Source organism: Cololabis saira, chromosome 16 (assembly GCF_033807715.1).
Source record: "Cololabis saira isolate AMF1-May2022 chromosome 16, fColSai1.1, whole genome shotgun sequence".
Lineage (NCBI taxonomy): Eukaryota > Metazoa > Chordata > Actinopteri > Beloniformes > Belonidae > Cololabis > Cololabis saira.
The window spans coordinates 12,708,817-12,780,905 of NC_084602.1; the positions used below are offsets into that span (position 1 = coordinate 12,708,817).

General features: G+C 42.5%; 1 protein-coding gene across 1 annotated transcript; it reads right to left on the bottom strand.

Moving 5' to 3' along the window:
• Positions 1 to 11,702: 11,702 nt before the first annotated feature.
• LOC133462125 (zinc finger protein with KRAB and SCAN domains 2-like) lies at positions 11,703 to 18,986 on the bottom strand. The gene is made up of 3 exons (XM_061743268.1): positions 18,549 to 18,986; positions 16,924 to 17,046; positions 11,703 to 11,773 (listed from the first exon to the last, which is right to left on the bottom strand). The coding sequence occupies exons 1-3, from the start codon at positions 18,916 to 18,918 to the stop codon at positions 11,703 to 11,705; spliced, it is 564 nt and encodes a 187-aa protein (XP_061599252.1). The 5' UTR covers positions 18,919 to 18,986.
• Between the last annotated feature and the right edge of the window lie 53,103 nt (positions 18,987 to 72,089).

Sequence of the window (72,089 nt, forward strand, 5' to 3'; positions counted from 1 at the left end):
AATGTTACATACATCCACTAAGTAACTAACGATTATCCTAATTATAGTCATAATATCGTCATCTTACGAGTGAAAGGTGATCCCACAGGCTCTCGTTTTGGTACTGCACTCATTGGAGTATCCATAGGCTGCACAAAAGTCAGGCATATTCAGGCTTCTGTAAACACAAAGTGAGAAATGTCCTATATCATAATGGAAAATATTTTTAACAAATCAAACCGATTGGAAATCATCCTCTCCTTAAATTATGTTTAAAATAAAGGACAGTGCCTCTCCCACTGATGTACAGTTGGGTAAACTGTAGTACTAGGTCTCAATCACAGCTTCTTGATATTAGCCAGCTAATAAATACAACCACATCCACAAAGATTTAGAGAAAAGAGTAGGTTGTCATAAAATCGTCATTTTATCGCAGTAGAAGCTATATAATTGAAATTTTTCGATTGTGGTCACCCTTGATAACTTGGGCAAGTAGTTAGTGGTGATACACAACTCTTGTATGTGCTGCATGATTAAGTCGTTTTTCGAAATAAAAAAATACAATTTCAACATACCGTATTTTCGCGACCATTCGGCGCACCGTGTGGAAAGGCGCACCCTCATTTTTGTGTGTCATTTTTAGATTTAAAACATACATATGGCGCACCGACCCAAAAGGCGCAGTCTACACAGCAGAGCTGCACACACGCGTGCCGCAAAACACGCCGGCCGGAAAACACACACACCCGCTGCAGAACGCACACACATGCAGAACGCACACACAAGCACACAAGCGCTTATTTAAAAAATAGAGCGGGAGCAAAACCTCTGTTTCTGCATTAAAGAGCTCCGCTAATTCAGCTGCGCCAGTCCGAATTTCCTCGGTGTCAGTCACTTTCTGCACAACAGTAAATAAACTTTTCATACCCCGTTGTGCGGATCCTCCACCGCGCAGAGCCCGTCTCTCCCCAGCGGGGTGGAGCAGCGCGCGTCACAGCGGCTTTAACCGGGAATGTGACCTGTTCGGACCGGCTGGGACCGAAGCCACCCACCTGTATGGGAGCTGGGGCTCCCGGGGAAAGACCAGCGGCATTTCGGCCGGATCTGCCCCGGGGATGGTGCGCCCTGGCCCGGCAAACCCGCGGCGGGAGCCTGGCGGCTCCTGAGCGCATCCTCTGCATCTTGGTTACCGGAGATCAAACCGACAGATTTGCCTGAAAATCTCGCAGGGTGAAGTTGATCCGACCTGGGACAGACCCCTGAAATCCCTGCTCCTAAAACGGGTGGGACCAGGAGAATTTGATCTGATCCAGCTTCGGGAACCTGGAAGTCGGGTTGCAGCAGCGCGCGTCACAGCAGCTTTAACCGGGAATGTGACCTGTTCGGACCGGCCGACACCGAAGCCACCCACCTGTATGGGAGCAGGGGCTCCCGGGGAAAGACCAGCGGCATTTCGGCCGGATCTGCCCCGGGGATGGTGCGCCCTGGCCCGGCAAACCCGCGGCGGGAGCCTGGCGGCTCCTGAGCGCATCCTCTGCATCTTGGTTACCGGAGATCAAACCGACAGATTTGCCTGAAAATCTCGCAGGTTGAAGTTGATCCGACCTGGGACAGACCCCTGAAATCTCTGCTCGCAAAGCGGCCGGGAACCAGGTCATCGGACCCCGCTTGGGGAACCAGGAAGTCGGCTGCAGCAGCGCCCATCACCGCGCTGCTCCAGCCGCTGCTTTAACCGGGGGACGTGGACGGTTCTGACCAGCCGGGACCGGAGGAGCCCGCATGCACTGTTGTGGGGGCTCCCGGGGAAAGAGCACCGGAATTTCAGCCGGATCTGCCCCGGGGAACCGGCGATCGGACCCGCAAACCCACGGCAGGTGCTTCCTCGGTTCCCGACATGCAAAACACACGCGCGCTGCAGAACAAGTGTGCTTATTTAAATAGAGCGGAAGCAAAACTTAGTTTGATTGTATTTTATTTCACTTTACACATCAAGCAAATCCTTAAACGTTTTCATCATCTGTTTCGCATTAATCAGCTCAGTGGAGTCTCATTCACGTCGCAACTCACGGGGGCTTCCCCCGCCCCCTTCTCTTTTTACCATTTACATGGTGGCCGGCCTTACATTACCGTAATTCAGGTAATAGACAAGGCGCACTGTTTCTTAAGGCGCCCGGCACATTTAAAAAAAAAAAAAAAAAAAAAGTTGCGCCTTATGGTCGCGAAAATACGGTATCCCGAATCATACCCACGGTAATGACGTTTATAATAAACCAAACCGTTTGTAAATCCGTCAAGATTTCAGCAAGTTTTATTTTTGTCTGTACAGACCACTCACCCTCCAACAGTAACAACGATAGTGTGCTAAAGAGTCCCCCGAAATAAGATGGCTGACGGTGAACGACGCCGGAGACTCCGCCTTGAGTCATCTAGCCTTTCTATATATATCTATGGGTGGCTGTACCGGCGGAGCTGGCGACGGTGGTGGCGGTGATAGCTGTCCCTGTGGCTGTACCAACGGGGCCGACGACGGCTCTTCCTCCTCATCCCTGCTTCTTTTGGAAAAAAAGTTGTGGATGGAAGGCACACTTTTTAAAAAAAGTTGCCTCCCTCTCCTCCTTTTCTCTTCTCCGCTTTCTCTTACTACAACCGCTTCTCTCACTCATCTTTCTCTAATCACACTCCTACTTTCCCACAACTCTGTGCTGTCAGTGCTGCGTTTATAAGGACAGTGACGTCCGACTGCTAGCGGTTTGACCAATCAAAACATTTCATTTTGGTAAAAAAAAAAAAATCTGTGATTTTTATTGGTTATACAGTCTACGGGTTTCTCCAATTCTAGCTGGCCCAATCCCTTAAAAAAAAAAAAAAAACAAAGAGGCTCGGCCATGGGCCCCTAGATGCATGTGGGCGCCTGCCCATTGGGTAATCTGGGCTTGATTGGAGGTTTTTGTCAGGTGACCTTGCTGTCACAATGAAGGGTGGAAATAACGTACAGATAGGCTGAATAGGTGCAGCCCACCTTGTGATGTCATCCAAAGTGAAAAACACCAGACAATTTTGCAGATAGGAGGTTATGTTCTTCGGCCCTCGTTGTATTCCTTTGGTACCGCCACTTGTTGAGCAAATAAGGCATACAGGTTTTCCATGTACCTCCCAGAAAAAATACAGCTCCTTCCATCCTTCTTGAAATACCCTACATTCCGTGTCAACCGTTCTCTTTTTTTGATAGCTTTTTTTTTTCCCAGCGGACTATAGTTCCCAGTAACGTTACAAGGTAATTAATCTATAATACATTCCTAAATAATTCATACATACACATAGCTGACAATAACTGGATGCAAATATACTTTTTATTTTAATTAATTAATTAATTCATTCATTCATTATTTTTCCCTTTCCACCCGGGGGCGGGCCGTATCTCTGACATCCCTGGTCTAAAGGGTTAACGACTTCTAAAGGTGCGGGTATGGTTCTGCGTCACACACACGCAGAGCACACGGCGCACCCGTGACGCCGTCACGAATCGTTCAGAGTTCTCCGTCTCTCCATTTGGTCGCGGTGCAGTACCCCCCGCGGCCACTAGTTAGCGATCTTTTTCTGAATGGTTTTTGACTTTTTCCGGTCACAGTAAATCAAAGAAATAAGGACAACTATTGTGCAAAAAACAAAAACAAAAAAAAAAAATCACACATAAACGAAGAAAAAAGCCCTGGAAGTTCACTACTGCTTCAAACCGGAAACCGGAAATGCTTCGCTTTCAAACGAACCAATCACAGACCTCTCGGTCTGCGTGTGGACGGCGTCTCCTCGACGCGTAGTTACAATTTTCGGGAGGTGCACGTCACTGACGGCGCATGTGACGGCGTGTCCTCTGCGTGTACAAAAACCACACGCCGTAGACACGGCGTCGTTTTGACGCAGAAGCATAATTCAGCCTTAAGGCATCTTGGTATAGCACTAGCTCTACACAGCTCCATGGGATGCTGTCCTCATTGGCCCTGTATGATAGTGTATGGAAAACGAAACCCATGTGCAACACATCATCAAAAAGCACTCCCACAGGCCCTAAGAATTCAGTCTTAACAATTCAGTTGTTTATTAAAACATTAAAGCAAACTGTAAACAGAGTTCTGTTCTGAATGTCAATGGTTAAGGTTCATTTAAGTGTATACTGTTTCATACAGCCAGTGCTATGTAAGAACTCAGTCTTAACAGTTCAGTTGAATAAGTCCATCTTTAACACGTCTCTCTCCACTCATGATCAGAGATCTTGGATGAGGGTGAGGATTCTTGGGTTGACTGACAGTCGCTTATTGTTTTTCTTTGTTTCAACTTTTGTGCCCTTGTCTGGATTGATGTTGAAGAAACGCCTTTGTGAACACAAGAATTCATAATCAACCACTGTATACAGTGATTTGTTCTAAAGGAAGAAATACACAAAAAAACAATTCTTTACCTCTGAAGGAACTCAAGTGTGGAGGCCAGATCCACGGAGTAGTGGATGTTTAGGCAGAAATAGCTTCCGAACATCAAACAGACAGCAGAGATGAAGGTGGGGATCTGGTCATTCACAACCTTGCCGTCCACACTCAGCGTGAACTGCCTTGAGGAATAGCAGGAGGTTCCTGCAAAGATGCAGAAAATTATTAACAGCACACCAGCCATTACCATCCAAACGTGATCTTAAAAAGTGTAGTTTTTCAACTCGCACTTTAAAACATGACAGAGCATTTCATGTATTAATTCCTTATATTAGGTTAGGCCCCTTCAGTAAAACTGATTATCACCTTACCACACACAATGATACATGGTGTCACAGGCAAGCTCTCCTCTTGTACTTTGTAGCAGGGCGAGTGCTACGGGGCCCGACCGACAGGATAGAGAGGACACGGAGTTTAGTGCAGAACCCTTTTATTCACTCCCACGTGCACCAGCTTCAGCAGCCTCTCCAACATAAGCAGAACCAGTCTGCCCCCCGTCTCAGCAGCAGCTTCTCCTCTTATAAGGCTGGCAAGGTGGAGAGGTTGACGGGCCACACCTGTGTCCCGTCAGCCTGAGTGGCTGCAGCTCCTCCACTCTGCCACATACTTCTTTTGCCAGACATGTTTTTTCTACATAGTGGAAGAGGTTCTCCTGTTTTTCATCAAAATAGGAGAAAAGAAGCAGCAACATATCCTTTACATCTTCTGAGCAGCCTTCCAACTGTCCTCAAAATTTTCAGTTTCGTCACAGCCAACTCTTTTGCTCTTGTCTGCACAAATGGTTCTCATAAAGTCCAGAAGCCGTTTTCCCTTTTTTTCCGACACTTGTGAGGAAAGTCTCTTTTAGAGATACCCCAGTGAGCTCTTGGAAGTGGACTGTCATGCCAATCTCCTGGAACAAAAGAGGCCACTCCTCCATGAGGGACTGCAGATCTTTTTCCTGGTTTATCTCTTTACGTTGGGAGTAGTAGGTATATTTCATAAGAGTTTTGACCTCTTCTGGGTTGAGGTTAGTCTGTTCACTGAGCATCTTCAGTTTGTCTTTTTTCTACTGTTCTCCTGTCTGACTTTCAGGTGTCTCACTCAAAGGCATAAATTTCCCGTCCCACTTTATGCAGCCATATGTGTCCTGAACAGCTGCCCTTTGTTCCGCCGGGATTTCATCTGTGTCGTACTCATCTGAACCTTGTTTGTGCTTCATTATCCTTGGTGCTGAAGACGGTTTTGTATTTTCAATTCGGGCTTGTAACTGTTTGACCAGGGAGTGATATCCCGATCCCACCACATAACCTTCGATGACATCTTGCAATGACACTGGATACTTGGCAACAATTTATTTAGCAACTTCTGTGTAGGCCTTTTTACTGGGAGAAGAAGCACATTTCTCTCCTCAATTGTGGACTTGGTCTTTTCCCCCTCTCCAAACACTGCATCAAGTCTTTGGGAAATTTCATCCATGGAATCTGGAAGCTATCAACCCAATCTGCAGCAGTAATCAAGTGTCTCGGGGAGGAAGAGAATGAGGAACATGTCGATGACGATAGAGTGGCCAATGCTGACTGGCTCTGGCTTTTAATGCTCTGTGCTCTAAAACAAAAATAATGAAATCAAGAAAATTAATTGAATGATGTTTTGTCCTTGGTTATACGGCTGAACAATTTTGAAAAAATATGTAATTGTGATTATTTTGAGTGATGCAATTGCTAAAATGATTTGCGATATCAGAGAGAATTATCATTTTTACATCACTATTCTCATTTTCATTGAAAAACACATTAAAATCTGTACCAAACAAAGATGTTTTCTTAAGTCTGTAGAATATGGTTTGTAGGCCAGAACATCTCTGCAGAACCGCTAGATTTACTTAAAAATTATATTTTGACACATTTCTCCTTCAATAAATATTGCGCCTCCTGTAATTTGAAAATAGCAGTAGGCCACATTTTGATTTCGATAACATTTTAATTAATGGTTCAGCTCTACTTGGTTAGACTTAAAAATAAATTTTGTTGAAATGGACTTACTGGTTTGTTTCCTGGCAGCCACCAATCTTCTCGCTTGAATTGGTCTCGGTACAGAAAGCAGATCAGCTTCCTGCATGAAGTAAAAGTCCTCTGTGGTTCCTACCCCCAACGATTGAAGTGTCTCCTCCAGGGCTCCAGACTAACTTCTTCCCAGGTAGCACTGGTGCCACCTAGCTTTTCATTTAGTAGCACCAAAACAAATTAGGTAGCACCATATTTTTCACTGCTAACATTAGTTACATTATTAAGCATTAATTAACTGTTTACAGATTAACAATCATTATGTATAGGAAACACATATAGCCTACAGTTAGGCTAATTAATGTGATGAGTTAGTTAATAAATTAAAAGTTGGATAATATAATGTATATAAATGCTTAGTAATGTTAATGTACTAACTAATGTTAGGCTAATTAAGGTGACTTTATGGTAAAGTGCATTTTTGCAGCAATATCGCTGCAGAACCAAGAAAATGCTACATTTAGTCTGGGCTACCTCACCCATCAGACAATCTAGCAACAAAAATAAATATAACCATTAATATACAGGACTGTCTCAGAAAATTAGAATATTGTGATAAAGTTCTTTATTTTCTGTAATGCAAAAATGTCATACATTCTGGATTCATTAAAAATCAACTGAAATATTGCAAGCCTTTTATTATTTTAATATTGCTGATCATGGCTTACAGCTTAAGAAAACTCAAATATCCTATCTCAAAAAATGTGAATATTCTGGGAATCTTAATCTTAAACTGTATGCCATAATCAGCAATATTAAAATAATAAAAGGCTTGCAATATTTCAGTTGATTTGTAATGAATCCAGAATGTATGACATTTTTGTTTTTTTAATTGCATTACAGAAAATAAAATAACTTTATCACAATATTCAAATTTTCTGAGACAGTCCTGTAAACTTGCTGGCGTGGTTGTGCTTGAACCACTTCTGAATATCCATGGTTACTTTGTGTTAACGGAGCAGCAGAGAGCAGCGTCTTGCTGCTGCAGGAAACTGCGCGCTGGACGCAAATGAGTGACGGACACTGGCTGATTTATGGTACCGCGTTACACCAACGCAGATCTTACGGCGTAGGATACGCGGGGACGGTGCGTACCTAGCGCGTCGCCGCGTACCCGACGCCGTAGATTTAACGCGGAACCATAAATGAGGCTTAACGCGCGCGCATTTATCAGTTTTCTTTTCGTCTTTTCAACTGAGCAAACACATAAACTGAGGGTGCAATGCTGATGCACCCTCGTAGAACCGGGCCTGGGCCTGTCCCTCGTATCTTAACCACGGGAACCGTGCCATTGTTGTTGAAAGCTGTACTTTTTTTTCTTCTCCCCACTCTCCCCCGGGTCTTTCGCCAACCTGTCACTCTCTTCATCAGAAGAAGAAGAATCCGATTCTTGTCGTTCCCTCTGCTAAGCATTCTCCTCCTCCTCCACCAGCCTCTGGCACATCTTTCTTAAAATAATCGACTATAGACCGCTTCATACTGCGCTTTGTTTACCTTTTTGAGCGCGCTGCGTGTACGCGCGCGTGCACTGCTGTGCACGTAACGTGCGCAGACCGTACCAGGTGCAGTCAGACAGAGAGAGAGGAGAAATAGGACTCGCAGGAATGAGCCATAAAGTAAAATTGTATTATCAACCACTCCATTAATGCACTAACACAGCCGAGTGAAAAAAAAAATATATGTATATATTTTTTTCCACTAGTCCTCTTGCAAGTAGCACCGGAGCGACCTCATTAAATTTTAACTCGCACCTTAATAAATTAGGTCGCATATGCGACCTAATAGGTCGCACTCTGGAGCCCTGGTCTCCTCTAACATATGAAGAATGTGTGACAACACACTGTGTTTCAATGGAACCATTTGGTATCCATCTTTCATGTAAGATGGCAATGGATATAAATCATTCAAGTCACTGATGTTCAGACACTGCATCTTTTCATTGTCTTTCCTAACTGCGTATAGATGGTACTGAGGAAGGAATTCTGCTATGTACACTGACACCAAATCATTAAATTTGAATATCTGACCATCACTAATGTCATGTAGAACCTCTGAGGGAGACTCAGCCAAGTGCTCTCCTGACACACAATTCTGCCATAGATCAGATTCTAACAAACATTTTAAAGTCTCTCTCACAGGCACATAATAGGCAAACCTATCTGTCCTGTTCTCATCTCTTACTAAAAACATTTTCTTAGGCTCTACATAGTTGAATGTTTTTTTGAAAGACTGAGCTCTTGTGTATGCTGTCCTCATTGGCCCTGCATGACAGGCGGAGAACAGATCAAATCCCCTGACAGACTCACAAACTTTGACGATGGTCTCATCTGATAAAGATGTCATTTTTTAGCAGTGAAGTAAGTTTACTCAAAGTATAGGTCTGACCCAACTCATGTATGTTTTGCATCTCCTCAACAATGTTTTGTATTGTCGAAGCAGGTAGTAGAAACTGCCCCTGCAATTTCAATTAGAATAAACGTACGTTAATATCACTGAAATCTGACGTGTCCATATCACCTTCATCGGTGCCTGTCTCTGGCGCTCAAGTGTATGTGGCAGGTACAAAGTCATCTGATTCAGCTGGAACAGATGACTGAGAAGCAGATTCTCTGTATGAGTCACTGATACTGATGTCTGCAAAATGTCTGTTTCTGTGACATGTGGGCGGTAAATGAGGATTTAACCCCGAAAACATTTGTACAGCCTCTCACTGGACAATTCACGGCATGTCAACAAAAACATTTTACTATATTTTTAACATATTATTTATGTAGAAATTACAGTATATTTTGGCTGAATGGTGAATAGTTTGATACTGTAAACATCAGCTACATCTGGGGTTTTAGGGTAATTGCATGCTTGTGATATTACAGTATTTTCAAATTTTACCAAAATCTTTTATTTTTACAGTAAAATTGTGATTTCTACATATTACAGTAAAAAGTAAAGTTATGTACTGTTTCTTGATTTAGGGTAATGTATCTACTACAGTGATATACTATTTTGGATTTTACAGTTTTTTTTTTTTACTGTAATTTTTTTTACAGTGTAATACAGAACTTTCTTGTTTTTGTCATAACCTGGCCCGTAGGCCATGACAAAAATGGACAACAACACAGTGCAAATAAAAATATGCTATTTATTTTAAAGAAAAATACGGCAAATGCAAAACAAACCAACTTGTGAGGTGTGGAGGTCAGCATCAGTAGTGTCAGTGTGTGTGAATGTGGAAAATGTGTGGTGTTGTTAAGAAAAATAGAATCAAAAACCAAACAAATGAATGGGGCTGGCAGGGAAGAGCGAGCCACACTGAAGGCAGGGAGGTTTTATAGCCTGGAACACTGGGCCCAGGTGCTCCAAATCAGCCCAATCAGCTCCTCTCACACCAGACTCCTCAAAGACAAAACAGAGAGAAAGTCAGGCATGCCCACAATTAGACAGGGTCGTCACATGTTGATCTGGTATTTTCTGGACAGCACTTCCTGTAACATCAACGTAGAGGTGACAAGTGATGTTTTTTTTAGGTGTTTTGTTAGAATGGCAATTCCACCCTCTGAGTACAAATGCAGAGCAAATGGATACATTTGTAGGTGCTGAAGCTAACCTTTAAATGATGCATGACTGCTGCCTTCCTGGATACATGTTTAAGTGACCATTAGTTCCAGCATTACATCATTGTGAAGCCTTAAACTCTTCTTCACCTATGAGGATATTTTCTATAAAGCATCCTTGGTCATGCTGCAAGTGATGTTGCCGGCTGTTATTTCATGCATTGGTGTATTTTTCAGATTGGCGTAGTGAAAATTACTGACACCTTTGGTTATAGGTTTTGCTATTTTTCCTCATCGCAGGTACTTTGCTGGTTGAAATCACCTTTTGATTTTTATTTATTTTTTTATATAACTTGAAACCGTATTTGTCTGATTTTTACTTGTTTCTCTAAGAGAAAAAAGGTAGACGGCTGCACAGCCATCAAAGTGCATCTTGCTTTTGAACTGAAATAGTGACATTTCTTTTTGTGGCAGTGTCTTTTATTCACGTCATGTTTAGGTTTAATTTTTTCCCTTTTTTTTTGTTTTAAAAATTTTTACTTTTTACATCCTGGTTTGCAATGTCGTCAGTCTCTCCTGTTGCTACGGGTATCTCTTCTGTGTCTATAGAGTAATTCTCTTTTGATATAACAAAAAAAAGTGGCTTTATAAAGTCTTTTTTTTTTTTTAAACAGACTTGAACAGATGCAGTCCTAGCCATTTACATCCACTTGGCGTGTGGTGCTCTCCTCGAGTTTAGTTTGGTAAGAGCATTGCTGTGGTAACATTGTTGCTGCTAACGTTGGTTGGGACTGCACTCGCGACCAGGTGCTTTGTGTTACGTGACTAAACTTGAGCTGCTTCGGTGGTCAGCAAAGTTCTTTCCACAAAGACATATCACTCTACCTTTTATCAACTGTGCTGTCAGGGCGTTTTAGAAATGTATATTCCCCATTCACTGGACCGACAACTTTCACATGATCCTCCATTTTCACCTCTCTTCTCCGCTACTCCCCATGCCTGTCCAGCTACAATGGGAGCCTACACTGAGAAAAAGAATACACTGGCTCAACTTTAAAAAATTGAGGTAACAATTTACATGGATCTTTTTAAGTAATTCCAACTCAGCCATTATTGAGTAAATCCCATGAGACTTTTATAGTTGGACTAACTCCACTAGTTTAATAGAACCAACATGATTTGCTTTGTCCTCTATGAGCTTAAATAAGTTGAACCAACCTATTTTAAAGTTTTGGCATTCTTTAGTTGTCAAATTGCTTAATTTAAGTTATTCTAACTTATTTATTTTTTGCTTTCATTTTACTCAGAAATGTCCATGCATTTCACTTCAGTCAGAATAAATTACACATAGCAATTCCAGTTTTATGATCAAACTGTTTATTGTAAAAATGTTTAACAGATTTAAAACAATTTTTAGACCAACATTCAAAACAAACATGCCCACTTCTATAATACTTGGAGAAATAAATAAAACAAATCCATAAATCAAATAAATAAATCCAAACTCGAATAAATTGTAACCAAAATTAAAAGTGTATTCAGGGGCTCAAAATGAACACATTAAGGCAAACATCTGCTAACCCATTACCAGGAAATTGCCCTTTAATCAAGATAAAACAAAATCATATTCAAATTCTTAATGTGGGTCATAACAGTGTAACATCCCCTGTTGAATTTGAGGACAGCCCAATTCTACGGAAGCGTAGTGCTGCCACCCCTAAAAAAGAAAAAAAATATCAGTATCATGTTATAACGTGAAAAGTTTATTGATAGAACAATATACACTCCTCAAAAAAAAACACATCCGATTTCAATGGTAAAAAAAAATGTTGGATATCTATACTGATATGGACAGTTTAATGTCTCAGCAACAAAAGGATGCCACATCTTTTGACGGAAATACGTTTTCAGCCTACAGAGGGCTCAGTATATAGACCCCAAAAATCCATCCATCCATCGTCCGCCGCTTATCCGTTCCCGGGTCGCGGGGGCAGCAGCCTCAGCAGAGATGCCCAGACTTCCCTCACCCCAGACACTTACTCCAGCTCCTCTGAGGGGAGTCCGAGGCGTTCCCAGGCCAGCCGAGAGCCCTTTGTCTCTCCAGCGTGTCCTAGGTCTTCCCCCATAGGTGAGGGTAGGTGCGTAGATTGACCGGTAAATCGAGAGCTTCGCCTTTCGACTCAGCTCCTTCTTCACCACAACGGTCCGGTACATCGACCGCATAACTGCGGACGCTGCACCGATCCGTCTGTCAATCTCCCGCTCCATCGTTCCCTCACTCGTGAACAAGACCCCGAGATACTTGAACTCCTCCACCTGAGGCAGGACTTCTCCACCCACCCGGAGAAGGCACGCCACCCTTTCCCGGTGGAGAACCATGGCCTCAGTTTTGGAGGTGCTGATTCTCATCCCTGCCACGTCGCACTCGGCCGCAAACCGCCCCAGCACATGCTGGAGGTCCCGGTCCGATGAAGCCAACAGGACAACAAAAAAATCCTGGAAATCCTGTCCATCAAAATTATGAACAGGACCGGTGACAAAGGGCAGCCCTGCCGGAGTCCAACAGGCACCGTGAACAAGTCTGACTTACTGCCGGCAATGCAAACCAGACTCCTGCTCCGATCATACAGAGACCGGACAGCCCTTAATAGAGGGCCCCGGACTCCATACTCACCGAGCACCCCCCACAGAATGGCACGAGGGACACGGTCAAATGCCTTCTCCAGATCCACAAAGCACATGTAGACTGGTTGGGCAAATTCCCATGAACCCTCGAGCACCCTGCGGAGGGTGTAGAGCTGGTCCAGTGTTCCGCGACCGGGACGAAAACCGCATTGTTCCTCCTGAATCCGAGGTTCAACTATCGGTCGTATTCTCCTCTCCAGTACCTTGGCGTAGACTTTCCCGGGGAGGCTGAGAAGTGTGATCCCCCTATAGTTGGAGCACACTCTCCGGTCCCCCTTTTTAAAAAGTGGGACCACCACCCCGGTTTGCCACTCCAGTGGTACTGTCCCCTTCTTCCATGTAATGTCGCAGAGGCGTGTCAACCAAGACAGCCCTACGACATCCAGAGACTTGAGGTACTCAGGGTGAATCTCATCCACCCCCGGTGCCCTGCCACTGAGGAGCTTACAAACCACCTCAGTGACCTCGGCTTGGTGGATGAGCACGTCCCCGCTCTCTGCTTCCTCAGTGGAAGGCATGTCAGTTGGGTTGAGGAGATCCTCGAAGTATTCGTTCCACCGTCCGATGTCCCCAGTCGAGGTCAACAGCTCCCCACCCACACCATAAACGGTGCCGGCAGAGTACTACTTCCCCTTTCTGAGGCGCCGAACGGTCCGCCAGAATTTCCTCGAGGCCGACCGAAGGTCTTCCTCCATGGCCTCCCCGAACTCCTCCCAGACCCGGGTTTTTTTTTAGTTCAATTTCTGCAACTCAAAATTCTTTTCAATATCTTTTGTGGCCCCCACGTGCTGGTATGCATGCTTGACAACGTCGCGGCATGCTCCTAATGAGACGACGGATGGTGTCTTGTGGGATGTCCTCCCAGATCTGTCTAAGGGTATCAGTGAGCTCCTGTAAAATCTGAGGAGCAACCTGGCGGCGTCTGATGGACCGAAACATTATGTCCCAGAGGTGTTCTATCGGGTTTAGATCAGGTGATCGTGAGGGCCATTCAATTGTGTCAATTCCTTCATCCTCCAGATACTATCTGCATACTCTTGCCACATGAGGCCGGGCAAGGTCTTGGATCAGGAGGAACCCAGGACCTACTGCACCAGCGTAGGGTCTGACCATTGGTGCAAGGATTTCATCCGGATACCTAATGGCAGTCAGACTGCCGTTCTCTAGCCTGTAGAGGTCTGTTCGTCCCTCCAGATCTGATGGCTAAGTTGTGAAGCACAGAGCAGGCCAAGATGATGTGGCAGACTTTTTCAGGCATATACTGAAGTGTCCGCCCCGTGCTGGACAGACGCAGCCATCGGCCTTTTAGTAAGGCCAATTGCGCGTTCAACCACTGTTCTTGAGCGTGCATTGGCCCGGTTGTAGTGCTGCTCCTGCGGGGTCCTCGGGTTGGGTACGGGGGTCATCAGCCATGGCTTTAGTGGATATCCCCGATCACCTATAGATGTTATACGAATCCCAGAAAATAATTTAGAAATGTTGTGACACTCACCAATAAGCCAGCCATCCTCAACAGCTCCTGCTTGGAGGTTCACATTAACAGAGCTGTGCTGCAGAATAAATGAGTCGTGCGTTCCTCCAGGCCACCGGGCAACAACGTTTGTCAGAGACATAGTTGCATCGCAGATTATTTGTGCATGGATTGAATGAAATTCTTTCCTGTTGACGTAACTTAATTCATTGTGTGATGGTGCTTTTATGGCCATGTGGGTGCAATCTATAGCTCCAATTATGTCACGGCGCAAAGACAGAGAACCCAATTGCACGACAACAAACAGAATCAGAGTCGAAAAAGACTTTAATCAGGTCAAAGGGATGCAGGGGTCAAACCGGGAAGACAGGCAGATCAAGCAAACAAATCCGAAGGGGCAAGGCAAAAATCCAAAAACCGGGAATCAGACCGGCAGGCAGGCAGAAACAGATCAGAATCGGAAACGCTGGAAAGTGAGGCATAAACACTCGACAATCTGGCAAACTAGAAGGTGGAAATGGGCCGGTATATGAGGGGAACTGATGATGAGGGAAACCAGGTGTGGAGCTGGGTGGGGAAGCACAGGTGAAGGAAATGAGTGGATTTCTGGCTGATGAGGGTGGCAGGATCTGGAATGATAGGAGAGTCAGTAACACAGTAAAAAAAACACTGAAACCATGACAGAACCCCCCCCTCAAGGGACTGATTCCAGATGTCCCAAACCCCCGACCCAGGGCAAGTGGAGGGGGTCTGGAGGAGGGCCCAGGCCAACACACAACCAAAGTTCCGGGGGCCGTTCTCGGAGCCCCGCAGGCAGGATGCAGGGAGCCGGTCTCGGAGCGGACCGGATGCTGGGAGCCGGTTTTGGGGCGGACCGGATGCGGGGGGGGCAGTTTTGGGGCGGACAGGATGCGGGGGGCCGGTTTCGGGGCGGACAGAATGCGGGGGGCCGCGTCGGGGCGGGCAGGACCCCCGCTGGAGCAGGAACGGGAGCAAGAGCTGGAGATGAAGACTGACGGATGAGGCCTGCTGCAAACGAGTCATTGGTGTACTTCTTCATGGCCCCGGTCTCTGGGGCTGACAGGGAGAAGATACGGCCCCTGGGTGGAGATGTACCAGGCAAGGGGTTAATTGCACAATCGTGGGGCCGATGCGGGGGCAAGGAGGGGGCACGAGTCTTGTTAAACCCCTCCTTGAGGTCCATGCACTCTGGAGGAACCTCAGACAAATCTGGAAACTCAGATGAAGGGGAATTACAGGGAGTGACAGGCAGAGCAGATCTGAGGCACACAGCATGACAATGAGAGCTCCATTGAGCAACGACCCCTAACATGACAGGTGAACTGGGTGCATGAATCAAGTGGAATGTAAGAGTTTCTTGGTGATTACCAGACATGCCGAGGTGAACTGGAGCCGTGCGGTGAGTTACGGAGCAGACGCCCATCAAGTGCGCAGGCCTGGACAGGCTCGGGTAGGAGCTCCCGCTTGATTCCCAACTGGGCTGCCAAGGAACTATGCATGAAATTGGCATCGGCACCTGAGTCAATGAAAACCGTCACCCAGGAGTCTGACCAGTTACAGTCAATTTTCCATGGACCAAAGGACAAGAGGTCATTTCTGACTCGAAGATACGGCTCACCAGCACCCCCCTGAATTGCTGGTGAGTCTGCCCTTTTACTGGGCAGGAAGCCACAAAATGTCCAACCTGGCCACACATACATGCACCTGCTTTCTCGCATGCGGTGCTGGCGTTCTGCCAGGGAGAGATAAGTCCACCCTAAACTGCATGGGCTCCGGAAAATCATTCGAAGCGGAAGGCGGAGCTGAGACAGGAACCACGGCCGGTAGGTGAGGTAAATCCCGGAGGACGTCAGACTGGGCTCTCTCCGTCCTCCTCCCTCTGAGGCGTCCATCCACCCGAATGGCGAGAGCGATCAGGGCGTCCAGGCTGACGGGAGGATCTCTGGCTGCCAGCTCATCTTTAATAGAATCGGAGAGACCATGATAAAACGCATCATAGAGTGAATCAGCATTCCACTTACTTTCGGCTGCTATGGTGCAAAACTCAATTGAATAATCGTCCACACTACGTCCACCCTGAGCCAGGGTGAGCAGACCGCGAGCTGCCTCTCTCCCCGGTGTAACATGATCAAAAACTTTCTTCAGCTCATTAGAAAAAAGTTTCACTGAGGAACAGATCGGGGATTGCCTCTCCCACTCCGCGGTTCCCCAGTCCCTGGCTCTCCCTGTGAGCTGGGAAATGATGAAGGCCACCCGGGCCCTCTCCAACGGATAGGAAGACGGCTGGAGCTCGAAGAGGAGAGAGCATTGGGTGAGGAACGGCCGGCATGTTCCTGGCTCACCGGAGTACCGCTCTGGAGGCGGAAGCTGAGCGTCAGGTGCTGGAGGTCGGGCCGACAAGTAAAGCTGGTTCATCTGCTCCTGGATGGCGTTTAAAACCCGGTCTGTTGTGGTTTGGTTTGCTAGGACCCAAATGCAGGAGAGAGAGGGAGGCCAGAGGCAGGAGTTCTCAAAAAACAAAGGATTTATTCCAACAAAAGGTAAAAACAAAGCGCTGCAGAGCAGCATCAAAAACACAAGGAAGTGTGTCCTGCTCTGAACATATCAAATCATATCCTTGAGAATTACAAGTCAGAACAGACAGGGAGATGATTGATATGCCTTGTACTATAATATGGTGGAAGTCTTACCAGCTGTTACACGTGGTGGACAAACGGCCACCGCATGTGATGTTGTTGGGGATGTCGGACGTGCTGGTGTTGAAGAGCAGGAGGCCGAGGGGGTGAAAGACACCAACTCGCTCTGGGAGATGTCTAAAAAAATAAAAGAAACAATTATATGTACACGAATATTTATTTATATATATATATATATATATATATATATATATATATATATATATATATATATATATATATATATATATATATATATATATATATATATATATATATATATATATATATATATATATATATATATATATATACAGAGGTGGAAAAAGTACAAAAATATTGTACTTAAGTAAAAGTACAAATTTTCTGCTTGAAAATTACTTAAGTAAAAGTAAAAAGTACCCATTAAGAACATTACTTAAGTAAAAGTATAAAAGTACCTCAACTTAAATATAATAAAGTACCAAAAGTACATGGTGTAAAATGTACTTAAGTACAAAAGTAAAAAGTACAAAAGTAAAAAGTACAAAATTCAAAGTACAAAATTATTTTCAAAAGGATTGCAAAGAAATTAAGAATCCAAGAATTTGCTTACAACTCTAAATAATGGTGATATTATTCTGACACCTTTAGCGTTTGTTTCCATTACCCCTTTTTAATTTCTCCCTTTGCTCATCACTGCTGCTGTACCCCATTGGCCCCGCTGACAGGTTCACCCCCAGCCTGCCCTGTAGTATGCAGTGACAACATTAAGCAACCCCAGCTGATAAAGGATGAGACTTTTGAACTTTTAAATGCCAAAACCACCTTAGAAGGGGTGGAATCAAAGAATGGTGCGCATGGACACGCGTCGGCTGCCGCTCAAGGCTGATTTATGGTTCCACGTTACACCAACGCAGGGCCCGTACCCTACGGCGAGGCTCTGCGTCGATTTAACGCAGAACCATAATTCAGGCTTCAGTCCTCATTCAGTACTCGACGCGACGGCGGTTCCTCCGGCCTTCCGGCCCGCCTCTGCGGCGCAACTCTCCCGGGAGCTGCGGCTCCTTCTCGGTATATTCACGCGCCCCCCTTCCTTCCCGTCCGCCTTATGGTTCCGCGTTAAATCGACGCACACTGTACGCCGTAGGCTACGACGTAAGGTGTGCGTCGCCGCGTACCCTACGCCGTAGCTCTGCGCCGGTGTAACGCGGAACCATAAATCAGCCCCCGCTGTGCTGTTCTTTAATTTGTAGCGAGTAACGACGTGTCCAATTTTAAATATAGCGGATTAAAAGTACGATTTTTTTTTTCCTTGAAAATGTAACGAAGTAAAAGTAAAAGTACAGAAAAATGAAAGTATCAATAAAAGTACAAATTCTCAAAAATCTTAAGTACAATAACGAAGTACTTGTACTTCGTTACTTTACACCACTGTGTGTATATGTGTATATATATATATATATATATATATATATATATATATATATATATATATAAAAAATTGTGGCCACTCGGTAGATGCAGCGTGTAGCTGGCTTATTGTCTCATAACAATGCAACATGCAACAAAGGCCCCAAAACACACCGTCCCATTAAAAAAAACACGACCAGCGTGGTTATATCGAAGGATTTTTCAAATGATTCAAAGGAAAAACTCACCGTCCTTGTTTAAAGTCTCGATGTGGACCGTAGCGGAGTCCAGACCGCTCTCTCTCCCGTTGCTCGACGGTCGCTGCCCATAGATGTCGTCCATCTGGGTCAGCCACTTCCAGTTTTTCCTGGAAGCCCCACTACGGCCATTGTGGTCTTTCACCGCACGATAGTCGCTCTTCAGCTTCTTCAGTTTGTCGCGGCACTGCTGGAGAGTTCTGTTGTAGCCGCGTTCAGACATCAACTGAGAAAGCTGGAGATATACTTTCTCGTTCCTCGTGGCCCCGTCCAGCTCCTTCTGGATCCTATCCTCCGCCACCAGGTTCAAAAAGGTCTCCACCTCAGAGTTTGACCACGGCACAGACTTCTGAGCAGCCATTGTTGTTGTTTTCGACGAGAAAGGAAGAAGAACCCGCGGGTCGCTCTTTATGAGGTCACATCCTGACTCAGACATCTGGCATCTGATTGGCCAACCCCCCCGACCAATCAGAGGCGTGGAGGGTGGTGACGGCCCCCCCCCCCCGACCAATCGGTGGCGAGGAGGGTGGTGACCTCAGAAATAGTCCCTGCTCAGCCCGCTATAGAACCTCACTGAAATGGTTACAGAAAAAAGTATCGACTTGGAGCGGCTTTACCCGTCTCAGCCCTAGTGCGAAAGCGCAAAATGGGGCCGTAGCGGGTAGAACCGAGGAGAAGTGAGACTAGTGCAAAAGCGCCATTTGTTGCATTAAAAAAGTGCTGATAACAATAAATTAATTAAAAAACAGTCTATATACACTGTATACACATTCCTAGAAGGTACACAGTACCTAAATACACAATCCAAACAAATTCATAAGGATAACTATAAATTTAATAGCCGAACAGCAGAGGGGATAAAAGACTTGGAAAAGCGATTACCCTTACACACAGGTTGGGTATAACGACGTCCTGAAGGCAGCAGTGAAAATTATTTTCCTAAGACATGCCCAGAAGTTCCCAGAATACTCTGAGTCTTCCTCAAAACCTGTTGCTCCCATAGGGAGCCTAGGTCGCTCTGTTTGAGTCCAATAATCTTGGAACAGATTTTCACCACACTGTTAAGACTGTTTCTGTCCCTGAGTGACAGGTTGTTGAACCAACAAATAAAATAATAAGTTAAGAGGCTTTCAATAAAAGACTGATTAAAAACGACAGAGAATCACTGGACTCACAGAAAAGGAATTCAGCATACGCAGGGGATGAATCCTCTGCTGTCCACGTTTGACCAGTGCTTCAGTGTTAAAATCAAATTTAAGCTGGTTGTCAAACACAGTGCCCAGATATTTGTAGGAGCTGACAATTTCAATCTTCTCTCCATCTATGACATTCTCAGTGAAGGCCTGCTTGTTGCGTCTAAAATCTACCAACATTTCTTTAGTTTTGGATGCATTCAATTCTAAAAAGTTGTCCTTACACCAGTCTTGAAATGCATGGAGAGCCACACCATGGTTATGTTGGGCACTCTGAAGGAGAGACAACAGCACAGGATCATCCGAAAACTTGACAAGGAAGCTGCCCTCACAAAATGATCTGCAGCTGTCAGTATATAAAATGTAAAGAAGAGGTGATAGTACGCACCCTTGTGGTGAACCCGTATTTGTCACAACAATGTCAGACAAATTACCATTCACAATGACCCTTGCTGTCTGTTGGTCAAGAAATCTAAAATCAATAAAACAAGTTGGTTTGATAGTTTAAAATCAGAAATAAGTCTCTCAATTAGAAGGCAAGGTTACATATGGTTAAAAGCAGAGGAGAAATCTCTAAACAACAGTCTAGCATGGGAACTAGGTTTCTCCAAATATTTGTACAATATACATATGTTGCTTCAGTCTCACTGTAGGTCTCGATGACAGGAGGATTGTCTGGAGTAAGAAGTTTCCCTCTGTACTCTAGTAAAATTCTCCTTTGCTGAAAGATATTGAGGCAAAAACACCTCGCCCTTTATAGGAAAATGAAAAACAAGTAGGCTATGTTAATGATATGCTTGTATCAACCAGGCCAGTAGAATCCATCTCTTACACTAAAGTGCATATTTAAGCAAAACTAATGCATGTAGGAAAATAATTCAAGGCAGATAAAGAAGGCCAAGTGCTGATCTAAAGTTGGACAGTGAGGTTGGTTTTCAGAGCCTTGATGTAGCTAGCTGTAACATGTTAGGCTACAAGTTGTGTAAACATCACAATTATTCAGAAGCTGTTTTAATTAAGGTGAAATTTAAACATTTTTTATCAGTCTAAGGTGGCAAGTTTTATATTTTATGCTGCACTCTACTTGGGAGAAAGTGATATGGGAAAAAACAGGCAAGGAGGCTGGATAAGAGATTTGATCTCAATAGCTTCCAGATCACGTGATCAATTGACTCAAAATCAGTGGGGGATCATAGTACTCCACTGACTGCATGATACACCTTTTGTTGTTATATTTAAAATATCTTATTTTAAATTAATTTTATATGTAATATTAGCATTTCCAAAAGGTTACTGTGCACGTTCATATCAAGCCTTTTTTCAATAGTTTTCAAACCACGTGACCTCAAGACTCCGAATTTATCTTGAATTATGGCACTCATATACCAGCATGAGACAGATCAACATCATTAGCATTAATTGAACTAATAGAAGAAATCACCAACGCCACAGACAAAAAGAAATTTGCGGTTGGGGTATTCATTGATTTTAAAGAAAGCATTTGACACAATAAATTACAAAGTTTTAATTAACAAACTAGATCAATATGGAATCAGAGGTATTGCATTATAGTAGGTCAGCAGTTACCTAAACAGGAGGCAGTTCGTGAAGTTGGGTGGCAGCCAGTCTAGATGGTTGGACATGGTTTGCGGTGTACCACAAGGATCAGTACTAGGACCAAAAGTATTTATCATATACATCGACATATGTAAAATATCAAAATTACTAAAATCCATTTCATTTGCCGATGACACAAACTTTTTTGTATCAGGTGAGAATCTACAGCAGCTTTTGGGAATGGTCACATCTGAATTAATTAAAATAAAACATTGGATTGACAAAAATAAATTATCTTTAAATATAAGCAAGACAAAATCCATGATTTTTGGTAAGAGGAATATGGATAACATGGCTTCTATACAGATAGATGGGACTGGCGTAGAAAGGGTACAGGAAATCAAATTCTTAGAGGTGACAATAAATGACAGAATCTGCTGGAAATCTCACACAAAATACATCTGTACTAAAATAGCTAGAAGCATCTCAATAATGGCAAAAGCTAGACACTTCCTACATAGCAAATCACTCCACACTCTGTACTGTTCAATGGTTTTATCTTATTTAAATTACTGCCTAGAGGTCTGGGGCAATACATATAAAAGTACTTTGGAACCAGTATTCATTCTCCAAAAAAGAGCTATCAGAATTATGCACAATGCCGGTTATCTAGAACACACCAATCCATTATTCATTAAATCCCAAATAATAAAATTGTTCAATATTGCAGAGTTAAGGACCGCACAAATAATATACAAAGCCAGAAATAACTCTTTACCCGAACAAATACAGAAAATGTTTTAGGAAAGACAGGGGTGATATGAATTAAGGGAACCAATTCATTTTAAATTAAAGACATGTAGAACTACAAGCAAAATATTTTGCATTTCAAATAGTGGAGTGAGGCTATGGAACAGTCTGAGTAAAGAGCTGAAACAATGTCCAACCATCTACAGGTTCAAAAGCAAATACAAAGAAAAGATTTTTGCCAAATACAGGGAAGAGGAGACATGAGGTAGTGATTGTGTGGGGATTCAGCATAATGTATGTATATAAAATGGTGTATAATGATTATATTGTTTATGATAAGATGTGTGTATATATGTATATTATTTATAATTGCTCTGGTATATCATTTATTTATATAATCTGTTTATAATGCTCAGGTATAATATTTAGAATGCTCAGGTATAATACTGCAATCAAGTGCTGTAATATGTTTATAATGTAATAACCGGTATATTTTTTGAGAAAGTAAAGCTTGCTGTTATATTTATTTATATTTTTTTTTATTTTGTATTCAAGCAAAATTGAAAAAGAAACAAGGGGTAGGACCTCATAAGTTTTTTACTTCCTCCTACTCCTTTTCGGGCATGAAAGTTTATTTCCCTTTGATTTGTTTAATGACTGTTTATTTGTATTCTATTCTGATGTTTTGTGTAATTGTTTTTCTTTTTTATTTAATATGCTCGAAATAAAGATTTGAATTTATTCAATCAATCAGACACACCTTTGTTTTGCATTTATATACAGTTATGTGTTTTATATTCATTTGTATATCCAAAAAGTCACTGTTCACATTGACCTTGTGATATTTTCTTCCAATAGATTTGACATCATTTGAGGATTTAAAATCTTTCCTAAATTTCCACAAAAGATAAGACACACCTTTTTATTTTTTAATTGACAAGTTACATTTCTTTTAAATTGTATGTTAAAAAATTCACATTTTCTTTTATAAAGAAACAAACAAAATTGAATTTCTTGACACAATATCAGGTACGGGTTTTCTTAGGAGTAGTAGGGGATATTAAAAAAACTTGATTGGCACAAATAGCAGAGATGAGGTAGCCAGATAGGTGGTGTACTTCAGAGTAACAGAACTATTGACAAAGATGGGGCACTACAAAAAAGGGCAGAAACTAAAGACTACCAAGCTCTGGCAGACAGCTGGAGGTGGAGGATGTTCATGATTTCAGTCAGTCAAATGTAACTCTTGAGCAACAGTCTTTCAATTACTTTTGCATCTTTTAAAAGCAACAAACTAAACTATTTATGGTTGAATCTAACCTGAATCCCTGCTAATGGAAAGTAACCTGACGGATCTGTATATCCTCCCAACCCTGTTTAGCAGGACGCGCTGCCCTGCATATTTATGATTTCCTACTCTGATGCACTTTGGCCCCAATCAGTGGATCACTGACACTTGTTGAATTGTTCATTTCATATGAATCAGGGGCGTTGGAGCAGGGAAACGCCTCCTAAAACATGCTGGGTAGTTTCACCATGGCCTGAGGAATAAATTAAATGTAACTACTAAATCCTTCCTAATGGCACCCATTTTTTTTTATTTATTTCTTTCTTTTAGTATGTTTGAGAGGCTTCTCTGGACCCTCATAGAGGCTCCATTCATTGGAGTCAAGTACATTTTGAAGCTTTTCATCGGTTAACAAACCCAAACCAGTATGAATGTTATAGTTAGATTCAAGTAAAGTTGCTGGACTATGAAAAAAAAAGAAACATGAACTGTTTAAACTGTTGAACTGTAGCTGATTTCACCCCGACGGTGACCTCAGTAGCAACTTCCTATTGATAATAAAGGAACCACAACTGTAGGATTGTACTTCGTATTCATAAAGGTTCTAACTATTTAAATCGTATCATCACAGAAGAAATACGAGACAAAATACAAAATAAAGGTTTTATACATGATTTTACTCATGTGAAAGTTATCTATGCATACGTTTAGATGAATGTGCAGGAATGCTGACTTATACATATGCATTAAAAACATTTGGAGCCGTGGGATCAGTCAGAGTCGGAGTCATCGGATTAGTCTGGGACAGGGAAAAAGTCTGAATCATGTCACTGAACAGGCTGCTGCCCCTGACTGCTTAATACAGTCTTAACTCGTAACAGATATATGAGTAACTTGAATAATATTTCAATTCTCATAAGTAAACAGTGGCACTCAATATGAATATATTGATTGCTAACTAATGTTGCTAATTGCAAATAAGGTAGCACTAAGCGCTAACGTTTTGTTTGGAGATTTAAAATAAATGACCCACTGCGTTAAAATGCTTCAGCACTCAGGCCCCAGGAAAGAGGCAACATTAAAGGATGGTATTCAGAGAGATTTGAGAGCACATCCAGTCAGGTACACAAATGAGGCACATTAATGCCACTGCATGAATAAAGAAACATATTAAACACTGCTGTACTTTTCCAGTAAATTTTACTTAATAGCTTAGTTATTAAATCCAGGTGGTAACAGATCTTAAGCAAAGTTCAATACATTTACTACATATAAGTGGGTTTTGGTGTCTTTAAATCGAGGTTAAAAACTTTAAAATTTTAGTTTTCAGCTGCCTTTGACTGAATTATTTAAACTATTGTGGATTTAACTTTTAACTGTTAATTTTTGTACTAAATTGTAACCGTTTGAAGTGTAACTTTTCTTTATTCTGCCACTGCACTAACTTTTTCCCCTCCTCTTCACTTTTCATATTTTATTATGTAAAGAACTTTTGAATTGCCTTATTGCTGAAATGTGCTATAGCCTACAAAACTTGCCATGCCTTTCTCTCAAATTAAATTTCAAAAGACAATGTATGTTATGGAAGCAAAACACATCTGACAATGTGAGAAAATACGATTTTTACCTGCATAACTTTATTTGATTGGAGGATGCAATGACGTTACTGGGCACTAGAGGGCAGCAGACGCCTATTAATTTTAAAGGGGCTAACGGGCCTTCCACTTTTTGGAGAAGAGACCGCAGCGTGTTTCCTGTAAAATAATGATTTTAATAAAATTAAATTCTACAGACAAAGCTTTTGAGTTTATCGTTATTCTAAATTGTATATTAGTGGAATTTAGGAAAATACATAATTCCTCATGAAGTAATTTAAATTGAAGTGAGGAGCCACAAAATATTTGCCTCACTGTTTACGTCATGCTCAAAAGTCATTGGTGTCATTGAACTTGAAAATCTGTTTGTATCCGTTACAGTGCAATCCAGTGTGTTTACATATTTGTGTGTATGTGCATCAGTTCAGCATGTGTTTTCATCTCTGAATATGCACACATGGGCCTGCTTGTTTGTTTATCCAAGTGCATGCATTTGCACAAATGTGCCCCTTTTTTTTATAGCGATACGTATGCGTACACCACTGGACCAGGTAATCCTGGAGGCCATGGTGTGGTCTGTGGGGAGAGACAGAGAGGAATAGGAGAGAGGCCCAGGCAGCTGTATTTGGAATAAACAGACATTACCCTGCTGTGCTCTAATTTACTGCAGAGTGGGAATTAAACTTTAAGCTCGTCCCACCCCTCTGCAGTCCAATACTCTATGCTTCTAGCCATCAACAACTACTTGCACAATGTGCGTTATTAAAGTGTTACCCCACCCAAACTCTGCCTTTTTAGTGTCAAATTCACACCCCCCTGTTGGCTTGCAATGTGGTCGTAAAATGCTGTCTTTACAACACAAAGACTCGGCTTCCGGAGGAGGTTTGGGTTTTCAGAGGGAATTATGTGGAAGAAGCCGCGCATATAGCTTTTGTTTGGATGAGGTTGTGGCTGTTTAAAACAGTATGAATAAAAGTAATGTTTTATACATCCTGAAAACCTGTCAGCTTCGGAAACGGTTGTCTGAGGCCCCGTTTACACGGGGCAAAAACGGAGGCGTTTTCATGCGTTTTGGCCGTTCGTTTACACGTAAACGCAGCTCACAGCCCCCAAAAACGATAATTTCTGAAAACTCCGGCCAAAGTGGAGATTTTCAAAAACTCCGTTTTCACGTTTGCGTCTAAACGGAGGAAAACGGAGGAAAACGGAGATTTAAGCTTCAGAACGTCACATTATGCACCAGAAACTCACCAGCGTCATGTGTGCGACCTGTGTTTACAATTAGTTTGGCCACCGTCAATATTTTCTTGTATTTTATCTGTTTTATATTCTAAAGTCACACTTAAAAGTAACTCCCCCCCCCCCGTCCAGCCTCCTGCTCATTCAAGCCTGTGAGCGCGTCAGCCAGCAGCATGAAGCCTGAATTATGGTTCCGCGTTAAATCGACGGCGTAGGGTACGCGGCGACGCGCAACGTACCTGCGCGTCGCCGCGTACCTTACGCCGTAGGCTCTGCGTTGGTGTAACGCGGAACCATAAATCAGCCTTAACTGGAAGTTACACACGTGTCATTTGTTGATGTTTTTCCAGGATTCTGATTGGCTGGCATGACGTTAAGAGCGTTTTCATGTGGGTCCGTGTAAACGAGGATTTTTTTGAAAACGTAGAGGGGAAAATATCCGTTTTTGTAAATACCCGGCTACGTGTAAACGTGGCCTGAATAGTGAACAGCCGCTAGTTGTTAACTTCCAACAAGGTAACCTTATACAGGCACTTTTGTTGCCCATTTAGGAGAAGCCTTTGATATTCATAACATATACTGATGTAATGCATAACAGGAGGATAATTTGAGTCTCACCAGCTATCCTCAGTCAACACACAGGTATAATTATAATTTTGATAGTAAATAGACAACTTTGAACTGAAAAATAGGATTTTATGTGTAAAAAATCTTGAAAACCCTTATTTGCATCAACTCATTCAAATTCAGCCCAATATGTGTTGTTTCCAAGCGAGTCATGAACAAAAACATTTCACAAGTATGAGTAAATGTCCAAATTGCTTAATATCTAAAATGCACAGAACCTGCATAATCCCTTCTATGAATATGCCACCTAACCTCATCAACAGCTCCTTCTTGCTCCAAATGGATTTTATGTGAGACTTATATAAAGCTCATTTTTCTGGCAGTTAAACTGAAACAGGTTGGTCTCTACTTGCTCAGATGTTTTGAAGCCACCAGGCCCACCACCTGGATGAGTGAATGACAAACAGACAGCAAATTTTCCTTCCAGTAACTGACCAAATAGATATTTATAACCAGCTGGTCACCTCCCCAACCCGCTGCAACCCCTCCCCTCCCTTCCTCAGCCACGGCTCTGAGAGTTCCTTTAAAGATCACTTGTGTCACTTCTGGCTTTGTTCTTAAACAAAGAGAACTGGCCCTCATCTGCCCGTAATTGGGCTGACTCTTGGAATGCGCTTGATGTCTCAGTGTGAGCCACCGCTGCTCCGACAGACAGGCAAAGGTCGTAGGATGATGGGAGATGAATGAGTGGAAATGCATCCACCCCATTCGTACTTCTGTCTCTGCAGTCTTATGCTTTCCTGCCTTCTGTATGTTTCTTCCTTACATCTGTTTCAGCCTCTCTCAGCAACCCATTTTGGCAATTTAAATGATCTCCCAGATGAATACAGAAATCCCAGACCCACAGTAAATGGAACAATCTGCAGATTGCCCTCTCTGGGTCTGTTTGGGCTCCGTGAGCTGCACCACCTTGCTAAGGTGGGGTTGTTGGACGCACCACAAGGCCAATCTGCAGCACATGTCACAAGCAGTTACTGCGGTGATGTTGACCATGCACAGATAGTTGAGAGAGGATGGGAGGGTGTTTAGTGCATTGTTACTACAGGGAAGCAATTTAGAGAGCTCAAATTCCACTTGCAAGAAAGAACAAAAAAAAAAAAAAGTCGAAACAGTAGTTGGCAGACTACCAACAACCTGAGCCCCTAATTGTCATTAATAGCAAATAATCTCAAAGTGCTTACACTGTATTCTGGGAAACATTATGGTGTTATGCTCTAGACATCTGGGAAGTCTCTGAGGATTAGTTTGGAAATTTGTCTGTAGCGATCACGTGCATGTCAGGTGAAAAGTTTAGGATTCCTATGCTCCCGCCACAGATATGTTTAGTGTCTTCACGGTCGTGTTTGGGTATCTTTTGGATGTTTAAGCAACCTTGTACCCAGAATCCAACCCTTTGCTTTTGGTCATGACTCATTTACTCTTGAATCCTTCACCTTTCACCCCCAGGCCTACTCTCCATGTCACTCGCTAGCTACTCTGGATAAGTAAATACATGATGTAATGTGTGGTTTCCACCTCCCACCCTGTTTCACCCACACCCAGAGGTGATTAGAGTGGAGCCCAGCAGTTGTAGGTGGGAATGGGTCCCGACCAGGGTCCCGAAGAGGAGGGGCCTGTGCTCAATGAAGAAAATGTAAAGGCTTGTAAGAAGGCTTGGGTATGTCTGATGGAAATGTATGGGTTATTACCAGAGCTGGACAGAGTACTCGACCCCAGTACTTGAATAAGAGTACAAATACTACTGGTCAAAATTTACTCCGTTACAAGTAAAAGTAGCTCAGTCAAAATATTACTCGAGTAAGACTAGAAAAGTACTTGCTTTTAAAGGTACTTAAGTATCCAAAAGTAAATGCTTTTAAATTTACTTTAAGTAAAAGTAAGAGTAAGAGTAAATTTCTTATTTTCCACATCAGTAAATTACTATATTTTTTCTAAATTAATTTAAGGATCTTTTAACTCTTGTTTCTGAGAATTAACTCTTTGAAACCAGCTGCACTGAGGTGCTGCTTTTAGAACCACAATGTTATATAAAACCTGCAGAAACACCAAAAACAAATCAAATGAATGGGATCATAAGAAGACAGCAGATGATGCAGAGTTTATTAACAATCATGAACTGAAACCAAATGAACCTGCACCCTCCTATTGTCTTTTTGATTTTGTCTTTCTTCTCCTGACGCAGGCGTAGCCATTGTTGCATCTATGTCTTCACTCGTTGCGGCTATGTCTTGACAAACTCAGGCTACTTTGGCGGTATCGTTTTGAGGAGGCTTGACGTATTTCCGCTTTACGTACATCCCAATGAAGAGTGTGCACTGTGATAGGTCTCCTCCTTTAACAAAAACAGCTCGTGTCCAATAGGATTTTAGGGAAGAAGAAAAAAGAGCAGACCTGAAAGTAACGAGTACTTTTCAGCCTTTCTAGAAATTTACTCGAGTAAAAGTAAAAATATTTGTCTTGGAAATGTATTCAAGTAAGAGTAATAAGTACCAAAGAAATCTAATACTCAAGTAAAGTACAAATCCTCTGGATATGTACTTAAGTACAGTACTCAAGTAAATGTACTCCGTTACTGTCCACCACTGCTTATTACCCACCTTTTCTAAAAAGGTGGGACTTTAAGACGAGATTGATCTGTCTGGGCAGAGAATACACCGTCCCTGCCTGTAGACGAGGCCAGGTCACCGGCTCCATCTATCCTGCCTGTCTGGGCTCCAGGTTCTAGGTGGGTGATTGCAGTTGTAGACTGCAACGGCACGGCAGCCGCCGCTTGGTCCTGCTGCCCTAACGATCTCCTCCAGGCCTACTAGACCCATTGTCATTCAGACTCTCACAAGTCTGAAAGCCTTCCACGCTGGAGCCTGGCCGGGGATGGGCTGCCTGACTGCTGTCCTGTTTGTTTGTGTGAGCATATGTGAGCTTGCCAGGAATAATAAGTCTTTATGTGCTGTGGTATTTTAATTACAATGTGTTCCTTCAGGAGAGACCTCTTAATAATAAAGCCTATTGTTTGGTCTTGTGTCTGTTTCTTTTATTATATCATTTGGGAAAACAAACAAAACAAAAACCAAAAGACTAAACTTAATCAAGGCAAAACTTCTGGTTTTGCTTTTTGAGGCTGATGCCAAAGTTGAAAAGGGTGCAATGTCTTAAATGGCCACTAGGGTTCGACTCTAAGAGTCAATTTCCATTAACCTCCATGTTAAAATGTCCAACTTTACAACAGAAATAAACATACTGGCACCCTGCTAGCTGTTGTCCATGATGTCTACCTGTGGCAACGTTTTATGAACCTCATCAGTTAAAATGATATAAAACCACACATTTAAGCATGATTCAAGCAATGTTTTTTGAGTGACAGCTGCAATGTGGCCTGTGGTGTCAAATGGTTGTCACTCAAGCTACTTGGCATCTTTAGTGAACTTGACGGCTCAGCTGTGAATTGATACCTACTACAGCGTGATTATTCTTGTTTTAAAGATAACATGGCTTGTTGTATTGTAAAGGGTACAAGCATACCATACTCTTTATGGGTAGACCATTCAACTTTATGGGCTAGCGACATGCTCTCAATGCACAGTGATCCCCCGGAACCAGGCTGATACCCATAACGGCTCATTTGTCTGCAGCAATGTGCCACAACCAGCTTCAAGTCAGCCAGAACGAGTCCACAGAACTATCCAGCTTGCAAAGAGGAAGGTAGTGGCTCTCTGTGATTTGCCCTAAGCCTGATTAATGCTTCTCTTTTGAATCAACAGCGTTGTGATGCAGACCCCTCATGTCGCCTGATGTGGACCTCCAAAATTATCTGGCTATGCATCAACACAACGCAGACTACAAGAGCTGTGATTGGTCCTCTGTACTGCATCATTTCCAGGTTTACATCCTTTTCCCGTTTTGTCCCTTCTGCTAGACTTGTCCAAAAAGCGTCCAGACTCTCTCCAACAAACTCCAACAAAACTCCCTCTCATAAAAACGTAAAACTGGAAAGGTAACTACTCAACTGACAAGTTTCATGTTAGATCACTAAATAGCGCTCTGAGACCCGACACCCTCTAGTGTTTTGCGACCTCAACACTGTACGAAAGCTACACGATGACAGTGTTCCGGATGCGTTGGGTATCAGGCTCTTCAGCTCGGGGATGGGTAGCTGACATTGCTGCAGCAGCTCTGCCACTATAAAGCCTTATGGAGCTTTACAACTTTAAACTTCACCCCAGTGATAAGAGGAGTTGCTGTAGTGATGTCAGCTATCTGCCTAACCCACCTTGGCACATGTGTCAAAGAGTTTTAACGCCTGTGCGAGTCGGAGGGATTGCTGATATTGCTGCTGAAGCAACACCCAGAAAGAAAAGACATGGATACATGGGTTCAGTCAGAATACATGTATCGTAACTAGTCAAAGCTACGTGGCAATAGCTAACTTGTGGTCAACTGGATTGGTGACACCATCAACTGCTCTTCAGAGAGATTTTTGTGACATCACAAACATTTTTTGTGTATTTTATCAGAGGTGGAAAAAGTACTGAAAAATTGTAATTGAGTAAAAGTATCTTTACTTTGCTTAAATCCTACTCAAAGTAAAAGTAAAAGTACTCATCTAAAAATTTACTTGAGTAAAAGTACAAAAGTACTTCATTTAAAATGTAATTTGAGTAAAAGTTACTTTCAGTTATTTAATGCAAAAAAAGGATGAGTCACGAATCAAATCCAGCACAAGTTGTTTTAATCAGCTTCGAGGCATATTAAAGTACACATCAACACTTGGCCAAGGGTTTTTGTGGCTTTCCGCTCCAGAATTTCTATCTTCGTCGGGCCATATCAGCAACATCCATCTTCAAACGCGTAGATCCAAAAGGGCGCGCAGAAGGCAAGGCGCACTTTTTCTTCTTCTTCTTCTTTTGTGTTTCCGGCAGTTTCGACGCATCAAGGCGCACTTTCACGTTCACTTCCGGGACACAGGGGTTTCCGCCCGCATTTCATTTTTTCACCATAAATTTACTCAGTAACTCGAGGGGGTTCAAATGTAGCGAAGTAAAATACTTGGGTCAAAATGTACTCGAACAGTACAAATTACTTATTTCAAAAACTACTTAGAAAATTACAAATTACTCATAAAAAGTACTCAATTACAGTAACGTGAGTAAATGTAATTAGTTACTTTCCACCCCTGTATTTTATTTATACATTTATACATTTTATGAGTTCGGTACATAAGTGAGTAAGGGCGCTTACACTATGCAACCTGTACCACACTCAAGCACGATTGACACCTTCAGTTGGCAACAGTCATTTAACAACGCAACAGGTAATTCAGAACTTTAAAAACACGACCAGAAAAAAAACCCACCACAAAGTCAGTAATGTATTTTATCCTCTGTGCATTTCGCCATTGTGCTGATTCTCTGAGATCACCAGTCTCACATCATAATAGAGCAGCATTACAAGCATTAGGACTTTCATTTTTAGAGACGGGAGCAATACGAGGGGCAAAGAACAGTTTCATCAAACAGGACAGCAAGTATATTATAAACAGTGTAGATTATTACTTGTGGCTGACGAGCATTTTGCATTTTAAAGCAGCCATATGAGTATCTGTCACTTTCACCTCCACTTAAAAGTAAACTTGCTGGTAAAACAGACAACTATAGAGAGGAAAGTGCCAGGAAGATTAATGAGGTGTGACTTTCCTCTCTCCCCTGCTCGATCCCTCTCTTTATCCCTCTGTTTGACAGTGTGGGCTGTCGGCCGATGTGTGTGGGGGTCCATGTAGGGTGGCCCTACGGGGTAACGTGCCGAAGTATGTGTTTATTTTCTCCTAATGCTTGAGTTTTCAATCCATACATGTTCCCCTGGAGGATTATTGTTCTTATGAGAAAAGGCAGGAGAATATTTCGGGAAGTGCACTCACTTGTTTTCTAGCTGAGAGTTCGATTAAAAATGATCAATAATTGCATTTCCATTTAGCTGTTTTGTTTTTTTTCAAATTTGCACGATGGCTTAGTGGTTAAGCACTGTTGCCTCACAGCTGCGTGGGTTCTCACTGTGTACTTCAGCACTCCAAAAACCTGTATGTCAGGTTGATTAGTGATTCTAAATTGCCCAGTGAGTGTGAGTATGTGTTGTTGTTTGTCTACAGGTGGCCCGGGGATGGCAACATGTCCAGGAAATACTTGGGCCCAAAGAAAGCTGGGTTGGGATCCAGCAGATCCCCAACACGGCGAATAAGACTAAGCAAGTATACATAAGTGAATTATGGAAGTGTTGGGAAGCTTGGTGTATTGATACATATGAATAAGAGAATCATTTGAAGGTTTATTGTTCTTTTTAAGTTTCAGCGCAACCTCACATGTATCAATAAACATCCCCTTTTTCTGAAAAACAGATTAACGGTATCAAAATATTCACATGGACTCAAGGGTACTAAGACATGTCATGTGGAAGTTACAAAATTCTTATTTCTTTTAACCTTTGATTAAGATTTTTTTAAAGACATTTGAAAGATATTGAAAACAATTCCCTGCAATATTTTTTTTTATCTTGTCATAAGATTGTAAGAAAGAATGGTTTTAGCTGCTTTGGAATGCTGGTTTGTGAACTGTGTTATGTTTGTTCTGAATGTTTATAGTCTCTGCTAGAGAAAAATAGCAGATAAGTATGTTTGAATGTGGAACTATTCAAACACATCTATGTAAGTCTCCATGCAATGTTGGCTTTAGAGCATCTCAGTCCTCAGAAACCTTTTTCTTCATAAATTAGAAGTGATGTCTGATGCAAAATTTCTCTAGCTTTCATTTACAAGGTGAGTACTCTGCCCTTAAGACCTCTGCAGGTTTGCATGGAGACCTACATGTGTTTGGCCAGTCCACGCTGTTTTTAGATGATGTTTCACACTGTCAGGGTTGACTTATCTGAGTGGGAAAAAGTACCCAGGGAATCCCACAGACAGCTATGGAATGTTTTTACAGGCCGGCCTGGGGCCCTAAAATATGGATACGGTCCAGAATGTGCAATCTTACCACTGAACATATATGTATATATATATATATATATATATATATATATATATATATATATATATATATATATATATATATATATTTTACATAAAAATATTTTAAAAATTAATTAAAAAGTAAAAGAGTTTAAAAGCAGAAATTAAAGACAGACAGACAAAAGTTAAACAAATGACATGCAAGAAATAACGGTTGTAGTGCATTATGGGAGATTACTGAAATGCAGCAGTAAATAAAAGGTTTTCAACTTTGACTTAAAGCAAATGAGAGTTTCAGCAGCCTTGATGCATTCTGGGAGATTGTTCCACAGGTGGGGAACATAAAAGCTGAACCCTGCCTCACTGTGTTTGGTTCTAATACTGGATACATAAAGCAGGCGTGACCCTGACGAAGGTTCTGGTTGGTTCATGATGGTTCAGGAGATCAGAGATGTATTTTGGTCGGAGACTATTCAGAAATTTTAAAATGTATTGTGACAAACAGGAAGTCAATGTACAGATTTAAGAACTGGAGTTATATGGTCAACTCTTTTGGTCTTAGTGAGGACTCGGACAGCAGCGTTCTGCACTAGTTGCAGCTGTTTGATGGATTTTTTGGGAACAAGTTTTCTTAAGTCCTGCTGAGACATCAGTCCTTTAATTCTTGATATGTTCTTTTGGTGATAATAGGCTGACTTCACTTCTGTCTTAATGCGGCTGTTAAAATTCAGGTCTGAGTCCAGAACCCCTCCCAGATTTCTGGCTTGGCTATTGGTTTTTAGATTTACTGCTTGAAGCTGAGTACTGACTTTTAATCTTTCTTCCTTGGCTCCAAACACTATTATTTCTGTTTTAACTTTTAAATAACTGAAGAAAAATCCTGGCACATCCACTCTTTAATTTGATCAATGTTTGAGTTTGATTATAGTCTCCTGGCAAGATGGTTATATAGATTTGTTATCCATGTAGTTATGATTATACATTTTCTTTCTTTTCATAATTTCAGCAAGTGGGAGGATATAGATGTTAAACAACAGAGGCCCCAGAATTGAACCTTGAGGAATTCCGAATGTTATTTTTGTTAGCTCTGATTTGTAGTTACCTAAATACACAAAATAGTCCCTGTCTTTAAACCATAAACCATATATATATAAATATTATGCATAGGATTTAAGCTCTTCATCAGTCTTCTTTGTAATAGTTTTGTTTCATGATCCCCCCAAAGTTCTCATTTGCTGAAAGTTCTGGACAGCAGGCTGGCCAGTTCAACACCTGGATGCAAGGCCTTCCCTAAAAAAGACAAAAAGACATTGTTCACACATTGTTTAGAAAAGAGGTATAAGTTGCTCCAAAACCTGTATATGCCTTCTGGGATTGATGTTTTATTTTCCAGATGTGCAAACTGCCCATTCTTAGGCACTAATGCACACCACCATCCAAGATCCAAGCTTTTGAGCTTGAAGCTGATAACGAAATATGGTTTTAACAAAGAATGCTATTTCCAATTTGTCTGATCACAGAATGTCTTTTTCTTTCACTTTGCCTAAATCCATTTTAAATCAGCTTCAGCCCATAGAAGGAAAAACATGTTTCTGGATCTGGATAGGTATTTATACCTATTCTTATTTGCATGTTTGTCTTATTGCTCTTAACTCCATGGGGTGGTCATTGTTTTAAGTTTAACAGTCTGGTCACCCACGGGTAGAAACTGTTTTTGAAGCGACTTGTTGGGGACCTTTGGCTCCTGTACCTCCGGCCAGACGGCAGTAGGCTGAAAGAGCTCTGGCCTGGGTGTGATTGGTCAGCCAGGATCATTCTGGCCCCGCTGACACCACGACAAGTGGGGATGCCCTCCAGTGAGTGATGTTATGTGCTGTTTTCATTACTTTCAGTGGTGTTTCTGTCCCCAGTTGTGCAGCTGGCATACCATACTGTGATGGCATATGTCAGAACAGAATCTATGGAGGACTGATAGCAAGTCCTCAACAGACCAACCTCCCGGTGAAACGTCCTCAATTGTCTAAAAAAGTGCAGCCGCTGCTGGGCTTTTTTATCCACTGATGTGGTGTCGGCAGACCATGATAGGTTATGGTTAACGTGCAGCCAGAGGAATCTAAAGGAGGAGACCCTTTCCACACAATCATTGCTGATCTGAAGTGGGGTAGTGCTACTTTTCTCCCTCCTGAGCTCTATCACCATCTCTTTTGTTTTAGCATGAGATTGTTTGCTGAGCATCGTGAGTCAAGCCTCTGCACCTCCTCCCTTTATGCCAACTCATCTCCGCCGGTGATCAGGCCCATCCCTGTTGCGTCATCAGTGACTGCGTTTACATGCAGTCAATAACCCTTTTAAAACCCGAATATTGGCAATAACCCGAATTTGCACGGCCATGTAAACACCAATAACCCCTTTGAATAACCCAAATTTGCTCATATTCGGGTTTTTAAAAACCCCAATATGACCCCTGGGTTACTCCTTTTAAAACCCGAATACTCGGTCATGTAAACGCCTAACGGGATATCCCCATCAAACGGAACATGAATTTGTTTTCTGCGCATGCTCTGTTCACAAGGAATCCTGGTCTTTTGAGTCCAGGAAGTTCTTATAAACACACAGAAAAACAAGACCAGGAGGAGACTAATCACTTCATAAATGTAATGAAGGATATGAACATTTCTGCATTTGTAGACGGTAGAAAGTACGGGGATAGCGAGATTTAAAAGAAGGTGAGCGAAAAGTTGCGGGAAGCAGCATTTGTTTGGGATTTGGATACAGGAAGAAGAAACAGAAACGACGGGAATTGCGTCATGATGTTCTCCGTGCGTCGCTGGTTTGATCCAGATATCCCGAATGATTAATTACCATGTAAACGGAATATTCCAAATGTTTCAGTAACCGGAATATTAGCAATAACCCGAGTTTTGACTGCATGTAAACGTAGTCAGTGTATTTGATAATGATGTTTCAATTCAGTCATGTGTGTACAGGGCATATAAGAAGGGGCTCAGCACACGGCGCTGGGGGAGCCCGTGCTGAGTGTCCGGGTGGACGATGCCAGGGCGCCCACCTTCACTGGTTGTGGACGGTCCATCAGGAAATTCTTAACCTGTTTGAGAAGCAGATGGGCATTGAAAATGGAGTTTACCGAGTTATTAATCCAGCAGATCCTGATGTAGTTCTCCAATTTCCCCAGGTGACTCAGGTGGGTGTGAAGGGAAATGGAGGTGGCCTCGGCTGTGGACCCATTTGCTCAGAAGATACTGGTGCTGGTCAGAGTCTGGAGGGAGATAGGATTACAGGTGGTGCAGGATAAGCTAGAATACACTCCAGCCGCCTGCATATATGGAAAATGGATGACTGAATTGAGATGTTTTCTATGTCAGCGTGACTAAGTACAGCCTTTTAATTGGCTTAAGAGTGCCAATATGACAGAGGTTCCGTAGTAGAGAATATGTCTTCCAGATTTGGGCGCATATCTTTCTAGTATGGTATTTTGGCATATGGTAGAAGAATCTTAATTAATTATTACAATCAACAGTTGTAAAATAAGATGTTTTGCATACAAAGTGTCCAAGATTCTCCACATTATGTGGTATGAGCTTGCTTAAAAAATATGTGCACATGTTGAAGTGGTTGGGTTCTCGTATAGAGGAGGAAAAAAAAAACAAGCATAAAAGTCCAAGTCTGAACCAGTTTCTAGTTATGAGAAGAATCCCCTTCTTTCAGTCTTTTTCATCTTCCCCCTTTCTTTTCTGTCTTTTTCTTATGAGAGGAGCTGAGGGATGGGACCACAAGTCCCCCTTGGAGGCTTGGTCCTCCATCGGTATCCTTAATGGATGTCATATGTGTGTGAAAGCAGGACGTAGCGTGAGTGTGTTTCATGTTAGTTCTCAGCATGATGAGCAGTGTAGCAGCTGGAGATGAACAGAAATCACCTCAGCCCCCATCACAATGCCTCCATATTTTATCCCTGTTTCTGTCCCTCCAAGTAATGCTTTCCTGTTTTTCTCAGTGTAATATATTGGTATTAATAAAGGCAAACAAAGGCTAACATTCTTTAATGGTAGACGAAGATATTTTGGTTTCCCGGAGAAGCAGACAGCAGCCTCTTTACTTCTTCTCACAATAAATCTTGAGGCAGTTTCAAATCTGGAGAGTCGTGCTCTCTGTTAATGTTTCCCTGTGTTGATTACAAAGGAGTTCAAGGCAACTGCTCTGTTATTGCTTACAGTCATGGTGCCTAATAGTATCCTACAGTAAAGCACGTCAATCCCTTGTCCGTCACACAATATCAATTTTGGCCTCTAAAGGAACATGTTATTCACCAAATGAGTGGCCAAATAGAGTTGATTTTTCACCCTAAGTCACATCTGTGTTAACACAACTGAATTCCTGTCTAGTCCTTTCCCCAGTAAGCATCCCAATTGCCTAATAGGAATTCAAGTTTCGCCACGAACATCTTTGTTGGAACGGCACCCTTTTACCACAAGCCTTAAACACTCCAGCTCACATTTCTTCAGACCTCTCAGTAACATTTTATTTGGATCATTTGAGGCTTTTACTTTGCATTATTGCTCCTTAGAGAAATCTGTGATGATGACGGTGTAGGGTTCGTGAGCCGTAATGAGTGATGATTACATAAACCGTGGTGTTGGCCGCACTTTGTAAGGTGACCGCGTCCAGGTGTTTTTGCAAAGGAGAAAAAAATCTGACGCATGAGTCAGCGTGAGTATTTTGAGTTAATTAACAAACTGAACTGCATGAAATCTGGATCAAAACCACCTAGTGGAGCTCTAGTGTTTGTTATTTTCTGAGAGAAAAAAAGCTGTTCACTTTAAACCCCAAAAAGCAACTGTATTTCATTCAATGAAAACTACCTTTTCATGCCAAAACGTAAGCACTGCATTTTGCTTTGTAGAAATATTTTAACTGTCCTTTTCTGAAAATATATCAGAGGGATAAGAGGAGATAATTATATAAGGTAGCCTTTGGTTTGACAACTTTATCAAAATTCCAAATTACATTCATCTGATTTTTAATAAATCCTTTCAATGAACCTCTGGTCTCAGTGTATGTCTTGGAGACGGTCACCGGCCAATTTTAAAAGTGTAACTTTCATTGAAAGTGGTTCTGTGATGGTCTATCCTAGATGCCTCCAAATGCAGAGACATTGGTCCAACCTTTAAACGAGGTTAACATATAGGTTATGTTTCTTTGTTTTAGTTTTTTGCGTCCCCTGAAACATAAATGCGGTTGGCACAGGACAAACCCAGAGGCCGACTGTACCTCTAACCTGCTGTCATTTAAACTCCTAATCGCTACCCTGCCAAAAGCTTGAAAGTACAGCGAAATCGTGCAAGAAAACAGAGTTATAATCCATAATAATTGCAACGTATCTTTACTGTTGTTTTATGGAGGGCGATGCTCATGCGAGAGGACTGTAACCACGATCCGTGAATAGTAAAACCTGCAACCAGCTGCCATGTGTATGTATATGAATATTATTTTAACCCTTACCATGTGTTATGTTTTATTAAATCCTTCCAAAGTATTTTTTATTCATAAACCTAACCACGTAATTGTTGCCTCTAATCATATCCATCTGTTTTTAAACTCACAACTCAAATTGCTTGTTGATGAAAGCAGAGTGAGTTAAAAGGATGTGGGAGCCATTGTCATGGTCCGTGGAGGCGGAGTCGGTCCTCCACGCTACATCCTTCATTGTTTAACAACACTTTGAAAATACTGTATGGCGCAAAAGTTCTCCAGAGAATGTTATCATGTAGCATGATTTCCACAAAATGTATCATGATTAAGTAGCGACGTGAGTAGCAACACCTTGACGAGGAATTCGTTCTGAGAAAATTCAGTTTGCAGTGTAATTTTGCAGCTTTGTAACTGTTACACTCAAAAGTATTCACATTCATTACTCAGGTAGAAGTATAGATAGTAGAGTTTAAAAATACTCCTGTAGAAGTTGAAGTATCAACTCAAGTTTTTTACTCAAGTAAAAGTATAAAAGTACTGGTTTCAAAACTACTTAAAGTATAAAAGTAAAAGTAATGTAAGGGGGAAAAAAGCCATTGAAAATGAATGCATCTTAGTATAATGCAAATATATTAAAGAAGCATATATGTGTACTATTGAGCATTAACATGTGTTTCAGAGAGCAGGAGATATGATGACTAGTTGCCTATAAGTATTGTAATGGTGCAAAAAGTCAAACTTCAGAGGCATGTTATCATTTATCCTAACCTTTATTGGAATGTACATCCAAGTTTAGTTGCAGGAATCTGAGGGCAACGGATGTAAGAACAAAACTGGACAAGAACATCTGAAACAACCACAACCAAATTCACTCTATCCGGATGGAGCAATTTAACTGGATAGTTTTTTTTAAAGGCCAAAATGAAATAGAGTAACGAGGCTGTTTTTAAAATGTAAGGAGTAAAAAGTACAGATAATTGCGTGAAAATGTAAGGAGTAAAAGTAAAAAGTAATCTGAAAAATAATTACTCCAGTATAGATAACCAAAATTTCTACTTAAGTAAGGTAACAAAGTATTTGTACTTCGTTACTTGACACATCTGGTTACACTGCAACATTTGATGCAGTGGATGAGCACATCTCTGCTCTGTGGTCAAGTTGACGTGGACCGTCCACCACAGCAGACATAAAAATAAAAAAACAACAAAGAGGCATTGACACAATCAGCAATAGCGCTTCAGAAGCGGCTCGGTTGTAGGGGGACGAGGCCAACTGGGGTTGAAGCAGGTTCTCTGATCTTTGGGGAATTTGAGCAGGCACCCAGTTAGTAGGCTTTCTTTTGCTCTGCAGGACAGGGGCGGAGGGCCTCATTATATCTCTCTCCATGTCGGGCCCTTAAGTCCATCTCCTCAGCGCCTGTTCTGTTTGTTTAGAGAGCCGAAGCCTTTTAAAGCTGCGTTTGGCCTAATGAGCCCATTATCTGCCAATGATCCACAAAGAGGCCCTCCTCTCACTCGTTCCCTCGCCTGTGTAGTAGCTTGCCCTCTCTAGTTTGCACCCTATTTTTTTTCTGCCACCTATCCCCCTTTTTTCTCGTTCACAACTCTCAGTCTTTCTCAGTTTATCCTGTTTAGCTCATTTTCTCCTCCCTGCTGCTGCGCTCTTTTCCCAAACCTGTCACCCACTGTGCTCATTTCATTTCCTCACGACAGCACTGTAACCTCCTTCCTTTTAAAAACACCCGCCTCCATCTCCTTTGAGGCTTTTATGCTGTTGTTGGGAAGTGCTTTGGTCTGGTTTTAACTGCCTCACACCTGCAGACATTGTTGACTCTCTTCATCACAGCTGACACTGAGAGTTAATAGTTGCAACAGAGAGCAGTTGTCTTCAAGAAAGCTCCGATGAAGATTTGTGGAGATTCCTCCAGGAGCTTGGTGCCTGTAGGATGCCGACCTTCACTTTTTCATCCATGTAGGTTCATTATGTTGAGTTGCAGGTGTGCGTATGAGAGATACTAGCCCCCCACATGCCAGAACCTTCATGTAGTAGCCACAGGAAGCCAGCGTGGATCAGTTCTCTCTTTGGGCCTGGTTGCCCCTGTAACACTGAAGACTTAATTATGGTGATCTGGCAATAGCCGAGAAAATGGAAGGAATGTTGTCCTCATGGCCGCACTCGGAGCAGGATTAACTGCACGAGCTGCACTCTCCAACCTCCATGGGCTTGATGGCCCCCTCTTGCAGCTGCTTTTGTTTCGCTCTCTCCGGAGAAGGAGGGCAAGAGGAGGAGGGAGGAAAAGGAAGAAAAGAGAGAGAACGAAACAAAGAAAATTAATCTGCTGGGTGAGGGATCTTAATTTGATTTAATGAAGGGATCTTGAAGTCTGAGAGGCTTACAGCTCCCACACCTCCACAGACACGTACACATTCACACACAGTCGGCCCTCGCTCATGTAGGTCCTATTGATCTCTCGGAGCAAACCCTATTAAGGGCAATTATGTTACGCACCCACCGTGGCAAATCCATTCCTTCGCTTTCATTTCTTGCTAAGACTTAAAACGGAAATCTATTAAGCTTGAACTTGACGCTTCCTGTTCGTGTTTGGTGTAAGATCGGAAATCTGCGTTTCCGTCTTAAGGCGTTTTGTCGGACATCACTTTGATTCTGATTCTTAAGACAAAAAACCCCCCAAAAAAACGTAGACTTACGACCTTTGGTCTTGCTTCCTCTCACCTATCGACCCGGGGAAGATTTGAGTTTTATGAATTTTTGCTCCTCCGTTGCCTGTGAGCTGTTGTAATATATTGAGTTCTGCCCCACTTGTCCATGTATTTCTTGCAGCTGGTGTTAAACGTACACCGTTGAGCCCCACGCAGCGCACCAGACCTGGCTGTAAAGCAAAACAATCACAGAAAAAAGGCTTCTTATTGCACTCCCTCATATTTTCCCTCCCTTAAAAAAGAACATGCAAAACCAGCCTTTCCAGCTCTCCACCAGTGCAGGAGAAGCCCATTACTATGTTCATCTTCTCAACATTTGACAGGTGGAAGTAGAACTTTGGGGTTTATGTTTTAATTATAAAGAATTCCAGATGTGGAGGGGGGCTCATAAATTAGAAGCAGAGCTACTCAAATGTCTTTTTTCAAAGGGACCAAGCGGGTCAGCATCTGCTTCTCATTGTAAGCAATGTTATTAAGGGCTCTGACTACAGAAAGGCCCAAGTCCCATGTCTGGCCCCACAATAATTGACACTATTAAATGTGCCTAAACAGATTTAGAACGTCCAGAAAAGTTACATTTGTCTTGCAGAATGAGTCTAATCATCTATTTTAGATTGAAGGGACTAAAAAAAGGAGGGACCAGCCTCCTAAACTGCTACATGGCAGAGAGGGAGTGAAAAAAGAGAAGAGGCAAAAGAGAAAACCGGGAAGGCTGGGGAAAAATGCACAAAAACAAAGAAATTAGGCTAGAATGGGTCTTTGTAGGAATGTCAGAGAGGTTGGGGGGGGTGTGACGGAGAGGGGGACAGAGGTCTGCAGTGTGGTAATGCAATTCATGCTGCACAAGCTTCAGCGAGTTGAGCCGAATGATGTTGAGCTGATTTTTTTCTTTCTTTTTCGCTTCTTTTTTTTTTTTTTTTTTTTTTTTTTTAGGCAAAACATGTTTGAAGGCCTTCTGCTGCTGCATGACTGGGAGGCAGAGGCAGAGGGAGGTCTTGCAAGCCCATTGGCTGCGGTACCGGTGTTTGTAGTCGGTTTAGGCCAGTGGGTGAATCAGAGGTGCAGCAGGGGTAACGACAAGATGCATGGGGAGGGATGTAGAGGGATGTGGAGGGTCGTAAGGTTGCGGTCGGGTTGGTGTGAGGGTGTGATGTTTCTTTACAGTGCAGGGCATGGAAAAAAAAAAAAAAAAAAAGAAGAAGAAACAACTCCTTCATCTAAAAGTGGAGGCAGATCAGCAGAGGTAAAGTGGGCCAGGAACTCTCAGGGGTGTGATTGAAAGGGTGAGAAGTTAATTTGGCAGCTTTTCCTCCTCGCTTTGCTAATGTTTCCTCTCAGGTATAAACACCCTGAGCACCCCACCCCCCAAACCCCCCCCCCCCCCGAGTCTCCTCATCGCTCCAAACCCTCCAACTCCCTGACACTCCGCAACCCAATCAACACAGTTACCAAGCTTCCACTTTTGGTCCTGCCCACACACACCCTGCCATAGTACGCTTCTCCGAGCATCCACACACTTTGTTTCCATTTCTTACCACCCCCTCCTCTTTTTCATTTTTCCTCTCAACATAAGGCCCCCCTCCCCACCTCCATCAATGCATTGCACACTGACCCGCGACAAAACCTTTTCTCCCCAGGAAACATCCTGCTCTGAAACACTTTGGCTCAAGTGTGTTTTCTCCTGGGATGTGAAGGGGTGGTAGCGGGGTGGGGGTGGTGTCTGAGGCGATGCTGGTGCGGTACTTGAACTAAATGGAGACCATGTTGGTGTATCTTCACGGCCTGTCAATCAGAAGGCTGTTGATGTGTAGGGGGCTCTGCTATAGCTCAGGAGAAGATGAAGGGTCATGTGGGGCAGCTGTAGAGGTGGCAGTGGCGGGTAATGGGGTTGGTGTGAACATAAATGTGTGTATGTGCATGTGGCGTGTGTATTACACGGTAGAGAACCACATGGAGCCCTTGTTCTCCTCACTCACCACACGTAGAAACGTTCCCATCAACAGGAGAGTGTTGCGGTGAAGGAAGTGTTGCTGGCCGCACGGAGGAGGGGATGAAGGGCGCTGAGGAACTTGAGCTATAAAGGTCATTAAAACTTGCAGAATTTTTTTTTTCCTCACAGTTTTGGGCTTTTTTGATTGCATACAAATTTTTCCTTGTGTCTTTTAATTCTAATGAAAATTGGCAATTTTCAGGAAATTCAAATTCGTGTACCTAACTCATACAGGACTGTCTCAGAAAATTAGAATATTGTGATTTTCTGTAATGCAATTGCAAAAACAAAAATGTCATACATTCTGGATTCATTACAAATCAACTGAAATATTGCAAGCCTTTTATTATTTTAACATTCCTGATCATGGCTTACAGATTAAGAAAACTCAAATATCCTATCGCAAAAAATTTGAATATTCTGGGAATCTTAATCTTAAACTGTAAACCATAATCAGCAATATTAAAATAATAATAGGCTTGCAATATTTCAGTTGATTTGTAATGAATCCAGAATGTATGACATTTTTGTTTTTTTAATTGCATTACAGAAAATAAAGAACTTTATCACAATATTCTAATTTTCTGAGACAGTCCTGTATATCCCATACATGACTGGTACTTTATGGAAATATTCCATGAGATAAAACTTTAGGTTTTAGGTGCTTGTTGCAGATAAAAAAAGGGAGTGGAAAAAGCTGAGATAAAAAAAAAAAGTTAAAACATGGAAAAAGTGCCCGATCATAAAAGAGAGGATAGTTTCATGGGGATATATTATTAAAAAAAAGAAAATCCTTTTTGTGCTTGAAAGCATATGTTTGGTTGTCTGAAGTAACTTTCAGCTCATAAACTTGAGATAACCTTCTCACTTGGCCCTTACTGGGTTTTCCCCCTTTTTCCAGGTCTCTGTGCCTGTATGCAAGAGCCCCTTTCTGGAAAGGTGCAAAGTCTGATCCCCTCTTTTATCTACCTTCTGGGGTGGACAAAAAGGTGTGGAGGAGGAGAGACCGCCTGTGTATGTTAGGAACATCTCCCCATTCTGTAACCATGTGAGACTTTCTGACAACGTTATGATCGTGTTGGTTGTACCTCTACAGGGATGTGGAAGAAAATGGGAAACTTTTGTCTGCACCAAGCCTTATTATTCTTATTTATTTGCTCTAAATTATTTATCAGTTACTGATCTGGGGGATACAGAAATAAGAAAACGTCTTAGTTCTTGAGGAGAACATGGTATTTCGTATGTAAGGACACGTTTGCAGGATTTTTTTCTCCTTTTTTTGAACCAGTATATAAAGTCTAATGGAATAAAATCGGTGACACATTTTTACCTAACTGTTTTCCGGGCTACTGTGACATCACAGAGCCATGTCTCCGTTATGGGGGAGTCATCTGCGGGCCATCGCACCCTAAATGAGTCCTTGTAACCTTTGGCTGGACCTGATGCCCCATGAGTTGCTGATATTTGTATTTTATGGCCAGCAAAAATTCCTTTATTCCTCTATTTATATATCTGGTTGTGTTTTCCAATAGTAATATTTGAAATATTTGAAAAATGCACACCCTGTGGAAAAGTGGACTGGAGATGAGTGGAGTCGCTGACTCAATCCCCATCGCTATTATAAACACAACTGTAAAGACATGGTTGAAAGGGGAGCTTTTAAGCTGTATCTGTGTAGTATTTTCACTAAATCCTGTCACTGATGTTTCATTAATGCCTCATAAAAGTTTGTCAATATTTGAAAAAAAAAGACAGAAAATGTTTTAACATTTTAATGTTTAGTGTACTTTCATATTCTACTATTTCAAAACAGTATAACTTTATGTAACAAGTTTTGGTCACGTCAATGTTTTTGATTCAAAGTAATTCAAAAGTCTTCCAGAAAGCAAAAGCAAAACAAAGGATAACAGCAAAAAGAACAGAGAGAGACGGTTCTAAGACTGATACATCCTTTCTGGGTTGACGTCACACATTTCTGAGCGTGGAGTTCCTCACCTGGAGTCTATAAGCCCCAAATCCTAACTTCTTACACTTAAGGTGAAGAGGAGGGCTTTTGGGTGGAATTTAAGTAAAGTACAATTTATACAAGGGTAATTGACGAGGCCATGAATATGTGATGCACATGAGCTCAAAGTAAAGAAGAAACTCTTCACATTGGAATGTGGTTTTGCATCAGAAATTTCCCAAAATAACTCTGCTTGAAACATTGTAATAAACAGTTAAAAGTTAAGATAAGAATAAAGGTCAGTGCCAGACTGTCTGAAGTACTGAGGAAGAAATTCTATTTTGGGGATTTTTGTTTATTATGCATAAAGCAACTCACACACATATTAAATAAAGTTTCACAATGCAACATTGCTGCAAAATGCCTATATAAATATATAAAAGCATAAACAAATGTCATTGTGTCCAGAGAAATCTTTGTATTCAAAGGACAAGATAAAAACTCGATTTGCATTTGTATTTCATGTCTGTAATCATAGGCTCTGGTCTAACGCCAGACATGAGGTGGAGATGCGTGGCCTCTGGAAACCATTGTCAGTGAACGTTGCAAGGCCAAATGTAAAGGCTGTCAAGCAGTCTGCCCAAACAAGAATATAAGAATCTTTTAGGTAATCGATCTTGTTTTCAGCTTTCAGGTCAGAGTCCATCTGTTCTTGAGCACAGCTGTGCATCTTATGTTGGTTACTTACACATCTGTGTGGGAATCAGAAATGTTCAACAAAATGTACAGGCTTGGAAGATAAAAGAAGGCCTCACCTTTTCAGATCTGAGTTATTTCAGCACATCTCTCTATTTCCAGCCCTGCCTGCCTGGAACACAACATTGGTGCATAAATTCAGAGTAGAATTTATGAAGACCATGAAAAATATGACTAATGAAGCCCCCACTGGAGTTCACAGCTGTCATCAAACAATCAGAAAAGGTTGGAAAATATGAAAAAAAGTCGGCAATGTTTTGTTGATGCACATTTATTTTTGGTGCAAAAAATTCAAAACGAACAAAAAGAAAAGAAATACAAAATCTGTAAGGGTAAATGACAACCCAAATCTCTGAACAGCAAAGATGTGCTGAAGATTTCTCAGTAACGGTCTGAGAAAATTACTGCAATATTTGAATGACCTTTCTCAGAGAAAATTTGAAAGGGCTTTGCAAACATTTCATTCATCATTAATCCAAAAGCCGGAGATTGTGACCGTAATGGGCTGAATGAGGGTCCTTTTACTTTACATCTGGACATCCATGCAAACAATACAAACACATTCTCTGCGCACATTACAAAGCAATCACTCAGGAAGAACGGCGTCTAGATACTGGACTGGACTGCCTGGACATTATGGACCTTATTGAGTTCAGATACATTTTTGTCTTTGGTTTATTTTATAATTACCTAAAACTACCAACAAAAAGAAATCAAACAAAAGAGAATAGCTCATGTAGATATACACCAAGCAGAGGTATCATTACTCACGGGTAGCATGAATAAATATGCGTAAACACGACTCATTTTGTTACAGTGGAAAACCCTCATCCTGCATTCACATACATGTTATTCTGGTACTTTCCAACTACCTTAAGTTTTGTTGCAGACCAACCACAGCATGGCAACATCATTCCCCTTCACTAAAATCTAAGGTCCTGTTTAAGGTCACATAGAAAAAAGATATTAACAGGAAAAAGGTAGTGAAAGCAAAGATAAACTCCAGCAGAGGCTGCCGCAGAACTTCCTGTAATCGATCTTATCATCCCTCCCAAATGATATGACATGAATGCATTCAATTATACGTGCAAATCTAGCTGGTTTAGACACATTTCAGACATGTTTAGACTGTTATGCAACACATGCTAAATTACAGTGTTTTCTTGTCATTACAAAAAGCAAAGGAATTAAATGAATCTGAAAAGCTGAGCAATGAGAGGCTGCATGAGAGCAACAGTTTGACACGCAGAGTCTTCAAATGTCTTCAAACATACAACCAGAGCAAACAGAGCAACGTGGGGTTGTGCTCCTTTCAGTTAAATGCAGGATTTCAAATCACTGCTGTCTGCTTTCATTTACATTTCGCACTTTGTTCCAGCGTTCTTAGAAACAGGGTCGAACAGCCAGGGTCATAAAGTACAGTGGGCAGAATTTAACATAGTTGAGTCAGTTTTGGATTACATGAAGGGACTGGAGCGCTTTAAAATTGGTGCAGCTTTACGTCATCAAACGAAATCTTGACTTCATTAAGCATTTCTACTTTATATATATTAAAACTGACATTATTATTTAATACAACCTCACACAGTTTCGTTGCCAACACATTTCTAAAGTCCTTTCTGTAATAAATTTAAACATCTGAGAGCACGGGTTTTTACCGCTGTGACACAGGGATGGCCCACTATAAAGGTTCCAAGTCTATTTCGTGCAGGGCGGGGTTGAAGCATACGAGTGATGTCACTTTGGAGCTGTAACTCATTTTATTCCTGCAGGCCTGATTGCATCTAGTGAAACGCTAATCGAACTTACTCGAAGCTAGTAGTGTGCACATATTGCACACACATGAGCTCAGACTTTTCCCTGTTGTCACATGCGAGCACTCACAAACCATTACATGCACCAAAAAAAAAAAAAGGAGAAAAAAAAGCATGATATCACACATGTATATACACATGTTCAGAGGCAAGTTCCCGTAAATTTGTAGTGGGCTCCAGGCTCCTAAATCCCATGAAGTCCCTGTTGTGTGTGCAGTCCATTTAGCAGCATTATTTCTTGACATTCTCAGACAATGTTATGGACGCTTGGTGGAATCTGATGTTATCAAAAGTGAACACCCTCGTTTGAGAACAACTGGATGTTTGTGCGGATACCTGCAAGAGGCCATTGCATTCCTCTTATTTGATTAATTTATGTTTTGATTTTGCAGAGTAACGCTTGTTAGCAAAATCTTTTTAGCCAAGACAAATGTGTCTGTGTGCGATACAATGGCACACTTGTCTGCAATTAGTATGTGTGTACTTGTGAGGGCCATGTTTGTGTGTGCAAATGCAGCCGGTCCCTGAAGCCAGCCGTGGGTGCTGGACAGGAGCACATGCGGCTAACACACAGCAGGTTGCCGTGTGAGACAGGCCAGGTTGGCTGGTGACAGTGTGCAGCCCCTCTCTTGCCTCATTTATCTGCTATGGCAGAGGACAGAATGCAATTTCCTGCAAGGGGGGAGGCCGGCAGGGAGAGGCGGGGTGGTTAGGGGGGCGGGGGATGCAAAGAACATCAAAGGCCCCTGAAAGCTATCAGGAACTTGAGTACTGCCAGCGCTGCGTGCCAACTCGCCAGTCCTCGTTTACCCTGTGGTGCACCCGGACGTCAGCTATTGCGATGCACCGCTCACATTGTTCGTTCATATGTGAGTGTGTGTGAAGAGGATAAAAATACCCCTCCATTTAGAGGCTCAGACACCTTGAGCTAGAGCACTCAGAGCAGCCATTAGGCATGTTGCAATATGAGGAGAAGGTCACAGTTTATCACTCCTGCCACCCTTCCCCTCAAACACAGACACCCTCTTGCTTTCCCCTCCGTCCTTCTTCCTTCCAGCCTGACCATCTTCCAGTTGCTATCAGTAGAAAACAAGAGGACGGGGTATAGCACAGGGAGGTTCGATTAGGCCCGTTTAATAGTATGCATGTGCGAGTGCTCTGTAATGGAGCCTTTAAATTGGATTCAGGTTGGCTCAGTGTGCTCTGGTTCTGTGTCTGTATTAGAATACTGTACATGTGTTGCAGGTTTTTCTCATGCAGGCTCTTGTCTCACGGTCTTTCAGTTTAATTCCTTTCCTTGTATTTCTGGAATGACAAGAAAACACAATTTCAAAGACACGAATAAACTATTTCAAGCTATCTTGAAACACATTTAAAAAACATGCCTCATGATAGTTTGGACATTTCTTAAATCTATCTAAACCAGTGACATTTGTGGACATAACTTAATTAATCTCACTGCCACTTAGTGAAATGATAATATATATAACAGCAAGTCATAAGCAACCATTGCTGAACCTTTATTCCTGCTGCCTCTACTGGAAAAATCTTATTTATGTGGCATTAAAGGAAACTTTTCATCTCTGTTTACACCAAGGATTAGGGCTAGGGTTAGATTCTTCTTTTTATTGGTTGTTTCTAATTCACTAGTCATAAAACCCTAGACAGAGACAAACATATGTCACAATGCGATAATGATTTGACTCATGAAGCCCAATTCTTACAGTGACTTTAAATCGTATTTAATTGAAAACAGTATGGCATCAACTTCCATTTATTTGGGATTGGGTAGAACATCTTTTTTTAAACATTTGTTTTTGCTGTATTACCTGATAATTTTCTTTACACACCAATAGCAAACATTTAACTCTTATGTCAAAAAATACATTGTTTTCAGCTGTTGCAGTGACACGGCTCTAAAAACCATTCAATTATTATGATCATCGGACCACAGGCTTGTCAAACTTTGCTTTTCTTGAGTGAAAATGTATTTCATATCCGTGTGATTTGGAGGTGTAGCTTTGGAGGCAGGTTTGGAAAAAAGGAAGTGTACTTTTTGTTAGTTTTCTAAATCTGTTGACTCTTACTGTTTTTTTTCTACTTCTAAATATCTCCTACTTAACCTTTAATATACATCCACTCCCGCATTTAAGGCTTAAGAAAACACTATGCAAAAACATTAGGATAAGTAGAATTTAGTGCTTGTTAAAAGGTAAAAGGTATGTAAAAAAAGGCAGTGCAAAAGTAAGTAGAAAGAGCTAGAAAGAGCAAAAGCATGAGACATTCAGGAGTAAATATTGGTAGAGGATCTCGACTTGGATGACAGATTTATGAGAAAATCATTGAATTGTGTAAAAAATATGCTCGTCAAAGAAAGATTAGGAGGGATTTGCATATGTGTCCATCCACAGTAAATAATATCATTAAATATTTCAAGAAACTGGAGGAATTTCAGTGCTTAGAGAAATCTCCAGTCCCTCAGATGACACTGCATCATTAGCAGTCTTGATCGAATAGCTAATATAACCACATGACCAAGAGGTAACTGGGAAACCATTGGCAAGCAATAGCATTATATTCACAAATACCCTTTAAAACTTTAGAATGCCACAAAGGAAGCTTCATATCAACCCATTATGCATTGTGATTAAGCCATGCAACAAAATACAGCACTAAACTCACTGCATCCACAGTTCCTGCATTAATATGACTGTGTCTGGGCCTCCAAACAGCATTCCCTGCATACAGCAGCCAGCTGCATGGAGCAGAGTGCTCCGTCTGCCCTATCTAGAGCCTATCACTAACAGGATGGCTGGTGTTGCCTATGGAATGCTTTTGTCTTGGTCTGTGCATTACTGTGTGTGGGAGGTCATATTAATGACCTCCACTCGTTGCCTTCCGCTTTCACTCAGTCTGCTGAGTTTGTGCATTTCAACATGAGACCACCTTACTTTGTCTTTCAGTACCAGATCATGGAGAGGCGGTTAACCTGGTTGGTTGAAAGGCTGGAAGTGCAGGTCTGGCCAGGGGTGTAGAGGTAGGACACTGGGGGTGGGATATCTTATCACAGCCATCAGAAATACCTTGTCGGCAGTCATTCATTGGGCTCGGGGAAAATAAACCAAACTGCCCCCCGTCCAAATGGCTGGGTTAGACAGATAACAGCAGACCACGAGGGTCCCTTCTCCTCTTTTCCCACCAGTCTACCACTCTTGCTCCACATCTCTCTCCCTCTCCTCCTCTCTGTGGCTAGTTTTATTGGAGAGAAAACAGAAAACAGAAAGCCTCAGTGTGGGAAGCCACTTGTTATCTGAGAGTCTTGGGAATCGAGGCCTCAGCAGAGGCTTCACTCAGCGCACTAATGAAAGCAGGACAATTTGGCCGCTTTCGTTCCCAACAAAGTTAGAACCCCCATCCCCATTTCAGCGCAGGTACTCCTCCTTCTATTTGAATCTCGTTTTCAGCTTTCTGTCCTCTGGTTCCTCTTCAGGTGCTCCACACCTTGACCTCTGGTTCCAGCTTGAGATAGAGGGACCCTTGAACGTGCTTCAGTTTTAGTTTGGAAAGACTTGACCAACATCTCTGAACGGCAGATTTCATTAACATTTTTATGATTGTACCTTTCCTAGTATCAGTGTTAACAGATATCAACAAAAAATCTGTATGTAACAAACCATGTACTGTTAGTATGATTGTTTGAAGTGTGGTGCATTATTTATGAATAGATCCTAGGATTTATTGTTCCTCTTTGTTGAGCTTGCCTCCACAGACAGCATGATGGGCAGGTTTTTAAAAGTCACATATGGCCTCTTGAACCTAAGAAAATCCTCCCTATTCAACAGTTCATTAAGACTAGAAGATTTAAGTTTCCACAACTTAACAATGCAGTATAGATCCGCTAAGTTCACCTTTGTTCGGCACATAGCTGAGGTTTACCATCCACAGGTGAGCGACTGAGAGATCCTCTCTATTCTGGTTCTCTCCAAGCTGTGGCTTTCCCAGTGGAGCCAGGCCAGGGAGGCTGCAAGGCCATGTGAATGCTGTATAGTAAGGTAAGACATGTCCGCCGGGCATCCGGAGAGAGGGCTAAGCTCCCTTTGTGGTGGATCCCTGACAGGTTGGGACGATGCACAACCCAACTCCTCCCATCCACTTTCACCTGTGATATTGTCCCAGGTGGAAGGGTTGCAAAAGAGGCACTGAGATGTCCCCATAGGGCACGGCTTCTGTGTAGCTCGATATCCCAATGGGCTTTGCCGACCTCCTGAGAGAGGTTAAATGAAGCCAGGGCTGTCTGACGGACAAAGGCCGCAGGTCAGCACCCAGTCCTTTGATCCATTCCTGCCCTCTTCAGACCACAGAGCCAGACCTTTTTGTTTCACCTTGCTTTTCTGTCCCTCGGGCTAGTCCCTTTTTTCCTCTCAATCTGCTCCTGACAATGGAGTCACTTACAAAGCTCTGCGCGGTGCATGGTCTGCCAGTCACCAGAGCAGAGAGGTTTCAAAGGGATAGTAGACGGGTTCAGTATTTCCCAGGTCCCCAGCGAAAAGATAGATACCGATTCTTTCAGTGCCCAGACCTGGAACGCAACCCCACAACGGCACCCAACACTTTGGAGGGCCTTATCCAACAAAGACAAAGTTAGGGGAGTTCATTTATGGGCTAAAGAGTGGAAGAAAGGAGATGCAAAACTTGTTTACACATCATTACCTCCACCTCAGTACCTACTATGAGAGGACCGGCAATCCTTTACCTTTGAAAATGTAAGTTTGAAGCTGACAGGAACAAGAAAAGAGTATTTGAAGAGTTGGTAACTTTGTATTATTGGTTCCAAAAACAGCTGAAAGAAAAAGGTTTTATTTCTTCTTAATATACTAGTTTAAAATAGGCCGTCGTGATTTTTCTTGAACCCGCTTTTGCTCTGCTGCAGACTCTCACTCAGTCAGGTCGTGGTGACGCTCAAAGGCTTGAAACCAGACATCATTGTCTTGTTCTAAAAGATGTTTCACCTTCTATAGGTGAAGGTGAAACCTTTTCAAAGCCCACTTCAGTTGCCTTTCAAGTTTTTGAAAGTTACCTGCTTATAGATTAGCCTTCCTCAGAAAAATAACAGCCATCAAAGACTAAGGTGATTTTGTGTTTGTCCTCCGCTGAGAAGTCACCCCTTTACTGCAAATCCCACTGGGGGCTGTGACACCTTGAAGTGTCTGGATATCAATTCCTCATCACAATGATTCATATTCATTTTCCCTACAACCACCTGAAATGCAAAGAGGGCTTTCTGCAGAAATAAAAAGGAATTCAAACTTTTTAAATAGACTAATTTCAGAAATACAATGCAGCTGATTAGGGGTTACCAATATATTGACGCTCTTGCTTTTGTCTTTTAACTGTAATAGTTTGTGCATTATCTCAGTGTCTCTCATCACAATACAAGCATTGGAGTGTGTGTGTGTTTGTGTGTGGCAGGGGCCCCTTAGTGAGGGCCACAGGGGCAGGAATGTAAAGGCTGTACTGGGGGCCTCTGTGGTGCTAATGGATTAACAGGCCAGCTTGGCATGCTAATGGAGATTGTCTGTGATGTAATGAGCTTCTAATTAGGTCACCTCTGAGCTTGACCCCCTTGTAATGAGGGGGTGGGGTGGGGGGGTGGGGGGGGGTCAGAAGGGAGAGGAGGGGCCAGGGCTGGTGATAGCACCCTGACCTGCAGGTGTTAACCGGCCCGGGCTGTAAACAGGGCTGGACATTCCTGGCATTCTCAACTCAGCATCCCCTCCCGAAACTCCCCTCCTCTTGCCTGCCAATAACCCTTCTCCAGCGCTATGGGTGGATATGCACACAGAGAAACAATTGGAGCCACATTTCATGCTCCAAGGTGCTTCCCGGTTTGGTTGAAAGAGAAAAAAGTTCCCTTGGGTTCAGCTATTCTTTGATTGTTGGACACTACTTTTCTTTATGATATTCCCTTTCACATTGGGGGTGTGGCGGCATCATACCTCACTCTGGATTCTTGTGTTGAAGAGATCCGCGGGAGGGGAACTATCTAATTAAATGTTGACGTGCCTAATCGCCCTTTGTTATTGTAGTGACTCATCCCTATCTGACAGGCCTCACCTTGCAGGACCATCGTTAATCCTAAAGTCCTCTAAATCTATTCTCCAAATCATTTCAGCTGCTTATATGTTCCTTTTGCTCTAACATGGCACGATTTGGCACACACACGCACAGTTCGGTTGCATGCACATCTAAATCAAGGTATTGGCAACAATCTAGCTAAGGATTAAACTGGAGTTTCAGAGAAATCCAAGTATACATGCACGAGAAAACAATCGATTATTGAGTAGGTGCGTTTCGGCTATGCTAGGAGGCTCCACACGCACTTTTGCATTGGGGTTCTTCTGGTCAGTCCTTTGTTGTTCGTCTTCTTCTTCTCCTACTGTGTTGATATTCTGGCTTTTGCGGTGTGGTCACTTCCGGAAGGGGGAGTCCCAGGACAGTCACTAGCTCGGCTATGTGTGGGTTGCCTATACATGCCGGTGTGGGTACCAGATTGTATCGGGCTGCAATATTTTCCCCGGAAGTTTGCATTTTTTCCCCGCAATGGTATTTTTTTGCCATGTTAAGCTAGGAAGGTAGTTTTTCACCATGTCTTCACATTCAAAACGTCTTTTTTGGCAATTGCGGATTAATCAGTGAGCGCTTAGTTGACGTTACATTTTTTTAATTATATTTATATAATGTATTATGACTGTTTTGCTTAGACATTTACAGATTCAACAATGAGAACATATAGAGACATACACTTCTGTAAAGTCAGAAGCAGCAGATCATAGTGGAGGTAAAAGGGAGAAGAAACATATAAGGAATTATCAGAATTATCAGTGATCTTACTGACATAGGCTAAAAAAAATATCAGAGTTAAAATATTTAACAAGACGGAACGTCATCACGTACGGGGAGCCGGTAAAAAAAAGCAGGTGGGAAAAAAAAAGCACCGACACCGGAATAACTCGAATTAGGACGCAATATCTGCCACTACAAGTTCGATCTCAAGAGCTTCCGTTCGGTTCCACTACAGCCCGACTAAGGTGTAAACATGGCTTTTAAAACTTCAATATCGGTTGGATTAAGGCAGCAATTCGTCCATGTAAACGTACTGAGTGAGACAACCCCAAAACCATTCTCTGACAGTACAAAACCCCTCTTTATTTGCACAGAAGCAAATGACACCCAGTATGCAACCAAGAAAGTGAGGAGGCATCTGCTCATCTGCACTCATTAAGTGCCCTGGGAAAAGATTTCAGGAATAGAGAGAAATTTTATTGCTCCATTTAATTTTTATACGTATTGCATGATTAGTTTAGCAGACATTATAAAGTGTGGTCCAAGGAATAGACCGAGATAAAGTCCATTTCAAATGCGTCATGATTGCATCCAGTTGTACGTCTTGATTCCTGTGCAAACGTGTGTGTGTGAAACTTTCAAAGAGCGAGCGTAAAGACGCAGAATTTCTTGTTCTCTCAGGGACAGATAGGATCAGCGCAGGTTATCTGTTATAAAGGGTGGTGACCAGGATGCAGGGAGTTTGGGAGGGGCGGGGGGTGTGATGAATGACCTATACGTGCTTATCGCTCTGTTTGTAATTTAGCACTTATCAGATGGTGAAGGCCCATCCAGTCATTCAGCTGGAGTTCAGTGTTTGCCTCTGAGGCAAAAAAAAAAGTGTGAGTAGGTACGCAGCCTTCTCAGAGAATGATTCATTAAAATGAAAATGTGATGACTTCAGGGGAGTTGTGAAAATGCCACAATCTCTTGCACAAACAAAGACTGCAATCAGTGTTTATTGGGTTTTTGTTATCGGGGACCAATGTCACCAAAGTAGCACCTTCGTGCTCGCTACTCTTTCTGCTTTCCTGTTTCTTACCTGCATTCAAGGCCTTGCATGTTAAAGATTGATGCATATATGAACTATATGAAATAAAGGATGGTGTGAGACTGGTCATCCAGATCAATGAGGGCAGGGCGGTGTAGAGACTGGAACCCCTAAGTAGTAAGTGAACACTCTCTTTATCAGTCCCTCTTTCCCTCTATTCTTTTAGTGCATGGCCTAGACTCATTAAGCCATCTATAAATGGTTGGGTCTTAATGAGGAGGGTTTTACTGGGCTTTTTGAGCCTTGAGGGGATAATCAGACTCCAGTAGTAGTAGGAAGTCGTCTGTCTTGGTAGTCTGCCCCTTCTTCTCAGCGGTGGTCCGTTCAGTCCTATCCCAAAGTCCAGTGTGGAGAATCACCGCCCATCTACTGTACCTTCATCTATATTTTCTCTTCATTCTCAGGTTTTCCATCTTGCTACCTTCTTAAGTTTCATAGCACACACACACACGCACACACACACACACACACACACACACACACACACACACACACACGCACACACACACACACACACACACACACACACACACACACGCACACAATTCAGCTTGCATCTCAAATTCGGGGCACTTGCAGGTCTTTTAATTGCCTCCTTCCTCCCCCCCTTGGCCTAACCGGCAACGGCTCTTTTATGAACCCCAGGGCCCGGACCCACCGGCTGCTGCTCGGCCTTTCAAGGGTCTTCCTTCTCCCCTGAGGCATGTCTCCCAAAGCGCAGAGAAGTGTCCTTTTTTTTTTTTTTTTTTTTTTTTTTTTGGCAGATTATACCAAAAGAGCTGCACCAACTTGCGAAGTGGATTTGGTGGAGAGACTGCGTAGACACGGAGGCGGTGATAATGGCTGACGTAGCCAGAAAACATGTAGTAGCAGTTTGGAGTGATGATTTTGAAATTCTTTTTGTAAACTGTTGGAGATGAAAGGCTTCTCTCTGGATTTTCACCGCTGAGCTTATGTTTCATTTTACTGAAGCTGCTAATGAAGATTCATTTTATTTGTTACTTTTGCTGATTAAAAGGGAATTCATCACTGTCTTGTCAGGCCGTGATTGAATAAGGGTGAAAGCCTATCCTTTAACAGATGTTTACCGCTAAGGTTAAAGAGCACGCTGTGTTTACATCGCCGGGTTGGGGATGGATATGTTTAAAAGTGGAAATGCTGCTGTAGGCAAACCCGTTTAATCAAATTACATTTTTCCTTGCCTTGTCCTTCTCCCCTTCACTTTACCACTGTTCTTAAAAGCTTTCTTTTTGTCTTACAAGATTCAAAACAACTGCTGCCCAGCATCATGTGTATATGTCACTTCCTGCCTTAGGGTGAGGGTGGCCTCCCCACTTCCTCCCTTATTCATTCCAGAGGTGGGCTCTGAAATACTGCTTCATTTGAGTGAGCAGAGGGCCTTGGGGCTCTCTAAAAGGCATGCAGTTTGTGATTTGGAATAAGATATGTAAATCTGGAATGGCCTCTAGTACGTTTCTAAGAGGAAAGTTACTCAGCAGCTGCTTTTTGTAACTGTGTCTAAAGTCCTGCCTTTTAATTCTTGGCAGGAGATACAAAGAGGGGCTGAGAAGAGAGAAGGGAGAGGCAAGGCTTATGGGAAATGGAATGATAGCTCAGACCAAAACAAATTGTTTCTGGTTTCACTTGAGTCCGACCCTATTATCAGCCTGTGTCAGATCAGACAACTGCTGGAGCAGAGACAGTCCAGATGGAAGAGTGAAACGAAAATGACCACTTTGAAACCGTTTCAGACTGTATAAATGTTTTTTTTTCCTTTTTCTTTCCAAAAATTTCAGTGTAATATGTGTGCGTGTTTGTGTGCGTGTCTGAATGTTTGTACTGCGGAGGGCCAGTTAGGTTGAAGGTCAGGTCTAAGGCCACGCTCCTCGCAGGGGGATGGGGGGCGAGGTTGGGTGGCCATTACCTCTGAGCCGCAGACATGAGGGAAAAGTGAAATACACTCTCAGATCCTAATGATGTTTTCTTTAGCAGTAAAACATCTAAACATGTCCATTGCTCAGTAATGTGACCCGATGTGGGGTCGCAGCCTGGTCACTGCAGGAAGGGCTTGTGTTTCAATTACTGAGGCTGGAAACAGCTTATTTACTGGGAGAAACGAAAGCTCCTTACAGACAGGGACTGCTTTCCATTAATATGGGGGCAACTGAATGTGCAGCTTCGTGATCAGACGTAGTCACATATCATTTCACAATTTTAGCCAGAAGTTTGCATAGTTGGGAAAAATAAATAAAAAGATCTTCTCTATTACACCTCCTGCTGTATTTCATTTGGGATTTCTGACTTTTTTTATTTTTAAAATATGAAAATAATAAGTTAGCATGGACTTGTTAGTATTTAAAAAAACTGTGTAACTTGGCTCAAATGTTTTGGTTAACACTCCTCAAGATTTATCAGTATCTTGCTAGGTTTTGGTCCATTCCTCCTGGTAAAGCTTGGTCATCTTGGCCATGCATGCCCCTTCAAGTGCCTTTTCTTAAAGAGGAGGTGTACTTGAACATGCTTTGCTGGATTTTCCAAGAGCCACTAATCAATACAGTCAAGTTGGCCGCCACCGATACAAAGCAGTCATTAGAAACAGCTCTCCCCTCTGTTTTGAATGACTAAGACAATATCAAGTATTTCCAACTCCACTGCATCCCATTTTGGCCTTTTGAAGATAAGGCAGATACTAGTCTGGTTGTGGCTGTGATTATGTCACATGTTTCATTTCTGGGATTGGTTGTAGGCCTAGCTATCCACTGGTGTGCAGATGCAGTTTCTGGGTCAATTATACGGCCTCCTGGAAATGAACGTTCTTTGTATCAAACTGGATAAGAATCAAGCTCTCCGGCCAAGCTGGAGTGCATTGTGTTGGCGACTCAAATATATTCAATTCGTTGTCTTTAGCTCATTCCGTGACTAATCTGGCGGTATCAAGCCCATTTGGAGGACTCATCCATAACCAAGCTTTGACTTTTACGTCATGTAGCAACAAAATTGGTTTGCTTGTAATGGTATCTAGATGTTAAATACATCAGCCCTTTCTGGTGCACATCATGATGCTGCTCCCCCATGCTTCAAGGTTGGGATGGTGTTCTTAGGCCTCTGAGCGTTTTTTTCATCCAAACATGACATTGATCAACGTGACCAAACAGTCCAATTTTAGCCTCATCTCCAAAAGTGAAGACTTTTGTCCACATGTGCAGCTGCAAACTGTAATGTGGCTTTTAATAATGGTTTTGGAGCAGCGGCTTTCTCCTCACTGTGTTTCCTGTTAGCTCATGTCAGTATAAAAGTTATTTTCCTGTTGATAATGATGCTCTCTTCTCAGTTTCTGCTAGCATCTTTACAAAGTTTTGCACTGTTGTTTGGGGTGTCTTTCTACATTTCTCAACAACTTGCACTGATCTCCAAGGCCCCGTTTACACATAGCCAGGTATTTTCAAAAACGGATATTTCCCCCTCTACGTTTTGAAAAATTCCATCGTTTACACGAGATCGTTTTCAAAACCTCTTCGTTTACACGAATCTGCATAAATAGGCTGTTAACGTCATGCCAGCCAATCAGAATCCTGGAAAAAACATCAACAAATGACACGTGTAACTTCCAGTTAAGGCTGATTTATGGTTCCGCGTTACACCAACGCAGAGCCTACGGCGTAGGGTAGGCTACGCGGCGACGCACACCGTACGGCGCGCATCGCCACGTACCCTACGCCGTAGGCTCTGCGCCGATTTAACGCGGGACCATAATTCAGGCTTTACTTCCAAGACGGAATTAGAGTCTTTCGTTTGGAGTGACAGAGAAGTGGAGTTACTTTTAAGTGTGACTTTAGAATATAAAACAGGTAAAATACAAGAAAATATTGACGGTGGCCAAACTAATTGTAAGGTCGCACACATGACGCTGGTGACGTTTCTGTTGCATAATGTGCGTTCTGAAGCCTAAACCTCTGTTTTCCTCTGTTTAGACGCAAACGTGAAAACAGAGTTTTTGAAAATCTCCACTTTGGCCGGAGTTTTCAGAAATTATCGTTTTTGGTGACTTTGAGCTCCATTTTCGTGTAAACGAACGGCCAAAACTCATGAAAACGCCTCCGTTTTTGCTCCGTGTAAACGGGGCCTAAGACACAGACACTATTTTCATATGATTTGGTATGATGGCTGTGTGCATCCTCCGTTTATGCGTGCTCATTATTAATTGAGCAGATCACTGTGGGACATTCAGGCATCTGGCAACTCTACCCAAGGATGAGCAAGACTGTGATCAACGCTCAGCTGGCCTTCGAATAGGAACTGTAACAGTATATAAACTTTAAAATACTTAAACTAATTTGTTGTCTAATTTTTTGCAAAGAGAGAAGCTCACATCACAGCTCTCTCTGTATCTATCTCTGGTTTCTTTGAACGAAGCATGAGGAACATTAGCACAAAAGTTATCAAAATCTGAGCGAGTCTGAGGGCCATCGTTTCCACATTAATGGTTTTATCATATGTACCAAAAAGAATCAGAAAGGGAGTACCCGAATGTGTGTCGCCACTGGAGGTGCCGATGCCGCTTCAACAGCTAGAGTACCTTGATATTATTCAAATTAGAACGGAGGTCATAGAGCAGCAGTTAAGAAGTTATCCGAGTTCAGTGCCAGACATTCAGTTCCAGCGCACTTGGTGCAGATGAAAAGAGTAGCTGCGATTACTGGGATGGGTGGGGCATACAAGCAATAAGTCATGTCATCTAACAGCCAATGATAGTGATTTATTGCATTTTCATTGGAGGCTGAGAGGGTGTGTGGGATCCCTCTCCAAAAACCCCTGTGGTTGTAATTAAGTGATAGTTAAGCAACAGACGGGACCAGTTGAGAATTTTCTTTTCTTCCGTTTCGCTCCCTTTTCCTCCCCTCTCTTGTTTTAATGCTGTAATTGCATCATCATCGCACCATGTCTTTGCGTCCTTTTTTCTTCAGTTCTCCGGTGACACCTCTGCCTGACTCATGTGGTATTATTATGGCTACTGAGCAGAGCATTTGGGTGAGGCCCACTCTTTGTTGTTGACAGGATAGCGGTGATTAACGTGCCTTCTCCTGACCCCAGCTGCAGCCCGCTCCCTCAGCCCTCCTCCATCCCTCCCTCCTCAGTCCCCGCTGCTCCCGATAGCTCTACCTGCAGCCCCAGAGACGGATCTGCTCAGCCACCGCTGGGTTTCGTGTGCACGTGTGCACCGGTTTGTCTATTCGATGGGTAGTAATAGTGTGTAAGGCCGCTGGGGGATTGTTTAGGTTTGCTTAATTATCAGCTAATCGCTTCCTATAACTTTATAGTGTTTCCACTGCTTTATGGAGAATAGTTTCAGCCTTACCTTGCTTTTTTTTTTTTTCTTTCATATGGAATTTGTCTAAATGGTGTGATGTCACCCTTCCCCACCCCCATCCAAACCTGGCTCGAGGGCACCATAGACAAGGAAAATTAAAGGGAAACTTTCACATAAAAGAGGAAGGCTGGGCTGGTTTTCAACGGAGTCAGGTGATGCAAAGGAAAACAGGTACTTACAGGCTAGGTTCTTTTTTTTTTCTTCTTTTCTTCCTTTTTTGCCCCTTTTTTTTTAAAACTCAGTAGCAACAAATTTATTTTTAATGACAGAAAAGAAACATCCTGGAAGTCGTTTTATTTTCCAGCCAGCCACTGTAATCAGTTTCTCTTCAGCTTGGGCTGCTGGAATGGTAGCCGACCACAAAGCCTGCTAGTTAGTTAACCGCATTCAAGTTGCTCTGCTGAGAGATGTTGGATAAAAGAGACGACTTTAGGGGGAGCTCACCCTGCTGCCCCCGAAACCACCCACTGTTTCTTGTGTGATTCAGCTGTATGTGGGTGGAGATGTGCATGCAAGGTGTGTGTGTGTGTGTGTGTGTATGTTTGTGATCACGGATACAGCCGTGACATTAAACATCTACTGCACGCCGCAGCAAAACTGCAGCTGCCTTAAATTCATCCCAACAGGCCATGAGTGGACTCACTCGTCTTTCTCCTTCTCTCCGTTTGCCTGAACATGACCTGCGATCTATTATGCAGCAGAAAACAATTTTTAAGTGCAAAAGCTCTCTCTGCTCTACCTCTTCTACTGTGTATCTGCTTGGCCCTCGCTTGCTTCTGTTCCTTCATGTCCCAGATATAATTACAGCTGTCCGAGGGATGATTATATGTTTACTCTGGAAGCTGGCCGACTGCCTGTCCCCAGTCCCTGAGGAGCAGCTTCTCAAAGGGGTTCCTATTGAAAAGCACCACAAAAGTGGCTGCAGCACTGCTTAAACGCATGATGGAGTGGATCGAATGATTTAAGACGGAGAGGAAACTGCTGCGAGAAAGGGGGGAGACAGAGAGTGGCAGTGTCTCTGGGTTGTATCTATTTATACAGGACCATTCACCGCGCTAGCTCCTCTGCCTCTTCTATTGAGAGGGCTGGTTTGCAGACTCTGGCCAACAAGAAGCAGACGAAAGTTGGAGGGGAGGTTTTTTGGAAGCATAAAAAGAATGCCTCCAGAAGGTGACAATGCATTTATATTTATGCAGACAACTATCCAACTGTCTAGCTTGGCCTCTGCTTTAAAGATTCATGTTATTGTTTGCATAGACAACAATGAACAAAAAATAGCCTTTATTTGTTCAAACACTTTTTCTTCTGTCAGCACATTTGTCACTAACGATTTACAAGAGCAAGTTTGGCTTTATTTTTGGACAAACGAACTGTAATGGAATCCATGCAAATAATTTGAGCTTAATCAAAGCTTTATGTCCAGATACGCAAGCTGCATTCAGTCTCGCTGTGCTCCGTTTGCTCTCAGAGACTGAAACTCAGCACTCGGGTCAATGTCACATTCGGGTTGGATGCATTTAATTTGCCACAAGGCAGATAAACAAGATGGATACATCCAGAAGAGCAACTCTTTCACGGTCTTACACAGTATTTACATGCATAACAATATCATAGCAACACACCCTTAAGCAACAGTAAGACAATATTGTGTATACACTTTACTGAATATGATACAAAAAGACAAAAGTGCAAAAATGATGATGATAATAATAATAATGATAATTAAAAAAAGCCCCAAATCATTAAACTACAGCTTTTACTTACAGTTGACGCTCTGGGCAACGATCTTGATTACGGAACTTGGCGTCCTCTGACTTTGTCCACGTTTCAGTTTTGTCATTTCAGGCTTCAGAACTCAGAAAACAGCTTAGACAACAACTTCCGAGAGCAAATGCAACACAGCATTAGTGTTGGCCCACAAGAATTTTCAGTCTCCACATTCATGTTCCATAGCAACGCCTATTAATCTTTACACGTCTGCTTTGCATAAAGGCCATGCAAAGGTCATCATTCCACAAGTAATTAACACTCCCTACACAACACAGATACACATGCTTAGTTTGTGATAAATGCATCCTCTGTAGATTCAATCACAGAGGGGCTCGTGCTGGGTTTAGTAGAATAGAAGTTTCGCTGCGATGACAGACCAAACTGTGTGCTTATGTCATGCTTTTGGCTTGTTTGCAGTCCGGTGTCTGACGGCAGGCAGGGCTGACCTGGAACTGTTGGTTACTGGTAATCCTTGTGCATTTGCTACAACTAATCACCTCAGCTCTTATGCATGCTTAGAAGTGAGGGCCAGCTTGCAGAAGAACGAGAACAAAAGTTGCACACAGTGAAGCAAAAGCAGGAAATTCAGTGCATGCGATCAAATCACTTCCAATAGTGTATAAATAAATGGATAGTTTGTTGCCGGGCACTGGGAGGACGGAAGGACGGGCCAGTGGCTGAATTTGCAACTTTATTATTGTTGAGCTGAGATTATCAGCATGGTGCTCGCCTGAGGGGGGGGTACAGAGTACACATTGGCCTCAGTAAGGTTAAAAGTTGGATGTGCACGGCTTGTATATTTGTAGATGTTTAGTTGTAAACTTTGTGTGGTTTCTAGTTACCCAATTTCCTGCATGAGAACAAATAAATAAATACCAAGTTACATAAAGAGACTTTAGATGGCTGAGCACATTCTGGTTTTATCGTCATAATTCTCCCTCCCCTACCTTTTTTTCTTGGGAGGGAGAACACACGTCAGTGCACGGATGAGCACTCCAACAAGGATACACAGATACTCCTTTTTCCTGCAGACATGCCGAAGCCCACGCATCCCGGCTCGCCTTCAGCGCTGTCCTTGTAATGGGTGGTATCAGTGCTCCCTGAGCCCAGGAAAGACGATAAAAGCCAGAGTAGCTGGGTTTTATCTGTTCCGCTGAAAGTCAGCCATTGACACCATGCACTTTGGAGGAAGTATCACTCAGTTAAAGGACCCATCCATCCTCTCATCTCCTCAGGGACAGCTCGTCTGCCTCTCGGCAGGGGCAGAATCACAACTGCTTTTATTTCCTAAATACATTTAAAGGCAGATTCATATCAATGGATGTCTTGGAAATATCATTGAGTATAAAATGCGGATTGAATTACAGGCCCGATCAATTTATCCAGCAGATGATAGAGAATATTCAGGTTTCATACAACCGGAAACAAGGAGCTTAGAAGACTCTTTAGATTAGTTAGCATTAGGAGGAGAAAACAGAAGCAAGTTTCAAATTTCAACATGTAATAAGTTTTGAGTGCCACTTTGACTCTTCATCATACATGGTGTTCATATTTTTCATATGACTGTTGAAGACAATTAAAGAACCTCCATTTACGGGTGAAATCAGGAGCATTTTATACAATATCAGGAGCAAAACACAACAATATGTGGAATCAAACGCGGATAAACTAACGTTTGGTGTTGATCTATAACGGTGGATAAAAGGTATTGGGAGGAAAGGAATGTGACATTAATCACACACTACTATTATATAAAATTGGAATACCGTGACTTATATAAAATGGTGTAAAATAATGTGTAAAATAGCCAAAACGTTAGGTTTTGTGTGTTTAAAAAAAAAAAAAAAAAGGAGACAATGTATAATGTATAATGCGTATCTTTGATTACATGTTTCCATGTTTTCATTGTATGTTGTTTCTTCTAAAAAGATCAATAAAAAAAAAAAATAGCCAAAACGATTAGCATCTTAAATGTGCTTGAGCTGATCTATTTAGTTTTTAATCTGTTTATCTATTTTGTCAGAGGGAACTACTTCCAAATCTCCCTAATCTACAGTGTCCACATTGGCTCACTTGTGGCAACAGTGTCTTAGTGACCCTCATTTAGGCTCTTTATCCAAAAACGGGTGGTTTTGTGTTGCTTGTTTGCGTGAATTTAATTCCTTTGCAATCACCCACTTCACCATTGGCAACCTTGACAAAAAACAGGCAATCACGAGCAGCTTCTGTTTTTACTGGCACACAAAAGAAACAAAACCAAAGTCAGTGGGTTCGTCCACCATCATTTGATTGCTGACAAGTGAGGGGAAAAAGGTCCGTCAGCTTAGCGACGATACCCGACAAAGGGCGATCTCATTGTAAACGTTGTAGCACTCGACTGCAGGATGGCGGGCCGCTGGACAATGAAACAGCAGGCGGCTCTGGGCATGGCTGGGACCCTCCCTGTGGCTCTCCACAACAGAAATGACAGCCTAAGTGCCAACAGCAGGTGTCTCCCATTCAAGGCTGGGCAGGTTAATAAAGTTTCCCCCTGAAAGTCAATAAACAAGAGCTTGTTCACACACTGGCTAATTGTGCTCGCTCTCCCACACTCACTTGTGTCCTTATACCGTTCTCAGCCCCTCAGCACATTATCAGTTTGAGCGGGGAGGGGAAAGAAAAAAAAAAAAAGGAACGTGAATACTGAGTTTGAGGTGAATCTTTTAGTCTGTATTCCTAATTCAAAATGACGCACAATTTCAATAAAATCTTTCTTATCTGTGTGTGCTGAGGATCTCTTAATCTGTCTCAATGTTTTGTGTATTAGTTCTCATGTTTACAAGCGTGTGATAGTTTAAAAAAAAGTAAATCCTATATTCTTTTTATTTTCATTCATTTTCAGAATCCCTTTTGGATCCATGTGGTTTACAGCAGAGAACTCACATGTAGGAGGTTGAATGTGGGGGTTGAGTGTGTGTTGATCAGTGATGAGTTCACTGTTCCTGATAATAAAGGTTTATCTAACCCACTGATTTACTCAGCAAAACCAATGCAAGTCTCTGTACTGAGCCTGACTAGGAGGTATGCTTATGTTGGATGAAAAAAGTCGCTATAATATCATAAAAAGGTGGAATGGTATGGAAAATGGAAAACATTACTACCCTAACAGTTGTTGGAATGCGGTGCAGCCTAAAAGACAAAAATGTATGCGAGTTAAATAATTGAACACATTTGACAAAAGAAAAAGACACAAAATATTTTATATCTGGGTTTCATACCATTTCCAAGAAAATATAAGTCAGAGTATGCATCTGAACCGTTTCCTCCATCTATACCCGCTTAATCCTGTCCAGGGTCACGGGGGTCTGCTGGAGCCGATCCCAGCTCCTTACGGGCAGAAGGAGGGTTACACCCTGGACAGGTCGTGAGTCTATTGCAGGGCCACATACAGTATATAGACAAACAACCATGCACGCTCGCACACACGCCTATGAGCAATTCAGAATATCAATCAACCTAACATGCATGTTTTTTTTGGACGGTGTGAGTAATCCTGAGTACCCAGAGAAAAGCCATGCAAGCACGAGGAGAACATCCAAACTCCACACAGAAAGACCTGCCAGGCCCAGGAATCCAACCAGAAACCTTCTTGCTCTGAGGCAGCAGTGCTAACCACTAAGCCCAAAGCTAACCACTAAGACTAAAGATTGATTGGTTATCTTGACATTTCGGAATCTAAATAACACTGTTATGGAACTTTGTTAAGCATTCTGCAACACTATCCACAACCTGAATTCTGCAACCAAAATGTTGAAGTAGTTGCTTTTAAAAATGCAGAACATTGAGTAGCAAGAAGTTGTGAGGACTTCAAAAAGTGCTGACGTATAAAAGGTCTACACATTTTAATGATTTGTTAAGAAGTAGTGCCCGTTTGTGAATGACCCGACCTGTGTTGAAAATTTCCGTCGCCGACGTGACCAGCTTCATGTGCTGCAGCAGCCTGCCTTCTTTTCTTAAACATGAAAAATGTTGGAAAACTGCTAGTAAAGGTTCTTAAGAATTAAAATCTCTTACTATGTGTTGGGTGGCGCTGCAGCATGGTGTTGGAAATGCTGCCTCACTGCTAGAAGCTTCCTCATGGCGTTTGGTTGATCTTCCCGGGATTGTGTGGGTTTTCTCCCACAGTCTCAAATCATGCGTGTTAGTCTAATTGGTGATTCTAAATTGACTGTGTGTGTGTGGTTGTTTGTAAACGGGTGGCCCCGAGATAGGCTGGTGATCTGTCCAGGGTGTACCCTTGCATTTTCCCTACAGACAGCCGGGATAGGCTCCAGCTAAACCCGGTGATCCTGAGCAGAAAGAAGCGGGTATAGATTATGGATGGATGTAAGGACGAATACTATGAGAAATTATCTCCCCACATTGTGAATAATGCTTTATAAATAGAATCAGGAGCTATAGTTAACAAATAATACATGCAAATGCATTTCGGACCATCTTAAAAGCCATGTGTGAATGGTTTTCCGGAAAGAAAGAAGAGGAGAATGAAAGAAAAAGAAAATCTGTCACACCACAACCATGGAGTAAATTGGTTCAGTGAGGTGAACCTGTGTTCCGTGTTTACACAGGCAATAAGCAAAGCAGGGAAACATAAAATGATATGCCGGTGCATTTATTTTGATAATAGCGGAGGATGTTGGGGCGTAATAGGAACAACCTGGCTGCTAATGACAGGAACAAGGCATGATGGAGGAGGGCACATGGATTACCAACATTCCTCTTCATGGGGTTTTATGGAGGAAAAAAAAAAAAGAATAGAGCTTCCTCGTTTATTTGATTTTAGGGGTTGTGGTATGAGAGGGAGAAAAAAAATGCTGTAGAAATGCACGTTTCATCAGGGTTAAATATTTCCACCCTGTGAAAAAATGCTGGAAAGCAAACACAAGCCAGATTGTGGACTAGTGGTAGGAGGCTTGTGGGTATTTGTTTACATGCTGCTGCTGTGTGTGCGTGAGTGTGTGAGCGTGTGTGCGTCTGTGTCCCTTTCCAAACAAATACCGAGCCTAACCGACCGGCATGGCATAGCAGGTGCTTCTGAAACAATGGTAGCTTAAGGTTACTGTTTACCCAAGCTGCTTGCCCTGCTTTTACTCTGAAGTGCTAAACAAATAAAAGAGAGGAGGGGAGAACCAGCCATGGGGGTGGGGGGTGTCGGTCAGAAGTGAAAGGCTGCAGTGGATTGTTTAAGCCTGAGGTGAACGCATTCATCCCTGACAGGTTTGCTAAAAGGCTTCCATCAAAGTGAAAGATTTCTTCATAATCTTCGCTATCTCCCCGCATGCCAAAAAATCCGGAGCTCCCACTGTTCTTTTCTCTGCTGTCTGCAGATCCTCAAACGAGTGTCAGGCCTTCGGAGTTTTCCCGTGTCCAAAACCTCTTACATGTCTTTCCCATTTGGTATCATCTTCGAAAAAAGATTTGTTCTCTCCAAGGATGATATACGAGTCTGTGTGTGAGGTCAGATAGACACAGTGATGCAGCTCGGTCCAGCGGTGCGTTCTCAGTTCCTGGTGTTCGGTTTACTCAATCTCCCCGTTGTATCCACAAAGCAAGCAGCTCCCTCACATTTCTGGAATGACTCACATTTCTCCTCTCCCATCCATTTGTTCAATTATTTCCGATCTGCTTTTGGTAGACATTTCTTTTCCACTTTTCTGTCACGTCACTGTTTGAACTGCGGTGATGAAGTACTCCCCTCTCGGTCACTGGGACTCCTTTTTATTTCCTTTAAATGCTTTTCTTTGTGCGACTGAGCTTTGAAATGAAACAATTAAGTGATAAAAGAAGAGAAAGCACTTAATTTGAGTAGATTAGATGTTATACAATAAATAAGAGTTGCAAGATAATAAGTGCTCATTTTCTCACTAATGCATGCCAAGTCTTCATTTCCTAAGTAAGATGAAATCCCATTTTATGTCATCCCTAAAACACAGTTTCCCATACAGCATTATACAGAGTTTTGTGCACAGAGTGGTGAATTGTGATCATGCCGAAGCCTTTATTATTTATAAGAATTATCATTAAGCTCTATATTATTCATGAGAGCCACAGAAAACACTTATTTAGTCAATACAACAACAATCGCTTGCATTTAGATGACAGATTGCTTACTGTATTTAGCAGATATTGTCTAATGGTACAAAGACTTGAAGACCATAAACTTGGTAATGCAGCAAAGTGACAGGTTCTGGGAATACAGCGGGATAGTTAAGTGTAGTAGGTGGACAAAAAAAAAAACAGTTTGTAAATACTGAGCATGTTGAGCCAGGCTTTTTAAATGCAGATTACATTCCTTATTTCCACAGGAAGGCGAATCGTAGAAACTCAAGGCAGACGTTGGATATATATAGCTCTGTGTCTTATCTAGAGCTTTCTTCCACAGCTGACATATTTTTCCATTTATTTGTTCTGGATTTATCCAGCAATAATAGAAGTAAAAGTTCAACATGTTCCAAACGGCTGTTCCCATGTTGCTACAGGGTTGTATTAGTGCCCTCTAAAGGTCGTTTGCACGTTTGTGATGGCAGCATTACGGCAAAGAGGTTTTTTTAAAGGAGCGATGTGTTCAGGACATTGTTTCCCATGACATCCATGCATGCACGCAGCACAGAGACGTGGCTGAGGCATGAGAGTGATCGGGGTACTGGCCTGAAGTCAGGGCCTGTTCTCACTGGAGATTGGGTGGAAAAAAATGTTCCTTTCAGCCCAAGACGACATGGCAGAGTGGTTACATTGCCATGTCTTACTTTACAACATTTTGTAGATATTACATTAAGAACGAGGCATTTTGCAAGTAATTGTCCATCAGCCGTCAACGCTTGTCCTTCAGATGGAGGAGTGTGTCTTCTGCATCAGCGGCCAATTACATGGAGTCTCAGCAGATTTATCTCCTGGGAGTCACAAGCCAGGTGCTGGAAAGAATCTCAATACTCCAGCGCACTGTCGGCATTATGCTTATCAACTAACACTTGTCCATATCTGCTGTAATGATTGCTATTGTGCTATTGTTCCTCTCTTCTTCTTTTCCCGATCCCCCTCCCCGATCCGTGCTCTGCCTTCCAGTTGGGTTTTTTTTTTTTTTTTTTTTTTCCACCTCTCCCTTGATTTCCTCCAGTCTGCCCCACGGAAACTCACTCAGAGCACCTGCAAGTGCTCACTTTGAAAGATGTTGTGGGCTCAAGAATGTGCGCAGTAAACACACGAGAGCTGTATTTATAATAAATCAATTTTATGGCCCTCTGATGGAGGTGATATCAGTGAAATTTATGCGGAGAGACCTCGCCGTCCTCAGCTAAACAGCTGCGAGATAGCAGTAACCCCCCCCTACCCATCCCACCCCACCCCACCCCACCCCGACACACACGCAGACCCGGCACCACCTTCACCCCACCTTCCCCACCGCCTCTGCCCCACCCCACCCCACCGCAGCAACTACCCCGGCCTGGCTCTGGTTAGCGAGCCCAGCAACAGTCCTCTCCATGTGGTGGGACCTGTGGTGTCTGGAACGGCAAAGTCCGGACTGAAATAGAGCCTGGGCAGGGTAGCGGTCGTGGGTAGACGTGCGTGTGCGGGTGTGTGTGTGTGTGCTCGTGTGTGTGTGTGTGTGTGTCTGTGGTTGTATGTGTGTGTGTGTGTGCTGTCTTCCATGTTTTTTTTATGTAGAAGGGATTGCACAAATAGCCGAGTGAAAGAGACATTTTTAAGGTGGACCGTTGCTGACCTGCTCTATCTCAGTGACATTCACGCAGAAACAAACCTGACAATACTGCACTTTGTTCTCTTGCAAACACTTTTAATAGACAATTAAAAGCCGGATTTACATAGTTATCTTCTCAAAAAGGCTGGGGAGAACCTAACAGGCAGGATTTAAGTGAAAGTGAGCTTTAAAACTTTGTAGAACTTGCACATACCTGCCCCGTTTGATCACTCAGGCTTCTCCAGCCAGACCAGATGGTTCTTGTCACAGGTAGCGAGGGGACAGAAAACAACATTTAAAAGCAGCGATGCCATAGCTAGGACTGCGTTGCACAGTTTCATCTTACAGCACCCATTCCCTTCATTCCCTGATGAAAGGTGACCACCCGCCAATATTTGGTTTTCAACAGAGGGGGTCGACAGAGCGGCCGAGGCCTCTGGAGCCCTCTCAAGCCTCTGAAATATTGTGGAGTCACACGTGATCAAGCCCCAGAATAAACCTGGTAAACAGTGAATTACTGTGTTTTCCCCCGTGATGTCATCTTGCCGGGGAAGGCGCTGCAGCTTCTGTCAATGTTTGTTGTGCTTTTGTTAACAAAGCCTCTTAACGAGCCTCCGTTTAGGCATGTTGGTTAATTTAGCATTGAGCCAAATCGACTCAAAGGTGGATGAGCTCATATCTGAGAGTCTCTGGGTCGGAAGGCGGTACCAGCACATCTGAGACATTTTGATACTGTTTCCCATCCTTTAATGACCACTCTGAAGGAGCATG

Excerpts from the sequence above, each read along its gene's own strand:
- LOC133462125 (XM_061743268.1), bottom strand. The coding sequence starts at position 18,918 with ATGGCTGCTCAGAAGTCTGTGCCGTGGTCAAACTCTGAGGTGGAGACC. Across the intron at positions 17,047-18,548 it reads CGAGACTTTAAACAAGGACG|ACATCTCCCAGAGCGAGTTG; the intron begins GTGAGTTTTTCC and ends TTATTTTTTTAG. Across the intron at positions 11,774-16,923 it reads TCCACCACGTGTAACAGCTG|GGGTGGCAGCACTACGCTTC; the intron begins GTAAGACTTCCA and ends TTTCTTTTTTAG.